Here is a 72,089-nt window from a genome sequence, read left to right as displayed (position 1 = left end):
GCGGTGGGTTCGTGCCCGGCGCCAACATCTTCGGCTACGGCAACGGCACGGCCAAAGGCGGTTCCCCGCGGGCCCGCGTCGCGGCCTACAAGGTCTGCTGGCCGCCCATCAATGGGAGCGAGTGCTTCGACGCCGACATTATCGCCGCCTTCGATGCAGCGATCCATGATGGGGTGGACGTGCTCTCGGTGTCCCTCGGCGGGGATCCCATCACCTACTCTCTGGACGGGTTAGCGATCGGCTCCTTCCATGCCGTCAAGAATGGGATCACCGTCGTGTGCTCGGCCGGCAACTCCGGCCCGCTCCCAGGTTCCGTCTCCAACACGGCACCATGGATAATTACAGTAGGTGCAAGCACCATGGACAGGGAGTTCCCGGCCTATATTAACTTCAACAACAAAAGCATCAAGGTTGTTGGGTGGCGCTTAAAGTTCTTATCCTCCTCCCTCTCAGAAGAATAAAACGTTTGCTCCTTGTTTTCTAGATACCTTAATTACCAGAGAAAACAATATTTATAATTAATTTTCTTATTCTCTCGGAAGTTTCTGGTATATTTTCTAGCTTATGTCAGCTACATGCTCATAGATTACTTTTATATACTACGATTTCTGTTTATTTTATAATAAATAATATGATACATTATATGATCTAAAACGTATTGTTTTGTCTCTCAACTGTACTTCTCTGACCAATTTTTCTTTTGCCTTTACAGGGAGCCAGCCTTTCTCAGAAAGGCCTGCCAGGAAACCAGCTCTACCCAATGATAAACTCCAAAGAAGCTAAAGCTCCAAATGCCACCGAGCATGATGCGTAAGAACCAACTCATTTCCATCTCATTATTAACTTTCACGCAAATTTCTCTGGTGCAATATTAACTGGTGTGTTAAAGCCGTCTATTATGAAGTAAGCATAGCTAAAAGAATCCCATTACAGAAAACTGGTTAGATATCCTAATTATTATTTAACTTCCTAGCGTTCTGTTTTCATTAACAAAGATTATGGAGTTTTTATCAATCTTCATCCACCAGACTAGGGGGTTTGCTACAAACATGTACTCTAAAATTGGTCATGTATATTCTGCAATTATCAGTTAATTCGATCTTGCTCTTATTACAAGACTAGGTGAAATTCTTAATGAAGACCAGAACAGGTTGTGGCAAACCTACAACCTGGAGCAGTTACAAGGACTATAGAGTTCTTGTCAACCAAGCAGATATACCTTGATGATTTAAACAGAAGAACAAGTTCACTTTCTCTTTAATTCTGCAGTGAGTTGTGTTACCTGGGTTCGCTAGACCCTGAAAAGGTTAGAGGGAAGATAGTCGTCTGTCTCCGTGGGATTATTGCAAGAGTGGAGAAGGGTGAAGCAGTTCTGCTGGCCGGCGGCAGCGGGATGGTCCTTGTCAATGATCAGAGCTCCGGAAATGAAATCATCGCCGATGCTCACCTCCTCCCAGCAACCCATATCACTTATAATGATGGCCTTTCTCTCTACTTATACCTCAGCTACACCAGGTAAGCTGCCTCCAATTTATTTCCTGCTTATAGTCCACAAGAGAATAAAAATATAACCAGTTGTTTAGAAATGTTCTGTGCTCTGCTGTGCAAGGATGTAGATCATAGAATTAAACAAACCATTAATGAATTCTTCAGGATTAATAAGGCTTTTACTGGTATAGTCATTCCCTGAAAATTCACATATGATTCAATATTTCACCCATCAACCTATACCAAGAAATGAAATACTAGCAGTTTATTCAGTAACAACTTAGTTTTTTGTTATTGTTCTCTCCCTGATTATCTGTGATTATGATACTGTTAAACACGCAATGTAACAAATCACCCTTTAATAAGTGCATATATTGCTGGCCATTTTACGCCTTGCATGCATTATGTTCATTCACATTAGCTTGGACCAGAATGTCAATATCTGATATTATTATTTCCTTTAGAAACACTCACAAATTGTCACTCAAATTACCAACAAATATGCATTATAATTCTTTAACCATGACAATTTTCTGTCAGGTCACCACTGGGTTACATTACAACCCCAATAACACTGCTTGACACAAAACCAGCACCATTCATGGCAGCTTTCTCATCTCAGGGACCGAACACTGTCAATGCTGAAATCCTAAAGGTTTATGAAAAATTCTATTACCTCTTTCTTGTAGCTCATAGAGTTCTTCTAATTCGTCAATTTAACTTCTTGCTTGCTGCCTCATATCACTGCACCTTTCAGCCTGATATCACTGCACCAGGTGTTAGTGTTCTTGCTGCCTACTCAGAAGCTGTTGGACCAACTGGTCTACCTTTCGATACCCGGCGTGTTGCTTTCAACTCAGATTCTGGCACTTCCATGTCATGTCCTCATATATCTGGTGTTGTGGGCCTCCTCAAGAGTCTCCACCCTGATTGGAATCCTTCAGCAATAAAATCAGCAATCATGACCACTGGTATGAGATTCATAAACTTTATCAATTTGCCCCTTTTTTTTTCAGGGAATTCGTTTTTTTGTAAAATATGTGCTAGGATTGTAATATATTATCATGATTGTGGAAATTGAAAGGTTTAACAAGAGCAGATAATTCAAATTTCATGAGTTTTGTCCTCGCTCATAATCTCACCCTACTCACAAAACAGTTCACAACTTTGATACTTTTTTGTTCCTTCATTTGTGCTAACACAACTTATGATTTGGAAAATACTCTGTGAATGAATTATAATTCTTGCATGTTCTTGTTTCTTTCTCTTTTTTTTCAACCCCCCCTGCAGCAAGAACACAGGACAACATGGACGAGCCAGTGTTAAATTCATCCTATGTTAAGGCTACACCATTTAGCTATGGATCTGGTCATGTGCGACCAAACCGTGCCATGGATCCTGGCTTGGTCTATGATTTAACCACAAATGATTACTTGAACTTCTTATGTTCTCTAGGCTACAACTCCACCCAGATAGCAAAATTCAGCAATGACTCTTTCTTATGCCCCTCTAAACCTCCAAGGCTGGAAGACTTAAACTACCCTTCAATCACCATCCCTTATCTCTTTGGCTCCATCACGGTGACCCGCACATTGAAGAATGTTGGATCGCCAGGCACATACATCATCCGCATCAGAGAACCAAGAGGCATTTCAGTGTCCGTGAATCCAACAAGCTTAACCTATGATAAGATAGGTGAAGAGAAAAAGTTTGAGGTTACTTTGAAGGTTAAGAAAGGTCATGCATCTATGGATTATGTTTTTGGAGGGCTAATATGGTCTGATGGGAAGCACTACGTGAGAACTCCTTTGGTAGTGAGTGCTGCAGGATTGAAGCCTTAACAAAGGAGCTGACAAGTTTTTTATATATATATTTTTTTAAAAACTGCGAGCAGTTGTTGAAGTCAACAGGTGGTTTGATTCATTGGAAGATGAATTTATTGGATGGAGATTACTATTTTTATCATTTGGATCAATAAAAGCAATAAGTAAATTTCTTCCAAACTAGGTCTCTGTGTTTCTTCATCCTTCTCTTTCCTTTTATTTTGTAACTGAAAGGATCAGATGGTCGGTATTACTGAAATTTGCTGAACTTTGCTTCTCTACGTACTGCTAAGTTCTGGAAACTTTAATGAGATCATGAACATTTGGATTTAAGAATTAACTTTTTAGTAAGTATCTTACAAATGCTAGTCTTTTACCAAGGTGAAATCAATACTGAAATTTCTTACTTTGCCAAAAAATAATAATAATAAAAAACTGCAACATTGACTATTCATTAACATAGCCATAGCATTCACCAATTTATTGACCAAATGAGTCATTAAATAATTGCTATATGATGACATTGCTTAGAATTTAAATGCTTCACAGATTTCCACGCCTATTCTAACAATTGTTGATAAACCATACATACATACATATCATCTTTCTAATGTTTATTGCTTCTTAATACTGAAACTACTTAACATCATTCTTATTGTTGAGTATGTGATCTTTTATTTTCTTAGAATCATTCTGAACTTCTACCCCTTTTTATATTTTGTTTTCTGGAAACTTGAAAAAGTTTTCTTTGCTGGAGTATTTCCCATTCAAGAAGTATGTCATAATGGTCAGAGCAAATTCATTGTGAATTTCTTATACAAATCGTTGAAGGAAACTTCTGCAAATTCATTGGACTAAAATCCATAAAAGCTTCTTGCCAGCACCTACTTCTCCAGGTGAGGTGTAAGAGGTCTTAGGTTCAACCCAGTTCTGAAAAAAATGAGAGCAAAAGTAAAGAATTGCTTTATGACCATAAGAATCAATTGCCACATGCTGGACTGTCCGAAATCAATCTTCATTATCTTCGGTGAACTGGAATTATCATCACAATTTAACTGCCAGTATAGGCCAACTCTAAGTCGACTAGGGTATGGATTGGTTTCAGATCTATGTAACAAAAGTGTACCCCATTTACTCATCATTTACCATGCTACCCATAGAAGAGTAACAAAACTACTGGAAGAAAAATTGTAGAGGAGCTTCCCTCTGAAAAAAGCTACAGGTGTCTAAATTGCCAAGCATGATATTAAATAATAGCTGCTCATCAGTTATTCAAGTAGATTTTTGCATGTTGAGAGACTGATATTGGTAATAAGAATGCTATAGATAGTTTCTCGAAACACTTCCATGTAAATTATATTTACATAAATAGCTTTCCTAACCGTTATCTTTAGTGGTGCATAAAGTCCCATGTCCAATTTCATATGACATGATTGTAGCATGCTATGATTCATGAAATTTATGCAAATTTGAATTGCTTGTGCTCCACATGACCTTCAAAACATGAACAACAATTGGACTCATTTTTTTCCTGGAAACCTTTCAATAAGTGGGAATTGTATCGATGTTTGGAGTTACAAACAATGTTTCTCTACCTACTGAAGGCACGTTGACCTCTAGTTTGAGTCTTCTAGCAATTGCTGTAGCTGCAAACTCCATGTTCTTGATTTCTTTTTGTTAGTGCTCAACATGTAACTATCATTCGCATCTCTTCCTAAAACTTTGTTAATGCGACTCAATGCATTAGAAACCAAATGCAAGACAACATTTTTTGCTCAATTAGAGTAAAAGTCACTTTTGATCTCCAAGAAGAAGCTGGGGAAGGGAAACAAAGGAGAAAGGGGCACCAAGGAGGAAGCCAACTCTCAGTACCAAGATCTACTTCAAAAATTTCAGATCAATGAGGAATCCATTATTATAAATACTTCAATTTATAAAGAAATTAATGAAAATTTTGGAATGAAGGAATCAGCCGTCACGAATAATTCGACGTAGAAGAATATAAGGGAAATGGATCGGTTACAGACCTGCAGCGTGGAAACGTGGCAAATTTGGGAGTCTCGACGCCATTTCACCATCAAATCAGCAAGGAACGAGATGATGGAGATCGATTTCGTGACCAGACGACTTTCTTGGGCCGCCACGGCGTTGATTGAAAAAAGGGAGACGCTGTTCGGGCCGAGGTCGGAGATCGGAGTACTCTGCGGCGTGAGGGTGAAACGAGAGAGGGGCCATCGGAAACAGTCCTGGATTTCGGAGGGCTGCGACCGCCGTGGAATCGAGAAGGAGAAGGCCGAGGAGGAGAGGAGGACGAATATAAAGGGAACCCTCGTTAGATTATGTTTGGTTAATTACAAGTTCCTATGACTTCGCGGCCTTTTTACATTCTGTATATAAAGTAGGCGGACTGATTGTGATGGGCTAACTAAAGACGCGAAAGATTTTTTTCTTTTTTTTTTTCTTTTTTTTTTTTTGTACAAAAAGATGTCTAGTTTTCTAAATTTTATTTTTTATTTTTAAAAATAATTTTTATAATTTACATAAAAATTATTTTTTAAATTTTAAAATAAATTATATTTTTTATCCTAAACTAAATTGAATTTTTTTAAATAATACTTAAACTATAAAAAAAATTAAAATTTAGTCCTCAAACTATTTCAATCGATTTAATGTTACCCTCAGATGTAATTCTAACGATTTTCTCTCATCAAAAATCTAATGTGATAATTTTTTATTTTTATATGGAATATCCCTTACACACATAACTCAATCAATACTGATATGGCTTAAAATATTTTGAGTCACATAATCTGTTTCTCTAAATACCAAAATCTCTAATGTCTCATCTTCTTCCCCAAATCTTCATCTTCTTTTCCAATTATCTCTTCTTTTCATCCTAAAATTTCAATAAAATAATAAAAAAAAGAAGAAACCTCTTCTTTTCATAGCCCCATTCTCCTCCTTTCTCATAATTTTTTCTTCTTTATTTTTTACTACTCCATCTCACTGAACTCTCTTTACCTATTACTTTTCAAATCTTTCATCTCCCATCTCTCTTTTTCTCATCTCAAAATTTCAATAAAAAAAAATTTTCTTTTTTTCTATGGCCCCATCCTCCTTTACTCGATTTTTCTCTTCCACTCATCTCTTATCATCTCCTCTCAATGCTTCCCGCTGACCCGACGTTGATTTTATCATTTTCTCCTTTCGTTTCGAATCTCTCTTTCTCCATAGTCCCATTCTCTTCAAAGAAGAGAGATGGACAGAAAAAAAAATATGAAAAAAAATAATATCACATAAGTGCCATATTAATATTTTTTAAATTTTAATACCACATAAGAACCAAAAGTTACCACATCAGATTTCTGGTAAGAAAAAATTATCGTAATCATACCTGAAGATAATATTAAACTAATACAGATAGTTCGGAGATTAAATTTTAATTTTTTGTAGTTTATAGATCTCTTAAAAAAATCTAACTTAATTCAAAAATTAAAAATATAATTTATTTTTAATTTTATTATTTTTGAAATTATTTTTAAGCTATGAAATCAAATCAAGCCTCAACTCTCATGACTATTATCTCATCTCCTCCACTCCTACCCGCTTTTACCAAGAAGATCCCCGCGTGCTTTGCATCAATCTCATTCTTCAGTCCCCGCCCACCACCCCCCCTTATTTCCCTCCACTACCTCCCATGGCTCTCCTCCTCTTTTGTTTTTCCTATGCCTACACAGCGACGTTCTCCAAATCAATAGCGACTTGTGTGCCAACGGTGAAAGTAACGACGTCATTAACAACAGCAACATTCCACATCATGAGCTATATCACCCTCGGCATTATATACTCCGCTGGTTGATGATGGCATTAGAAAAAAACAATACATAAAAATTTTCTATTTTTGATTTATCATATTAAAAAATATATCTCGAGATTCGATCCATATTGAGCCCACAGCGAGATCCAAGATAAAAAATTAAGTCCAACGAGTTCAAAAACAATCCAAACGAAATCCAGACAGAAGAGATACGCACGAAAGAATGTGGCATAGTGTACGAGATGGCGGCGGTCGATGGTGGGCTGGCGGTGGCGCCATCGGGCCCGACGAAGACGCGTGCGCGGCCCAGCACATGGGCGGGCCCAGTGCGGGCGCGCGCAAGGGCAGGCCTAGCATGCACGAGCACCCAGACCAGCATCCCCGCGCAGTCTATCATGGACTGCGATGTGCTGATAGTCCATCGTGGACCGCACCATGGGAGCCGCATAGATCGAAATCACAGTCCACACACAGTTCAGATAGTTTTTTGTCCGATCCAATGGCTTATATTGCAACCGATCATGATCGGATGGTTGAGGATGATTTCAGATTTGATCAGGTGATCAGTGGCCATATTTTATGCGATCGGATGGTTCTTGTGCGAGCCGGTCACGATCGGACGGCCATGGATGATTCTAAACTTGATTGGGACTCTATTTCCTACTGAAACAATATTTTTGTGATTCTGAAGCCTATATAGCTCCGATTGATGAATCATTTATTGTGTTGAGAAGCTGGTGACGTCTTGGAGGTGCAGAAAGGCTTCAACAGAGGTTTTAGAGAGCTTTTATGGGATTTCTTCTTGAGAGACTCTTGTACAAGGGATGAGTAGTGAGTTCCTCTTGTATTGATTTTGTTTTATTCTCTCGTAGTGAAGCTTGCACGCCCTGTGAAGGTAGGCTTGAGGCCGATCCACGTATTTGTATTGTGTTTCTTGTTTTATTTTTTTTTCTTCCTGTTACACCGAGTGGTACCAGATCCTGGTGCAACAATTGGTATCAGAGCAAAGTGGTGTCGGAGCGTAGGTTGTAATGGTGGTGAACGAGATAGAAGATGGAGAAAACAAACACAATCAAGATGGAGATCAACAGATTTGATGGAAACAACAATTTTTCTTTGTGGCAGACAAGGGTGAAAGACGTGCTCATCTAGCAAGGGTTGAAAGATGCTCTCTTATGCGATGAGAAGCCGACTACCTTGAAGGTAGCTCTAAATGCAGATGGTGAGTACGATCTGCTTGTACCTAGCAGATGATGTGGTGATCCATGTGCTTGGCGAGACTTCTCCGATGATACTGTGGTCCAAGCTTGAGGAGTTGTATATGGCGAAGTCTCTCACCAATACTCTCTTCCTTTAGAGGCAGTTCTATCAGCTGCGGATGACTGAGGGACAGAGCGTGCAGGAGCATCTCAGCCACTTCTAGAAAATTCTCACCGACCTTCTTAGCGTTGGTGAGAAAGTTGAGGAGAAGACCAGAACAATGGTCTTGCTAGCAGCGCTTCCTCCTTCATATAAGTCTTTGATGACTGCTCTTCTAGTAGGGAAGAGCACCATCAAGATGGACGAGGTCATCGCGGCGATTCTATAAAATGAGGTTCTCAGGAAAGAGAACCCAGCTTTGAGCTCAGGTGGCAACTCAGCTTTGGTGGTTTCTGGAGGAGCAGGAGGCAGTAGACAGAGCGACAGAAAATTACGGCAAGGGCGGTCTAAGTCCAGGATGAGAGACCTGAGCAAGATCAGATGTTACCGGTGTGACGAGTTGGAGCATCTAGCTAGAGATTGCTTTCAACTCAGAGATCAGACGAGGGCTACTACAGCGACGGCCAGTAACAACTCAGAGGATGATGCCCTAAAGATATCTGACGAAGTATTTACTTCTTCCCAGCAGTGGATTTTAGATTCTCATATACCTATCATGTATGTTGCGCAGTTTGACTCCCTAAAGAGCAGTGAAGATACTATTTATCTGTCGGATGGATCGAGCTATGCGATCAGAGGCATTGGGATGGTCAGCTAGAGGACACATAATGGTGTAGTGAAGAGATTGGGAGAGGTCCGATACATACCCGATTTCAAATGGAATCTTATCTCACTGAGCAGACTAGATTCGAGAGGCTACAGGACGGTAGCTGATGGAGAAATCCTGAAGATAATGTACGGCGATAGGATTATTCTGGAGGAGAAGAAGAGAACGAGAGGACATTACTATCTGGTAAGGAGCCCAGTGCGAGGTGGAGCTTCAGGAGGCAGGAGGAGCCCAGAGCGAGGTGGAGCTTCAGATGGAGGTGGATCAGACACGAGATGGGAGACTCAGGAGAATAAGAGGTGATGTCGCAGGATGAGATTTCTATTACCGCAGGATGATATCCCAAGCAGATCTTTGGTCAGAGTGGCCACAGCCCATAACGGAGGTAAGATCGAGTGACCTGACTCGACTCGTATGTTTGTCCATCCATGAGATAGCAGGCATACCTCAGGGCATAGGGATGAGACGGATCACAGGCTCTCAGAGATAGATGGAGACCGAATATCGAGTCGAGATAGAGATTGTTAAGAAATACATCTCGAGATTCGGTCTATATTGAACCCACAGCAAGATCCAGGATGAAAAACAGAGTTCAACGAGCCAAAAAACAATCCAAACGGAGGAGATATACACGAAAGAAGGTGGCACGGTGTACGAGACGACGGCGGCCGGTGGTGGCAGCGTCGGGCCCGGCAAAGATGCATGCACGGCCCAGTGCGCGGGCGAGCCCAGCATGCGTGGGTGCCCAAGCCAACATCCTCGCACGGTCCACCGTGGACTGCGGGGTGCTGGCAGTCCATGGGAGCCGCGTGGATCGAAGTCGCGGTCCACACATGGTTCAGGTAGTTTTTTGCGCGATCTGACGGTCCAGATCACAGCCGATCGCAATCGGATGGTTAAGGATGATTTCGGGTTTGATCAGGTGATCAGTGACCCTGTTTTACGTGATCGAACGACTCTGGTGCAAACCGGTCACAATTGGACGGCCACGGATGATTCTAGACTTGATTGGGACTCTGTTTCCTACTGAAACAATATTTTTGTGATTCTGGAGCCTATATAGCTCTGATTGACGAACCATTTATTATATTGAGAAGTTGGTGACATCCTGGAGGTGCAGAAAGGCTTCAACAGAGGTTTCAGAGAGATTTTGTGAGGGTTTTAAGGTTTTTTCTTCAGAGACTCTTGTACAAGGGATGAATAGTGAGTTCTTCTTGTATTGATTTTGTTTTATTCTCTCATAATAAAGCTTGCACGCCCCATAAAGGTAGGCTTGAGGCTGATCTATGTATTTGTATTATATTTTTTGCTTCCTATTGCACCGTATGGTACCGAATCTTGGCGCAACACACCAAACATGTTTTTCATTTTTTTTTGTTATAAATAAATTATATGTTTCACGTAAAAGCCAATGTGTCTTGCACAACACCATGATATATATTACATAAATTAGTCACAAATCTCTGGTTCAATCTTCACTTATTTATATGTCTCTTGGACACATGCTCCGTGGAAAGTCAGTTTTTCCACTGCATTCATATTCAAAGTACCGATTATATAATGTATGGTAACAATAGATAATTAAATTCTTATTTAAAAAATCTGTAACTTCTTACGAAATAGTTATTGATAGAACCGTTTCCAATCTTGCTATCAATTTCTGGCTTTGTGCGCCTATGGAAAGCCATGTTTACATTTTGTTTTTGAGAATCTTAAAAATTTTCCCTCCCTGATTTATCCACCATAAAAGAAATATGCCATAATGATTGGAGCAAACATTTCAATGTTATTTATTTATAGTTATTGTTGATTGTGCATCAGCTATAAAATCCCTATAATAAATGGATAGACAACCTTATAACCAAGAGATTGTATTTTATGTATACCAATTAACGACTAAAAGGACTATCACTGATTTAAAATTTAACGCTAAGTTACAATTCAAGATTTTGAATTAATTCAAGGGGAATGCCTGATTGCCTTCCCTCTATCCTCCAACATTGCTTTGTTGGCAATGCATATAGAATTCTAATAATCAGGAATTACTAAGAAATCTCAACTCCCTCCGCATCCCCCTCTCTCTTTCTCATATCATGTTGTAATTACCTCCTTATAGAAATATTATACATCTCTTTCTTGGAGAGAAGTTATAATATAAAATTGCAATATACTGCCATTCATCATCCAGTCCGCTACAATTGTATATGAGTGTGTGTTTAGTCAATCGTAGTCTTGGTCAAGTTTGCCTTACGTGAAATTTAGCCTAAATTTTGTAATCAAGTTTTGCTCTTTATTATTTGACAAGCTTGATGAAGCCTAAATTTCGAGTTGAACTACGAAAAGTCCCTATTTGAACAAAACTTGATCTTATGCTTGAATAAAACTGAGATGACAATCGTGTTATCTTTCTTACACGTATATTAAATTTTAGCCCGAAACTTGTTACCCAAAATAAAATGTTTTGGCCTGAAACATAGGATCGAGCTCAACACTTTCATAAACTTTTCAAACTTGAGGAGAAAATAGTTCAAAACATGAGCAGCTCACATCAATTGCCAATCCTAGCCCAGTCCCGCCACTTATCTTCTAAAGCAACAAAATTATAAACTAAGCCATATTTAACAAAGAAAGCCGGGAAACAACGTGTAGCTCTTCAAACTCTTCCAGGTACATAAAATGGACCCTTAGGTTATCTTTGTAAAAAGTAAGTTTTGTTTAAATATCGTTTTCCAATTTTACCTTAAACTATCCACACCTAATCTATGCCTCTGAAGGTTGGATCTTTTTCCACATCCTTCTCTCACATTTCTATCTCCACTTTAATTTTTGAGAAAATCCTACGTTCTCCAAAATCCAGGTCAAATCTTAAAAAACTCTTTAAAAAGAAATAATAATAATAATCAAGCATGCCATATCTAGAATTTTAGATTAACTAGACTTCTTTCCTAATCCCACGGTGGAAAAAATATATCCTTTTAGAATTACCCAATAAAAGTTCCATACTTGCCTTAATTAGAAATTTTATTTATCCGAAACCCTTTACGATTCTATGACCAAGGAGACTCATGGGGACTAAATATAAATTAAAATATATTATTTTTAAAATAAAAATATATTTATGTAAAGATTTTTATCATTACTATATGTGTGGAACACTAGTAGAGTATTAAATAAATAAAATATATAAAATAAAATGGTTCTATCCTGTTAGGATTTGATGCCTCGAAATTCAGTCCATATTGAGCCCACAGTGAGGTTCGCGGTGAAAAACGGAGTCCAACGAGACCAAGATCATCCGAAACAGAGCTTGGATGGGGGAGATACGAGCTTTTGAAGTCAGCACGAGATTCGAGGCGATGGAGGATCGCCGGCGGCCGGCGACGGACAGGCGGAGCGGCGGCGGCACGCGGCCCAGGCGGGGCCAACGAGCGAGATGCGCGACCTAGGCGCACGGCCCAGTGGATGGGTGGCCCAGGCGGGCGCGCGGGCGCGGCACAGGGCTGGCCCAGGCGCCCTGCCTGGGCCCTGTTCTCCGATCCACCATGGACCGGGCGGTCCACGGATGGGTCTGTGGACCGCGTGGGCATTTTTCATGCATTTCTCATGGTCCACGGCACTATTCTATGGACCGGAGCGCGATCAGAGAGCCCAGGTGACTCCCGATCTTGATTCGATGGTCTGGGACATGATTTGGATTGATTAAGGACTCCTAAACCTAATCTAAAACCTGTTTAAGCTCTTTAAAAGGCTTGTGACGCACAGGAAAGAGGTGTGGTTCAGATTTTTGCACCGTACGGAGCCATACGGAACCCGAGTGAGGCGGAAGCGTTGAGAGAGAAAGAGCAGGAGGCTCCTGGACAGTGGTCGCCAGACACTTTAGGGGTTCAGGGGATCTTCCAAGAGAGAGAGAGCTTTTGAGAGGAGAACTTCTAGAGAGAGAGAATTGGGTGTACAAAGGTTGAGGGTGAGGTCTCTTCTTGTAAAAAAAATTTTTCATAGTGAAGTTTACATGCCCCGTGGAGGCGAGCCCTTTTGTGGCTGATCCACATATTTTGATTGTTTTGTTTTGTTTCTTCTTTCTTCCTGCTGCATCGCATGGTACTGAAAATATCTTAGAAGGTGGTATCCAGGCCAGACATCCACTCAACAAGTGGTATCAGAGCAAGGCGGTACAAGGACGCAAATTGCAGTGGTGGTGAGCAAGACTGAAGATGGAGAAGACAGGAACAATCAAGATGAAGATCAACAAGTTCGATGGTAAGAGCAATTTCTTCTTGTGGCAGGCAAGGGTAAAGGACGTGCTCATCCAACAGGGGTTGATCGATATTCTCTTGTGTGATTAGAAGCCGACCACCATGGAGATGCGGGATTGGAAATGGCTACAGATGCAGGCGGTGAGTACCATCCGTATGTACCTGACGGATGAGGTGGTGATCCATGTACTGAGCGAGACTACTCCGACGGTGCTATGGTCGAAACTAGAGGAGTTGTACATGGCAAAGTCTCTTACCAACACTCTTTTCCTCTGGAGGCAGTTCTACCAACTGCGGATGACTGAGGGACAGAGCGTGCAGGAGCATCAAGCCACTTCCAGAAGATCCTCACCGACCTCCTCAGCGTTGGCGAGAATGTTGAGGAGAAGACCAGGGTGCTGGTTTTGCTGGTGTCGCTTCCCCCTTCGTACAAGTCCTTGGTGACGTTCTTCTAGTGGGGAAGAGCACTATCAAGATGGACGAGGTCACCACAGCGATACTCCATAACGAGGTTCTCAAGAGGGAGAACCTTCCAGCTTCGAGCTCAGGTGGCGGTAACTCAGCTTTGGTGGCTTTTGGAGGAGCAAGAGGCGGTAAACGGAGCGACAGGAGATCGCAACGAAGGCGGTCCAAATCCAGGAGGGACTTGAGCAAAATCAGGTGTTACCGGTGTGAGGAGTTGGAGCATCTAACCAGAGATTGCCCTTAACTCAAAAATCGGACGGTGGCTGCTGTAGCGACGGCCGGCAGTGATTCAAATGGAGATGTCCTGGAGATATCTGATGAGGTATCTACTTCTTTTCAGCAGTGGATATTAGATTCTGCATGCTCCTATCATGTATATTGCAAAGAGGAGCAGTTTGACTCCTTGGAGAACAGTGAGGGCACTGTATATCTATCGGATGGATCGAGCTGTGCGATCAGAGGCATCGGGATAGTCAACTGGAGGACACATGACGGTGCAGTGAGGAGATTGGGGGAGGTCTGATACATACCCGATTTCAGACGGAATCTTATCTCACTTAACAGATTGGATTCGAGAGGCTACAGGATGGTAGCTAGTGGAGGAATCCTGAGGGTGCTACGCGGTGATAGGATTGTGCTGGAGAGGAAGAAGGGGAGCAGAGGACATTATTACCTGATGGGGAGCCCAATGCGAGGTGAAAATTCGAAAGCCAGGTGGAGCTCCAAAAGACGGATCGGGCATGAGACAGGAGACTCGATAGGACGAGAGGCGACGTCGCAAGGTGAGATTCCTATTGCCGTAGGACAATGCCCCGAGCAGGTCTCAGGTCAAGAGGAGCACAGCATACGATGGAGATGGGATCGAGCAGCCTGACTCGACTCCCATGTTTGCCTATCCATGATCAGTAGGTGATTGCCCCAGGGCATGGGGGTGAGGAGATCCAGAAGCTCTTGGAGTTTGAAGGAGGCCGAATATCTAGTCGAGATGGAGATTGTTAGGATTTGATGCCTCGAAATTCAGCCCACATTAAGCCCACAGTGAGGTTTGTAGCAAAAAATGGAGTCTAACGAGACCAAGATCATCCAAAACAGAGCACGGATGGAGGAGATACGAACTTTTGAAGTCGGTACGAGACCCGAGGCAGCGTAGGACCGCCGGCGGCCGGCGGCGGGCCGATGGAGCGACGGCGGCTCGGCCGCATGCGGCGCCGCGCGGCCTAGGCAGGGCCAACGTGCGGGACGCATGACCCAGGCGCGCGGCCCAACGGGCGGGCGGCCCAGGCAGGCGCACGGCCCAGCCCGTGCGTGGGCGCGGCCCAGGCCCGCGCGTGCGGGCTGGCCCAGGCACCCTGCCTGGGCCCTGTTCTCCGGTCCACCATGGATCGGGCGGTCCACGGGTGGGCCTGTGGACCAAGTTGACGTTTCCCACGCGTTTCTCACGATCCACGGTACTATTTCGTGGACCGGAGCGCGATCGGAGGGCCCAGGTGACTCCCGATCTTGATCCGACGGTCTGGGACATGATTTGGGCTGATTAAAGACTCCTAAACCTAATCTAAACCCTGTTTAAGCTCTTTAAAAGGCCTGTGACGCATAGGAAAGAGGTGGGGTTCAAATTTTTGCACCGTACGGAGTCGTACGGAACCCGAGAGAGGCGGAAGCGTTGAGAGAGAAGGAGCAGGAGGCTCCTGGACAGCAGTCGCCAGGCACTTCAGGGGTTCAGGGGGTATTCCAAGAGAGAGAGCGCTTTTGAGAGGAAAATTTTTAGAGAGAGAAAATTGGGTGTACAAAGGTTGAGGGTGAGGTCTCCTCTTGTAAAATTTCTTTTTCATAGTGAAGTTTGCATGTCCCGTGGAGGTGAGCCCTTTTGTGGCTGATCCACGTATTTTGATTGTTTTGTTTTGTTTATTCTTTCTTTCTGCTGCATCGTATGGTACTGAAAAGATCTTGAAAGGTGGTGTCCAGACCAGACATCCATCCAACACACCCTTATCACTAAAGACTAAGATTTGATCTTTTTGCCAAAAAGGGATATTGAGATGGAGAGGGCTTTAGCCTTATATTGGACAATGAGCCAGGAACCTTACCTTATAAGGCTTGGAGACCCTCTTTCCACATATAGCGCATTTTTGGGCCCAAGGCCTAGGGATAAAGCCGTGCAGCACTACACAGGATGGCCGGTCGCTTCTCAAGCATGGTGCACCTCATGCAGGTCAAAGCAGACAATACCACACGTCGGAATGAAACAGGATCCGACCTCATGAGCTCGAGATTTCTCTGATCACAATACTAGTGGCCCATGTAGGTCCCCCAATATATAGTGTCTTTTCGGTAAAGGTCCAAGCTGAAGGGCAAATTCATCCGAAGGAGGCTTTGGCTCCCTGATTGGGGTGGCTACTATTGAAGCGAAGAGGACTTTAATCCCATATCGGATAATGAGTCAAGGAACCTTGCTTTATAAGGCTTGGAGACCCTCCTCCCATGTGTGATGCGTTTTTGGGCCCAAGGCTCAGGGACAAAGTCATGCGGCCCCACGCAGGATGGCCAATCACCTCTCGGGCATGGCGCACCTCATTCGGGTCAAAGTGGATAATACCATACATCGAGATGGAGCTGGATCCGACTTCATGAGCTCGGGATTTCTCTGACCGCAACAAAGGAGATAAAGTACACCTAATATTTGTTAATCACAAATATCATACGAGTTGCTTTTGTTAATCACAAATATCATACGAGTTACTAATTTATACACCTAGAACCGGTGGGGTCGGTACCCTTTTTACTCGACCTGCAATCTTTCTTGGCCGATCAGGAGGCATGGGAAGGCTACGTAGGGCTTCCTACTTGCTAGTATTTCTGTTACTTACATACTAGCTTAAAAACTTATGCGATGCATGGGATATGATTACATATATAAATATATAATTTTATATTATTTTAAGTTTCAATAATTTGACTAATTTTCATGTGCTGTGCATTGTGATGGTAAATTGAAGAGGAACATTTGATGTCCGACAATAAAAAGGAAGATGACGGTAGAGACAATAAGAGATGAATTAAATAAAATATTAAAATATAATAATATAAAATAAATTATAAATATTTTATAATTTTTAAATTTGATAGCTGGTGATTTTAAAATATTAAAATATCTCCTTACTACTCTCTACTTAAATAGATTTTTAATAAAAAAATTAAGTCTTGAAAATTTTTAAAATCATAATAAATTCATCAATATATTACGACTGTGTGATTTAACTATCCTTTGGTTAATATTTGCTTGTTTTTTAATGAAAGATGGCTGGGGTTTTGTGTTAGATATTTTTTTTTATACCAATAACGATGGACGGGGTTGGACATAGGTTTTGAGCTCCAAATTTTTAGACGGATATTTATCCCTTCTAGGCTCTTATATATAAATATCCAACTCAAAACCCAAAAGCCAAGCCACCGGCTAAGCTTTCCTGTTTGCTCCAAGCCTCCATCCGAGTCAAACGTGAACACCTAATGACTTGAACCGCTCCCACCTCGTCACCGGCCTCGCGCTGGTGCTCACGGTCGAGGACGCAGCCATGGAGGGCTCCTACTCGAGCTCGTGAGGCCTCCATACGTCATGCCTCATCACCGGCACAGGCAACGTATATTTGGGTGGAGAACACGGGGGAACAATGTCTGGGGCAATGCGCGTGGCCGTTCCATCGGCCAGCCTACGCCGGCATCTACATCCCTCGCGGTGGTGCTCACGACTGAGGACGTAGCCGTGGAGGGCTTCTGCCCAAGCGCGTGCAGCCTCCATACATCTCACCTCGCCACCAGTGCCGGCGGGCAGACGCGAGCAGCATACATTTAGGTGGGGAATGCGGAGGGACAGTGCGAGTGGCCGTTCCACCGATCGCTCTACGCTGGCATCCGCATCTCGTCCATCGAGGTCGCCCCTTCCCCTAACCTCTCGAGCGCCCGCGACGCCTGCGCGTGGTCCAGCGCATTCCTGGACCTCCCGCCGCTCTATGCCGTCGCCTTCCTCCTCATCGTCTCCGACATCGGCCTTCCCATCGCCCGCTACGGCGTCAAAACCCTCCCCCCTCCTCTGCCACTGGCCCCGGCTCTTTCTTCCATCGACTTCCGCAACGCATCTTCGGTGAAGCGCTGAGCGAAGGCGAACGAGGAAGCTACGCGTGAACCACATATATGGCTCCCTCTCGCGCCCAAACAAACTAATACTCGAATTCTAATTAGCTGATACTTGCAATGAGTGATCCAGACCTTGCAAGCCAGGCAAAGTAAATCTGTTAGACTTCACTTTTACAGAGACAGAATAGCTGTGGAAGCTGTTCTGGTGGAAAGGCTTTTTTGGTTCTGAGAAGTGGCTTAATGAACTACACGGTTTCTTCAAGTCTTCTCACAGACGACAAGCTTATAACCAGTGAAGCAAATTTTGCACAATAAAAGGAAAAGAATAAAACCAGGGATGTAAATTATAATTATTGATCATACGCATGAACATACAAATATGAAGGGAACAAATTGCTTTCTAGTTAGAGGGTTGCATTGTTGCCATCTGGGAAAAACTCAAAGAATTGTCCACCTCTCATCATATATAAGTTGTATGTATAATGTATTGCACCTGAGATAAGCTCTGTTTCTTTATATATATATATATATATATATAAAGGGAAACATGAAGCAAATCAAAATTGAGAGCAGAAAAAGAACCACTAACAAAAGATCCTCTGAATTGCACAATGCAATATGCTTTGAACACCCCCCCCCCACACACACATACCACTTGTCAAACGGAGGCCTAACAGATAAGCATGGAATAGCCTAAACAACGGCTGTTACAGCTGAGCAATATAAACTAAATTTGATTTTTGAGAAAAGTTAAAATTTGATAGATTAAGTTCTATCAGATAGGCATGGAATAGTTTAAACAACATCTTTTGCAGCTAAGCATCGTAAATTAAATTTAAATTTAACGAAAAACGTTTGAATTTTTAAAAATCATTTTATCAGGCAAGCATGGACCATTTTAAAAAAAAGGGCCATTATAGCTGCTGAGCATTATCAACATTGATTGCCTTTTTTTGGTTTTTTTGTTGGCTAATTTTAACGCCACAACCATTAGTGGTTAAATGTCCACCGTGTATATCCATCAAAACCATTTTGCGGTGCTTAAAGCTGATTGGTTGATGCGTGATCCAAGTGTCCCCAAGTGATCGCTGGCATGTTCCCTTGCATGACGGGACAATCTAAGACGACTTAATCTCCTTAATTTCAGACTAGGTTTGAGGTTTGCATCTTGGTTCTCATCCGGGGAACAAGTCCATAACAGTTAGTACCCCCCCGATCTTTACGTAGAAGAATTCTCTCACTAGATTTTTGATTTTTGATAACCCTTCTTATCTTTCACTACGAAAATTTAACTCCCCTTTACGTTTCTTACATCCTTATATATATACACGGCCAAAGAACAGTGGTGATGTCATTAGAGCTGACTTAATAACAACAACTCAGGAAACAAGGAGAGAGCGAAGGAAGAGAGGAGAGATGGAGATTGAGAGGAGGAGTTTTCGTCTTTTTACTGTAATTCTCATCTTTTCTTTCCTGCAGGATCCGGCTACTGCTATTAAAAAGGCAAGCGATGCTACGTATTCTGATATTTTCTTATACAGTTTTAATGTTTTTTTCAGATTATTGATGGTTGGAGGAATGGCTGAAGTTGTCTTTTTTTTCTTTTTTCTTTTCTTCTTCTTCTTCTTCTTCTCCTTCTTCTTCTTCTTTTTTTTTTTTTGAAGTCATACTTAAAAATTCATATGTTCTCTCATGCATAACTAAAACAAAAAAAAAAAAAAAAAAGAAGGTTGACAATTTGATGAAAACTAAAGGCAAGTTTTGCTTGGTTTCAGGTTTTATTTGAGCAAATATTCTATGGCTGTAAGGAGATAAAAGAAAAATAAAATGAAGAATATAGATGAGTAAAAGAAGTATTATATATGTATAGTCATTGATCAACATTATCCAATTCCCACCTGTAGTTTGAATAGATTTCTCTGAAAAATAACGAGTTACTTATATATGTGTGAGAATATATGTGAGAATATTATCAGGTTATCACCATAGTGATATTATAAAATTGTTTTCCTTGGATATTATTCATATATTTGTATATTGGTTTAATGGCAGTCTTATGTTGTGTACCTTGGTGGTCATTCTCATGGGCCCCACGCCACTGTGGAAGACTACAAGCGAGTCACAGACTCTCACCACGAGTTCTTGGGTTCCTTTTTGGGAAGGTGAGGCAGTTCGCATTTGCTTGATCTTTAACATATATATTTTATCCATCTCGCTGATTTATATCTTTCGCAGCAAGGAAAAGGCCCGCGAGGAAATGTTTTACTCATACACCAAATATATCAATGGCTTTGCTGCAACTTTAGAAGAGGAAGAAGCAAAACGGATCTCAAGTTAGATCTTATTTCTGTTTTAGATTTGAGTTGTATTTCTTTTGCATTTTTTCTAAACAATTTGGTTTAATTTTATGTGCAGAACATCCTGAAGTTATATCAGTATTTGAAAACACGGCAAAGAAATTGCAGACAACGAGATCATGGGATCTAGTTGCAATGGAGAGAAATGGCAGGGTCCCCCCACAATCAATTTGGGCCCAGGCAAATTTTGGCAACGATACAATCATTGCAAATCTTGACACTGGTTGACTTCTTTGCCTATTTTTAACATCCTTTATCTATGGTATTAGTGATTAAATTTGTTTTCTCTAGTCTTGTGGAATATGTTCTCAAAAAAATAAAAACATCGTAATTTATGTAATAGAATCTGTTCGATTACTTTTCGAGAACAAGTTTTTATATTCCTTTTTTTTTTTTTATTACTTTGTCATATGAATTGGAATTTGACATAATTCTCTCTTCTTCTGATTCAGGGGTGTGGCCAGAATCTGAGAGCTTCAATGATCGAGGAATGGGGCCGGTTCCATCTAGATGGAAAGGATTCTGCCAGAATAACACTAAAGAAGGGGTGCCTTGCAACAGGTCTTTTATTTTAGGCTCCAACTCCTAACCACAGTAAAATAAAAACTACCGTTAATAATGATACATAAGTTTATCTTTGTGCTAATGATTCTCAAGAACAGTACTCGCCAAATAATTTGTTTCGGAACTATTAAATATTGAACAAATTATTCACTATTCATTTATCAAAATGCATCATAGATATATATTTTTTAAATGTCTCTTATGACTTGGAAAATTGTTCCAAATATTTCACAAAAAAAATTGGTAGACCTTTCATATTTTCATCAATTTTGAAATTTCTCTATTCTAGCCAAATAATTCGCATCAGCTGTGCCATTTCTGTTCTTAAACACATTTGAGCCTTATAAGTTTTATATAGTTTTGCCGTCAATCAAGTAAATGTGGCAATTGATCGGCTCAGGTAAAATAGATCGGATGCATGATAAGTCGAAAAAAATATATTAATCCGAATCTTATATTTTTACTAAAAGATCAAAAATTCATATTTGGATCTGATTATTTTATTAAAAGATAATCTGATTTACAATGGATTGATCAAGCATCGGCAACCCTATAATAAAAATAATTATATTTATTATATTAAATGCTTCTTAAAACCTCAAGTTACATGAATAACCTTTAATTGTGCAGACCAAATATTTTTCTGAGTGGATTCTTTTTTGATCCCATTAATTCTTTTTCTTATTGGTTCAAATAACCTATAAGTATATTATTCTTTTTTTTTTTTTTTTTTGGGTACGGTAATTGTAATATACATAGTTGTAAAGCTCTCTTTTTATGGATCCAGAAAGCTGATCGGAGCGCGGTACTTCTACAAGGGATACGAAAGTGGATCCGGGATTAAGGTCGTCAACGGCTCTGCACGGGATACCGAGGGCCATGGCAGCCACACCCTGTCGACCGCCGCAGGTCGCTTCGTCCCCGGGGCCAACATCTTCGGCCACGCCAACGGCACGGCCAAGGGTGGCTCCCCGCACGCGCGCGTCGCTGCCTACAAGGTCTGCTGGGGGGACTGCTACAACGCCGACATCATTTCAGCCTTTGAAGCTGCCATCGATGATGGCGTCGACGTGATCTCCCTGTCCCTCGGCGGCGACCCCACCTTTTACTTGGAGGACTCGGTTGCGATTGGCTCCTTGCATGCCGTCGCCAATGGGATCACGGTGGTCTGCTCTGCCGGCAACAGCGGCCCCATTCCAGGGTCGGTGACCAACGTTGCACCATGGATCCTAACTGTGGGAGCTAGCACTATCGACAGGGACTTCCTTGCCTTCCTCACTCTTGGTGACAAGACGCAGATAAAGGTTGTGCTCCTCTCAGCTTCATTTGGTTCTTGGTGATCCATTTTACGTCATTGCAATGCAAGTTTTTGGTACGTAAATGTCAGTTAGAAAAAGTAACAGTAGTGATGGGCTTTTGTTTGAGTGTGGTTCAGGGGGAGAGCCTTGCATCAGAAGTGCTACCAGCAAATAAGCTTTATCCGTTGATCAGTGGTGCCGATGCCAAGAAAGCTAACGTTTCCGCCAGTGAAGCGTAAGGAGCTTTTATTTTTGGGCATCATTTAATTAAGATAGAAGTGACAAAAGCAAGCTGTCTTTTTTCATACCAACTTCTCCCTATAAAATTATTTTTTCGGAAATTAGACATGTTTTACTGTGTGATCTTTATTAATTTCTTCCATCCATTCTTTCGTCTTCTCATGCATGTTCTCGAATTCTTCTGAGCATGGTCACATTCCATGAATTAATTAACACATCTTTGAACCATTCATCATTCCACAATATATGAGTTTCAGGAAGTTCTCAAGGTCCATTTGCTAATTGTACACCAGTTATATCGGTCGTCCCCATGTCTTTTTTGCGGCTGTTTCTCTGATACTACTTCTACCTTGAACTAATATATAGAAATTGGAAACTCTTACATCTTCCTTTTCTTTTTCGGAAAATTTTAAATTTTACCGTTCGGATTTCTTTCATACTTATGGAAAACATTTTTTGCTCTTTAATAGGATTTCAAACTTTTTTTTTTTTTTAAGTGAGTATGATGGTGGTCAAGCACTAGGAATTAATTGTTTGATGAATTCATTTTTTGCCGTGTAACGCCCTCAGCCTCAACAAATTAACATTATCACGTAATTCTATTTTGCTACAGACAAATTCATGCAACATGATAATAAATTACTATTTTGATTGTTTTCGAAATGTTACAGCGATTTATGCTACCCGGATTCTCTTGATCCCAACAAAGTCAAAGGAAACATCGTTGCATGCATCCGTGGGGATGTTGCGCGACTGGATAAGGGTGCAGAAGTTCTGATGGCTGGAGGCGCCGGGATGATCCTCATAAACGATAAAACGAATGGAAACAGCTTGCTTGCAGATCCGCATCTTCTTCCAGCTATAATGATTACTTATGAAGATGGTTTTGCACTACGCAAATATATGAACTCTACCAAGTAAGTTTTTGCTTAGAAAGTAAAAGAAAAGAAAAAACAATCAAATATGCAATCATAATTAGAAAATATATATTGCTTTCTTTCATCGTTTTGGTATGTTTTGCAAAAATATATTTTTTATGAATAAACGGAATTATATTTTCTAAAGATAGCTTTTGGATTTTTTGAATATTTTTTTTAGCTATATGATGGTACTTGCGCCCCTACCTAGATTTTGAACCTCGGACCTTCTCCAAGGGCAAGCCCTTAAGAGCAGGATGCCAGCCAGATGAACTAATAAACAGTCTTTTTTTTTTTTTTTTTTTTCAATTTTTTGTTATATTATATGTTCATTTTACTTCATTTTATTGCATGATATTTCTTAAGAAGCTCAAAGCAATAATATATTTTTTTTTGAAATTTTAATTAAAAAGAAGAAGAAATCTTATAATAATTCCTCTCTCTGCGTGCGCGCGTGCAGTTTACTCATGCACCATACTAAATATGTCGTTAAGAATGTCACGCGTGCAATTTACTGATGCAGCTTGCTAAGTTTATCTCACTCTTTTTTTAGGTCACCCGTAGCTTACATTTCAGCCCCAAAAACAGAACTAGGAGTGAAACCGGCACCAATGATGGCTGCGTTCTCTTCTCAAGGACCCAATCTCGTCTCACCTCAAATTTTGAAGGTTTCATTTATCTGCTAATTCTTGCAGTAAATTTATTAGTTACTCCTCCATTTTTTTGTTTGTAAGGATTACTTCTTAACTTATCACTATAATTTCCAAAAGAATATTGTCACGTCAATCACCTCAACTTATGAATTCCCTTTGTAGCCTGATGTCACTGCACCAGGCGTGAGCATTCTTGCTGCCTTCACGGGAGCCACAAGTGCCACTGGCCTAACCTTGGACAATCGCTACGTCCCATTTAACTTGATGTCCGGCACATCCATGTCATGCCCCCATGTCTCTGGTGTTGCTGGTCTCCTCAAAACACTTCACCCTGACTGGAGTCCTGCTGCTATTAGATCAGCCATCATGACCACAGGTAATACTCATCAGTTTATTTACATTATTGTTTTGATTTGCCAAAGATATTGCACTTGAAATTATAAGTTAGAAGCTATTCTATATGTTAAGTAAAAAAAAAAAAAAAACACTTTCATAGTAAAAGAAAAATGTCGATATGTTAATATAACTCTCATTCTTTTGCAGCAAGAAGTCGGGATAACACAGGATCACCAATGAAAGACTACGGCTTGGCCAAAGCTACACCATTGGAATATGGTTCTGGTCACATACGACCGAACCGTGCCATGGACCCTGGCCTGGTCTTCGACCTCAACTTCACCGACTACTTGAGCTTCTTATGTGCTTTTGGCTACAATTCAACCCAGTTGGCTCAATTCAAGAAGGGTTATCAATGCCCAACTACTCCTATGAATTTGGAGGACTTGAATTACCCTTCGATTGCAGCTCCTAACGTTACGAGGACTCTTACTGTGACTCGCACCATGAAGAACGTTGGATCACCTGGGACGTACAAGGTCCGAGTAGAACCTCCTTATGGGATAACCGTGACGGTGAAGCCGGAGATCCTCAAGTTTGATAAGGTTGGGGAGGAGAAGGTGTTTGAGGTCACTTTGAAGTCACAAGAAGGCAGCATTGGTAGAGGATATCAATTTGGAAGGTTGATATGGTCCGATGGGAAGCATTATGTGAGAATTCCTCTAGTGGTGAACGCCTTTGCGTGAGGTTGTTGGCTTGATGGATCCATAGGATTTCCTCTATGTTTTCTTAGATTTTTCTAGGTGTAAGCCATGTTCCTCAGAGAGAACAGGGAAATAGCGTCATAGGTACCGTTCATTTAAATTTTCTTAGCAGTTGATATTAGTGTTTAGGTTGACATTGTTTCAGTTGGTCACTTGAATTAGTTGCCATTTCGGCAATTCAAAAGCATTAAAGAATATCTTCCTTTCCGATAGTTTTATTATTTCTTCTCTTGCACATGGTATGACGACTTCATTCTGCGTTTTGCTGAAAGGGACATTATTTTCATATGGTTAGCGTTCTTTTGATATAATTGCAATGAGGAATTGAGCAAAGGTAACATCAATATATTATATAAAAGCAAAGTTAACATCAATATATTATATAAAAGCATGGTTGTATATTATATAAAAGCATGGTTGAGATCTGATCGAAGATATCCGAACTTTTGATAGGGTGTTATATAAATATTTTCGAGATACATATTTTTCAGGATGATAACAAGAATTTACACATATGATTGATCCATTATTTATTGGAGAATATAATTGATCCAAAGTTCTTTTAACTTACTCTTAAGATGTGCATACACCTTATACCTGAATATGAACCTGAAGACGCAGAAGATGATTAAAAATTTTGGTTACCGAAAATAAAGACGTTATGTCGAACCTACAAAAAATGTTGTCTTCAAAAAAATTTCCAGAATATAAACTAAAAAGATTTCTTTTAGTTAACAATGGACACTATTAATTTTGGCTCCTATAATATATGATACTGATGTATAATTTTTTATACCAATACCATGCAACATAAACTTTACTCTTATAAGATTCGCATTTGTAATAGATTTTATGTTTACATATTATAATTTTTGGGGGCTTTGTTTGTACAATGGTCTATAGTTGTTTCTTCCAGATGATTACTTAATGACCTACTCTTTTGCAGTGATGTTCATTAGATCTTTTATTTTTACTTTACAATAGTTATCTAGCATAAACGCTGTTTTCTTTCATCATTGGATCTTTCCTTTTTGCTTAGTTGCTCATTGAGAATTAAACGGTAGATACTAAACCTAAAAATACTTATTTGCCTTTGCTATTGGAGACTTAAAACAATAAAAAATGCTTTCCGAAACATAGAAACATATTGGTATTTTATAACGTTAGACACATAGATTTTTTTTTTCATCCTTTGCTTTTTTTTATTTTTTTTATATGAGTTTAATTTTATTATTTGTTATTAATTTTTTCATCTTTAGCTGTATTTCATCTTTATTTTATATAATTTAATAAAAATATTATTTTTTTGTTATCATTTATAATTTTTTTATTTTAATTTTCGTGCATTGCATGGGTGTAGGTCTAGTTAAGGATTTTTTTTTTTTTTTATTTCTTTATGGATTTAGACCCTTACCAAGGATGCCAGTCCCATATCAGCTATACTTTTGGATAGACCTTCGATATTTATAGGGGGTTAAGAAACTCAAATAAAATCATTATAAATGTAATCAAAGAAGTAATTTCGGTTTACAATGACTAATCATTGTATTTCTGGTTGGATTTGAATGGGTGCATGTGAGACTCGTGTGCATTGACTATGCACTAGGTAAATCTTAGGATCACCTAAGTACTTATATATGATTAAAAAATTTGAATAATATGATTATTTTTTTGAATAAGATCCTAGATTGTTGAAGATGATATAAATTTTAGTTTTTTTTTTTGGGGAATGAGTCAGTGATGATATTGGTTGTTTAGAGGAGATCATACTATCTCGTGAAAGAAATTATTATGCGGAAAAAGTATTGCTGAAGTGGATGCAATTGCTCGAGAATTTTGGCTTTATGGGACTAACAGGACTGACTTCACCTTTTAGATTTTATAGAGTTTCTGAAAAATCTCTCTCCTGAACGAACAGGTTAGTAAAAGTAGAAGCATGATGACAAAATAACCTTTCCGCGAGAATTATTTATTTAATGAAATTTGTTTAGGACCATCTGTGTTTCCTTAGAAGTGTTCTACCGTGCGGCTGGCTTTGGGGGAAAAAGAATTTGCCAGTCCTCGTCTTAAAAATCCGAGTGCATCCATAAAATTAGGTTGAAACTGGACGTACAAGATTGAACTGAATTTGGTTGTATGATTTAAAGCCAAACTCTATCATTTGCTCGCCTGGTTTGATCAGAGGTTGGGACTACTTCTAAATCCCGGTTGAATAGATCGCAAATTGTATGGATCTAGCTTGATTGTGATCCAGGATTCTCCAGATAAGAGACTTCAAACTACGGGCAGGTCACGAGACCACCCATAAGATGGTTAGATTTTCTCTATAAGGCTCACTAGAAGCTCTCAAAGCTTAAGCACATCAAAATTTTAACTTCACACGTTTTCATGAAGCCCACCTAAAAGGTGTAAGCCAGCCGCATGTTTGATCGGTTCTGAAGCTAGTTGAGGCCAGTAAACTGTTTTAAGGGTCTAAGATCCCAGTTAGTTCCGGCATCCGTCGCATTCACTCCGAGGTTGGTGGCATCGGACAATAGAAGTAATCCTATATTTAGCTTGTACGCACCCATTAGAATCGCAACGGGTGCCATGGAAACTTTTCCATTTGATCACACCTAAAAGGATCCTCCAAACGACTTCACTTTTGAGATCATCAAGTGTCAATTTTCACACTAGATAGCTGCCTGAAAGTTTCCACAATCCAGATGAAAGAAAACCAAGGAGAAATAACTTCATTCCTTCGAATACTTTTTTTTTTTTTATTGGTTTTTGTCGTCGTTCCTGCTATCAAATTATAACCATAATTAATAAGTCTCGTCCATAAAAGTCTTCCGACGGTTGCTTATGATTCATCCATCGAGATCTACATCTGCCACCAGCCTATCTTTGCAGGTCTATTAACCCCATACCATCTCCAACTAATGGTAAAGTATGACTTCATTTCAATGTCATTTTCACTTCTGTTTACTAGTTTAAAGGCATTTATTACCAAAAAAACTAGTTTAAAGGCATTAGTAATTCTCTAAAGATGATAGACAAATTCAAAATATTAATGGTTTTATCTGGGATCTTAATATGATTATAAAATCTGGGATCTTAATATGATTATAAAAAATCTAAGCATAATAAACAAAACATGGACATCCAGTGTAATTATTTCCTCCTTGTTTTTTTAGGAATTTTTTAACTTTGGAGAGGAAAATATGGTGAAAACGAAAAATTGACCCACCTTGTTTGGCACCAAATATAAGAATATGTTATGATTGAAATAGAAATAACGTACCCAAGTTCCGCTTCCTTCCTCTCTTTTTTTTTCCTTTTTTTTTCTTTTTTTTTTCTTTTTTCTTTTTTTTTGTGGTTGGGTGTTGTTGCGGGGGGGGGACCCTCTCAGGTAGCTACACCAACACAACCCCACCCCACCTCCCCCGCCCCCCCCAAAAAAAAAAAAGAAAATGACACAATTATCTGAGGAATTCAAATAACAAGAGCAAGATGGGCAGCCGCGTTTCCAGTACAATGTCATTTTAGCTACAGGATAACTGAATACAACCATGCTCCCACCTGAAACAAATTATTTCTCCCCAAAACCAGAGAACTGGAAAAGAACGTGCAATAAAGTAATTTAAAACTTTCTCAGATAGCATGTCCAAAAAGAAAAAACTTCAGACAGCAAACGGGATGAAGTTAGAGGTGTTCAAAACATACGAAGAGCCACTTTCTTGGACGTTAATGTCCCTAATTTTATTAGAAGTCTCTGTAAAACAAAATTTTAGTTGGGTCCTGGTATTAATACAATCAAATAAGAGGTTTGTTTGATTGAGCAAACCAGCAGTCTATGTTAATGTTTGAATTAGGAGTTGATTTTGATGATGGCACATAATAAATATTGAAAGAATAATCAAAAGCTTAACCTCCAAATAAATAACCAGCAGCCTGTTCCTCATTGCCGTTAAACAGTGTAAGTGCCCGTATCACTGCCTCCCGTTCAAACCCAAGTTCCACCAGCTTTAAAATTTTGGCCTCAAAATCTGCTCCCTGCTTAATTGTTAATCACACAGTGAGGACCATTTTTTGGTGTATTTATAGGTGCAAAAATTTAGTAAAAATTGATTGGTCGAGCATGATTACAGCTGGAACAGAACTCATAAACATTAATAGAGGTTGCAAATGAATTGATCAACATATACAGCTCAATGGCAGCTAGAAGTAGAGCGTTAATCCAATCCTTTCTCAAAGGAATGAAAAGAGAGGAATAAAGAAAGGAATCATAAGAAATACGACCTCAAAGAGAAGCATTCTGATAAGAAACAACATGATTTTGACTCCAAATCTAAAGAGAAGCAGAAAACTCTAGTAAGAGAATTCCAATAAATTTGGTGTCAGCTTGTCAATGCAGTACACATAAATGCAAAGAAAAGGGCTTCCAAGGATATTTGTGGCATATGGCAACTGGCAAGGAACTTATTTTTCACAAGAGTGGCCAGACGCAGTATGAAGAATATCCACTCTAGCTTTCCTCTTATTTTGCTTCAGCACACAAATAGAGATTATGACAACATCGAATGCAAAAACAGTGAAAACAGTTGGTTTTCCATAAATGGCTTACAAGTAGATTCAAAACAAGGCATCTCATAGTGCATTCCAAGATGTATTAATGATGTGGAATTCATGCATGTAATATTAGCATGGATCTATGAGCTTACATACATGAATATACGTAACTATGCATGACTGCACAAACAAGAGGTATTATGTCCCACATTTCAATATCTTCTGAGCTCAATGATTTGAACAGTAGGTCTGTTGATGCAGGAGTAAACTTAGGCATTTCTCATCACAAATACATATCCAACTACGACTTAATCTTAGATAGAATGAACTTTTTTGATAATTGATAAAACATAGGAAGTACTAAATGATTCCTGGGAAAGCAAAAGTACCTGCATACGATCATTTCGTGGAGTTCCTGAAAGCAAACAGAAAGCACCATTATGTAATGAATAATAATCACAAAGCAAATCTAAAAAATAATGAATAAAATAGACAACTGAAGAGGAATTATCCTCATCTGAAAGCAAATGAAATTAAAGTAGGAACATAAGAACTTTAATGCTAGCAGACATGAGACCCATGAGCTATAACACAGTAAGCTATGGTAAATTGTCTGAAGCTAACCAGAAGTTTGGGTTCGTGCTAGCGTGTCAGCAATCCTTTCTCGTGCCCCTGAAGTTTCCTAAGGAATTAACGGAGGCATCTCAATCAGGGCAATGAAACTTCCAATGAATTAATTAATTTGACAGGCAGAACAAAAACATGTAACATACTCGCAATATTAAATATAGAAGATTTACAGAATATGCTAATATGACATAATGTTCACCATAGTTTGCTTTAATTGTGCTATACATACAGATAGGGCATACAGAAAATGATATCAAGTAATCCATGCCCTCTCTTTAATTTATTACTTTTACATGAACTCAATCTATGTAGTAACTATAGAGAACAAAGGAATTCTTCAAAGCAATCAATTGGTAAGAGTAGAGTTTCCAGCTTCATATTTTCTCCCAATATAGAGGCATCGATCTTGTTGTTGCATAGAGCTGACAGCTTGATACTACAGCATATGAATTACCAAATTAAAATCTGTTGCCTCTAACTTTCAAGCAGCTAAAAACTATGCTGCTGATCCATTGTATCAAGAAATGACTGTACAAAACAGAAATAAAGGCAGTTTTATGATGTCAAATTAGTGCATGCATAATAATGCCATGTTCAAAACAGTAATCCACCAGAACAACACTAAGTACATGGACTATTACTCAGATCTTTTGCCAGAAAAGATGCTGTTCTATCAGTGTGCAGTTCACTCCCAAAACCAATAATTTGTCGGATGCCATCCAACATACATTTAGCACAAGTTTATCAATGGACTAAACGAACTAAAATACATGTATCAAATATCAGAAAAGTAATTATATAGAAAACCCCTTTGCTGCCTGAAGATACAGGTACCACACATTTGCATTCAGTTTAATAGCCAATTCCAAGGTCAGACTGCACTCACGGCCAGTGAACAAATGACGAGAAGGGGTCTTCCACTCTTAGTTTAGTTTAAAGGACCTCTACCTGATATAAATTCTAGATAAGAGAAGAATTAGAATTGAAGAGTTCAATATGTAGTTACAAGAGCTGGTTTTGCTCCAAGTAAAAGACTAATAGCCGTCTTAAAAGCAGCTATAGAGATGGATCCTCAAAAAGGTAACAGAAAATGAAAAAATTGCATCAGCTTATGCCCTAGAAAATCGGCCCAATCATGTAAGTAGGTATGGTGCTGAGAAAAATCTGGTTGTTTATCCAAAGAACAAAGGATTGCAATTGAAAATGCCAGAGATGTTTCTAGGGTTAGGACTTGGGAAAGATGCTGGCTATTTGCTCTTTGTTGCTTTGTTCCTTCCGTGCAGATTTAAGCAGCTTTTAACCTTCCCTTTCAGGCTTGCATAGGTCTGAAACTGTGTGCTGGCAATAGGTGTGCACAAAGAAGTCTCAAGCCATGTGCAGAGTAGCTCATCACATCAACCTCACGACTGTCCTGATTCCAGAATATCAGGCACCATAAGCTATATGATTTGTCACCTGCATGGGCCTCAGGCCCACCAACAAAAATGCCCCAAGTCCCTATAGCATGTTCCTTCATGCGACATTAATGTCACCCCCAATAGGTTTGTGCATTAATTTCTTCAGAAAATATCTATGCTGCAAGTCTGAGTCGACAGCATTTTGGTGGATCAGAAGCCTTATGCCCAAAATGCAACCTTTAAAATGTACCTCTGTCAAAAGCCTCTAAAGTCTAAGCATGACTTTGAGCATTACTTCTTCTACACCAAACTGGAAGCATTTAGAGAGTAAAATCATTAACTAATCAAAAACGACTTGTTATATGTTATGTTATGAGTGATGGATATGTTGGCTATAAATAAGAAGCAAGGACTTCAGTTTTACTGATATATTGACATTATGAGGCAGCTAATTAGACTCAAATTACTACAGAAGAACTGGATGCCGAATGATCTTGGTAACATTAGGGAACGGGTATTTTCATGTGCACCAATGTTTCATCTTCACAGAACTATATGATGGAGGCCCAAGGGTGGAGAGCAGAATAACAAAATGTCAAGGGCTAAGAATCATGCAAAGGGGCATTAAAGAAACTAATTAATATAAGCGAAGAAACCATCTAACACCAACACTCATGCACTTGACTGCTACTTTAAGATATGGAACGACATGGACATAATTGTACTACTCTTGTGAACTACCTAATTTAATCAATTATGTCCAGCATCAGATGGACTGGTTGCTAACAAAAAATATTTCCATAAGCCCTCCATCTCTAATTATACCAAAAAATACAAGGTAACATCAGATGCTTTACCAATTATAGATTAATCCAACAAGCCTATGGATAAAAATTAACAAGTCCATGAATATAAATCATCTACTTAAGAAGAAATGCAACATATAGCAAGGAATACAAAAGAAAATCAAGAGTACCGGTGCACAATGGTGTGGCAACATGTACCCCCCCCCCCCAAAAAAAAAAAAAAACAAAAAAGAAAAAAAGAAAGATGAAACTAGTGTTACTTACTGGAACAGATCCTTGTCCCAGAGAAGCTTGTTTAGAGAACCTTTCTTCATCATGGATAAGTGAGGGAATGTCCTTCTCTGTAAGAGAATATTACACCAGTTGACAACAAATAGGGCATTCAGTAGTGAAAGAATTCAAAGACTGCCAAGCAAGTGGCAGAAACTTTCAAGCACGGAATAAGAAAAGTAGGAAACAAACGGTAAGAAAAATAACAAAATCTTGCCAGCAAACGTTGAATAAATGAGACCATATAACTTGTAAGCATAAGATAAACCTGGCAAAAAGGGCACTGAAACCTCTCCACCACCCATTCTTAAGACGTTCTCCTTTAAATCAATAATACACTGCATATTTTCCCACAAAATAATCAGTATAAGCTCTATATAGCAATCAGAAATAAGACTTTTAAACATATAAATCATTACCTGATGCTTACGTAGCATATCGAGCCCAAAAAGGAATTCCATATTGGGAGCATCCAAAACAGTGAATGAGCATGGATAAAATAAATGACCAATCTGTCACATGCAAGCACAGTGTTAGAAGACAGAAGTTTTTGACTAAAATGAAGTGTTCCAGAAACATCTTAGCGTAGGCTCTATGATAATCATAGTTTGCATAAGGCATCATAATGCTATGATGTTCACAGTGAAATCACCATTAATACCTGACAAAGTAACATTATAGTACATACTTGAAGTTGGTAGTTAGAGGAACTGGTGTCACTGAATAACCATACTGCAATAAATGTGACATAATGTTGAGGATTGTTCTCCAAAGCAATTATGTTCAGTAACACATCCCTATAAGCCAAAAGAGGAGGTATCTATAATAGCGCTAGATGCGACTTGTAGTAACTCGAGATCATTCAATACCCAAATTTGGTTAAAACTTAAAAGTAAAAAATAGATCTATAAAGACCGGTAAAGCTAGATAGATCAAAATGGCAGGAGATAGTAAAAAGGCAATTGCACAAGATGAACACTCTAGAGGCATGCAATGAGGAATTCTACAGGAATCAAAATTGAAAGGGATGCTTTCTGGCAAAACATAGAATAAGTGGCAAAAGAGATCCACTTAGAATGCCAAAATCTAAGATAGGCTTGTCAACCATAGTTATAGCCTTATAGGTACATGACCCATTCTAGCACTTGATGTAAACCATCAATCACTTCATCTGAACATTAAGAAGCTGGGTCAGATATTCTTCTCATTTATCTAAGATAACAAACTGATAAAGGAGATGAATCTAACTAATGGACTTCAATTGATTTCAGTCCATTAATCTGCCGAACCCCTAAAACCTTGCTACATTAGACTTCCTCCAGGATAAATTTCTATTGTTTAATCACCTATATTACAGTTCATCAATCTGTTGAACCCCCGAAACCTTGCTACATTAGACTTTCTCCAGGATAAATTTCTTGAATCAACCTATAGTGAGAACATACTTCAGATATGTTTGCGTATGACAATTCATAGTGAAAATAGAAGTAAAGGTATGGTTCCCATCAAAACGAAAAAGAACTAGCTGCTACACCAATGAAATCATTTCCTGTACCTGGGATATATTGAACAAAGGAATCAAATGGTAACATATACATATCTAGCTAATCTTAACCAAACAAATGAATTGGAGAAGTGCCTCTATGGTGTGGTGCTACTTAATCCACACATCACTTGGAAACTTGAGCTAAAAAATTGTATGACAATAAACAAATTAGAAACTTTGTATGATTCAAAATTTTAAGCAATAAGGTCCTGGCAAACAATATGAGACTGTTTGGTCTAAAATGGACGACTGCTAACTAGAAAGGATAAGCTGAGGGATGATTATACTAGCGGAAGCATAAAAGTAGGGACCTGCTAACTATTATGTGGCAAACCAATTAATATAACATGGCCTATGCATTAAAGATTTCAAGAGTCGGTAGACCTCAATAAGGAGAGGGGGTCAAGTTTATGTACCAGAATCATGAGAAATAAAAATACCTAAATTAACGTGGATAGTAATTTTGAGAAAGAATATAAAAAGGAAAACAAATAGAAATAACGGCAGATATTAACGCTGTAGAAATAAATCCTAAAGGCAAATTTGTAGATGTGGTCCAAATAAATGAAGTAATGCCTGTTAATTATAATTATGCATATGAAGAAAATATGTATCTCACACAATATGTCTAAGCCAGAATATGTTCCAGATAAGATGAACTTGATGATACCATATATTCATATTGTTTATAAAAAATTGGGATCAACATCAGGAAACTTTAGTAAATGGAAACATTCTCTTGGTCAACAGCAAGAAAAGGACATGTTGTAAACCAAGCTGCTATTAACAAGTAAACAAAATTTGAAAACTACCTTAATTGGTGCTACATGAATTCGGCCCAATATTTCTGACTGGCCAACCCCAACAGCAACACCCCTGTAACGCTGATCTAGGAGTCTTAATAACCTAACATAAAGAAAGAAAACAATTTATTAGAGAAACAGGCTATGATTGGTGAACTCTCTTTAAATTTCACACAAACATATAACCACTGGTTTTGAAATAAGCAAGTAGTAAAGGTGATATGTTACAAATATTTGGAAAAGAAATCCAAAAAAGCATGCTTAATAAGAAAAAAGAAGTTCTGCTCAAGCACAACCTCAATCAAGATACTCGTGCATCGTGATATTCATTTACATAACAACATACCAAGTACCAAGAAGTCCTGATGAAAAATGCTGAGCTGAGAAGCAAACTGCTAGTTCATAAAGCTCCTTTCAAATGTATACCATTTTTAAAATATTGAAAGAGATCAATGCCACAAAAAAAAAAAAAAAAAAAATCCAATAAAATGAAGACAGTGGTGATGTTGAAGCACAAGGAACAGGGTGCTACATTAGGAGATCAGCTTCCAAGGAACATGATCTAAAGACTTTGTCGGGGAGGTCTAACAACAGATCCCTAGGACTCTTTATTTTTTGCTATTTGATGCACATAATAGATTAGATACATCTGTATAAGTTTGAGTTTCGCTCTTTGGGTTTTTCCGCTACTCCATACGCATTTGTTCTTTCCTTTTTTTTTTTTGGATCACCTAAATTAATGTCCACCTAAAACAGGTTTCTGCATGTTTATAGCTTCTATCAATAAGTGCACTATCACATCAGAAATCAAAGTGAAATACAAAGTAATGATAAATGCTGCATGCTATATTGTATATATTGAAGCAGTCTCTTATAACTATTCTTTTGTTCATGCTGATGTTGTCACAAGAGTGCAATTTGTGAGAGCACAATAAAAAAAGGTTCTTTTACCAGCCAGGGAAGAGTCGAGATAAAGGCATGACAAAAGATTTTAACACAGAAAACAAATTAATTAAATTTCAAAAATATATAACAAATATTAAACAGCACGAACCCAGTGTAGCATAAATTGATTCTACATAATTATATACCTCCATGAAGTTTAAATTGTTCAAAAGTGGGTTTGCTTCAGATGGCATTATAGGCAACATGAAAACTAACCAGATTTCAGAAACATGCGAATGTAATAAAAAGATTATTTGAAATCATTAAAAGATTTTAAACAAGATCTACATCAATATCTTATCTAATCAATCATTTCTAAGGGGTGATCTAAAACGATATCTACAGCCTGTTAATAAATCAGGACTTTAATCTCTTGTGGACTCAAAAGAGATTGAGAGGTCTGCAGCTGCTTTACCATTAGCTTCTAATTGCATGCCAAGTAACAGCAAAAAAAAGACTAAAAACTAAAGAGGCTGCGACCATTGCTACAAAATTCCAGGCTCGTGAAATTCTCTAATAAGGTAGTACTGTATGGAATTCTTTCATCATTTATTTTTAACAAGTTTCTTCTTCTTTGTGAATTTCTAGCAAATACCGGTTATAGCACATAAATTGTGATTGATTCTTATGTAATATAATAACCAACAACATTTTGCTTCTAATACCATTTTTCCCATGGTCGTTATATGTTTAATTTTGATGTTTTATGCAACTTTGCTAGATTAAAAGTTGACAAAATAATTAAATCTGAAGTTCTGTACTGTTGAAGAAATACTTCAATAAAGGAAAGATGGGACTTTTCTTCAAATATTGGATCACCCAAAGAGCATTTGCAAAATTCATACCATCGGGACTCTGGAGCTTATATGTCTAGAAGTAGACATATCATAAAGCTGATAGTTACGATTCATCAAACTGAAAATATGATTGATCAATTATCATACCCACAACGCTCAGCGCAGCTTTTTGATATTATTGTAGATTGTGCTCCACTATCAATAAAAGCCTGGAATAGCAATAGAAAAGGGAAAAAAGAACACTTAAACTAACTTTTAAGGAACTCTGGCAATAAATCAAAAAAAAAGGAATTTAAAATGCATAATAATGAGGATAGAAGATAATACATCAAAAACCTTCAACCTTAAGGAATTGTGCCAATGAATTGCCAAAAAAAAATAAAAATGCATAACAATTAGAGGAAAGATAAATATATCGAAAGCCTTCCATCATGAAGGCTACCCACAAGCCAAGAGAACAGGCTAAACTGCCCAACAAGAAAAATCAAGGTGGCAGTGGTGCATGTTCTTCAAAATTCATGGCTCAATCCACATCCTCGATAATAATGGTTATTTTAACCAATGCAGCACAAACAATCATTTCTAGGCCCATGAACAGTGAAATTTTTTATGTGCTTTATGGGTTATTCTGAACAAACTATCATAGAGAATTTAGCATATTTGCTCGATTTTCGTCTCTCCTCTTCTCTCTCAACTTCTATTGCTCCTCTAATTCTCCTCCTTCATATCCTTCCTTTCCCAAATTAATCCTTTACACTAGTTTTTCTGTTGTCCACATTAGAAAATTGAGAGGAAATTTTTTATCCAAACCAAATCTAGACAATATTTTCAGCAGCATGTATTTTTACCTGGGGCTGCATCAAATGTCAACAAAAAACAATGCAATATGTATAGAATGCCACAGCCTGAATATTACAAGCATCCTCCATGATTCTTTTAGTCAACTAAAGTTAAGAACCAGCTAACCTATGCAACTGACAAACAAACAGTCAAAAAGGATTTAAGTGTTGACTTGTTCTGCTCTGTACCAGCCATGCTGAACCAGACCAGTGAAGGACCAGTACTCATTTCATGCGGGGCATGAAAAGTAACCACTCTCTCTCTCTCTCTCTCTCTCTCTCTCTCTCTCTCTCTCTCTCTCTCTGTGTGTGTGTGCGCGCGCGCGCGCGCGGGCATGTTTATGTGAAGAAATGTTACTATTAACATTTTGTTTTTCCTGCCCAAAAATCTCTCTCTCATCTTTCTTAGACAGGAACATGAAAATAAAGTTGACAAATGAACTCCTAGTATCAAAATAACAGTTCTAAAATTTCAAACACAACTACAGAATAAATTCACTTTGGTATGCCAGCCCAACAGGATGTTAACTTGGTGTTTTACGAGCATACTCACATTTGCAAAAGAAACTGTATAATAAAATAAAAAGAAAAAGAAACAGAGGTTATAGGATGAAAAATGCCATTCTTTAACAATACCTTGACAGGTACCCCATTGACTTCCATGTCCACATACAGCATAACCTGTAGAATGGAAGAGTTTTCAATAAGTACATAGACACATTTCCAGTTCATATAATTTTAAAACCAAAAAAATGTGCACAGGATATACCACTCGTGCAAATGCTTCAGGGTTGTGTTCTAATGCAGCCTCCCAGTTTTCATCGATTCCTTTCTGCAGTTTATTATTGATTAGTGATAACCACACTGGATAGAGCATGAATTAGTACTAACAACATAGTTATGTTGCGAGAAGATTAGCCAATAAGAAAGATAGCTCAACATGATCCTGATGTTACAAAGTATACTGCTTTCAGCATAGACCTCTAGCATTGTATGTGCCCACACTAAGGGCTTAATGGCATACACCACTAAGAAATGCATGGTATAGACACTTCTGGCCAACTGCAAATGCACCTTCAACATCGCTTCATCAATGGGCCAGATTTGTTTTGCATTGGATCCTTCGAGACACTGGATCCAAATAGCATCAGAAATCCAAGCCAGGTTCTGTATCTCTTGAGGAAACCAAATCAAAATCAGATTCTGAAACAAATTTGGATTCTAGTTCGCACATTCATGCGGAAACAAGACAACCGCCGTCATGGTCAAGATGTGGCAAATACTTCATATCAGTTGAGTTGTCCATGGCTTGACTACTCTCTTAATTATGTTAGCATTGTGAGTCTTAAAAGTTCGAGTGCACTGGTAGTCATGCTACAATGTTATATTCACAAGACAGGCAACCACAAAATCTTTTCCCACTTTCATAGTGGGGTTAAGCAGCAGCTTTCAGTCTATTGGGATGCCCAACTATGATATTTACATAATATCCCGTATACAAGTAGATGTACCATGGAATTGCTACAGTTGGATGGAGTACATGTATAATTATCCAGTTGGAGCTGGAACCACCAGCCACCTTCATATATTGGATGTTCCTTTCTCCAGGAGGAATTATATTATCAGATTGGACAGTTACCGAGGGCACTGATCTGCTGGATGGCCCATACTGACACATCAAGGTTCTATATTTGCTCAGCAGTTGTTTAGGGATTACTAGGATAGAATATGATCGATTCAATTTTAACATATACAGATTCTTTGTGTGTGTGTGCACGTGTGAATCAACGCGCTATCATTGCATACATTTTTCTGAGTATAACAATATATACATGTAAATCATGTCTGTTAACTAATGTCTTCAAAGAACAGTTGTATCTTTAGTGCTGAAAGCTTAAAACTTTGTCCTCAACCAACAGACAAGGAAAAGAGATCCTTGGCACCAAATTTGCATCACAAGGTTAACAAGCTTTGTATCAATAGATCAAATTAATCATTTAGAATCTCTAGCCTATTTCACTTTCGGGTAAGAGCAACCATCTAGGCATATTTGGTAACTTAGGATGCTGAGAAAGTGATGGAAAGAAATGAAAATGGAATCTAAGGGTAATGCCTTTTATTTCACAGATGAACTGATGACGGAATAGTTGTATCTCATTCGCACACATCATCATCTTTCATGCTTTCATACAAGCATTTCAGTACTAGTATTAAAAATGAACAAGATATGAAAACAAAATAATTCTTGATTAGCAACATGCAAAATAAATAATAGACCTGCCGAATAGCTGCTTCAATCTTTTTCTGTGCTTCAACATCAAAAGGATCTGCATACACCAGAGCCTGGAAATGGTGTTATTGTTTAGTATACACGAGTTTGCCAATTTGTAGCAATATATGTAATCAATTTGATACTGTACAGGTCAAAATGCCTCTAAGAACTTGGATACCACAGACAAGGCAAGCATGTTTAAGAAACAATAATAACATAAATGCTGACAATCACAAACCTATCATCACCACACAAAGCCTAAATGACCCTATAAACTTAAAATGCTTTAAAAATAGAAAGACATGTATGTACCAGGGGAAAAAATGTCTGAACCAAAAGCCAACCTATTTAACACAGATATGCAGATACCAGTAGTGTTCCTTTAAATAATGACAGAAATATATGTGCTAAATTAGCACAGACTTCTTACAAGCTCTTCTTCTTGTTTACGTCGCACTTCTAGTCTTTGTTGATGACGCTCTCGCAAGACATTCTGCAGATGATCGAGGTCATCACCAAGTATAGCTTGTGCAAACGGTGGATCATTCTGCAAGATAAATAGTCATCTTTGACACAAAAGAACCTCAACAAAAGATGGGATACCAAAGCAGAACTTTAGGATAATGAAGCAATGATGGCAGCATGCATTTGGCAAGAAGATTAAGAACTAATGCAAACATACAGTAATAATTGTTTAACATGAAGTAATCATATTTATTAGAACAACATAAGAAAGTTCAGAAAAGTACATCTGTTAGCACAAGAAAAATATCATGCCTCATGTTGTTGAGCTATGAATAAGGATCTTGGACCATGAAAATTAAGACAAGCATTTCAATTCAGGTCATGAATACTTATAATATGTCATAGGAACAACATAAGAAAGCTCAAAAATGTACATCTGTTAGCACAAAAAAAAAAAAAAAACATGCCTCGTGTTGTTGAGCTATGAATAAGGATATTTAAGCATGAAATTTGAGACAAGCATTTCAATTGACATCATGAATGATAACCGCGGAAGCAAATTTCTTAACAAGGCAATTTAGCACAAAGAACTATAACCAAAACATGGCTTCATTGATCCAGAATGCATATAATATAGTGCATAGTAGACAATTTAGTTGGTATTGAAAAAGAGAAGCACATGAATATCCATAGTGACAATATAAAAGAAATGTATTGAGTAAATAATGATAATTGCAGGAACTACATACAAAGTAAAATGGAAACTCCCAAGTGGCAATAAACCTGCACTAAGTGAAGTCTGACATTTTGATAATTGTTGTAAATTCATTCATTATATAATTTTGAGGAAGACCCTAAATGCATGTGATCTGCAGATCCTATATTGTCGATTTATTGAGATAAGAGATGATTGAATACCATGATGGAATCAGAGAAGCAGGTTATGTGAAACTAAGGCAAAAACAAACTAAAATAGAGAACACAGATGATTGTTTTTCTAGAACTGAAGCAACAACGCATGATACTGTAGGATCTGTTATGATACTATTGTCGTATTATACAAAGAACAGCGGGATATTCTCATATTCAGGACTGTTACAAACTGATAATAGAGCTTTAGTAGGATGACGTTGAACAGATCTCTGCAGTACTATATGATCATATAGCACTCAACATATTCCAAGAAGTTTGAAAGACAATTATAATAGCAACCTTCTGTATGGATCAAAATGTTAGGCATGAAAAGCAATTCAGACAAAATGAGCATTGCAAGGATAAAGACACGGGTGGCTTTTTCATATAGTATAACAAGAAATCATGGAGTTGGAGACCAAAAATAGGAGGCTTAGAAATGGAGGATAGATGATTTCACAGCAAATAACTGATAGAAATGGTTTGATCCATTAAAGCCAACATGAAAAGAGAGAGCCCCCAAATTCAAATTGTACAACAAGAAACAAACACAATTGAAATAAAATATCGTTACTATGTTCTATAAACATAACATGTCATGACACAGGCATCTGTATCTTAGACATCACTTAAAAAAAAAGTATCAATTGCATGATGGTCAATATTGATTTGTGTTATGAGATAGTACCTGATAATGTGATAAGATACTAAGATACAATGATACTGGTTACAGTTTATAATGCAAGACTTTTTTCCACTAGTTTTAAGGTAAATTTTGCAAACATGTATAAAAGCATTTTGATGTTAACTTGTGGGTTGAAATACTAGAACTCCACACATGCAATGCACCTGAAATGATTTCAGGGATGCAAATGGGTGGGAAAAATTTGATCACCCGCTCGCTGGGGCCTGAGAAAAAAATAAAATAATCCCACATGCTTTGTTGATGTATATCCTCCAAATCACAAATCTGGGAAGCAAGAATGCCATTGTAGCTTCTTCTTAGGACACAAATCTCAAGCATTCGATTATAAACAAGGAAGCTTGTTGCAATTATAGACTTATGTTTTCAGACCATCTAATCAATAAATGCAATTGTCTTGAGATAGATAATAGTTGATTGTAATCGTCAATATAGTCGATTTAACACAATTCATATTTTTCTGATGACGTAAAACTAAAACAACAGGACCTCTATCATCATCCTCGATATGAGCCTAACTCTAGTCATTGGGCCACTTTTGTACAATGGAACGCAAACTTCCCAAAAGAACCCATAAGATTTAGAATAGTCAAATTTTTTTGTCATATGTTAAGATGACCCAGAACAGGTATCACAAGCTATGTTTGCGCATCACATAGTTGTAAGCCTTACAAAGAAAGACACAACAGAGAGAACAAGGAAATCAGGTTTTCAATTGGATTTTGACCTTTCATATGGTGAAAAGTTAATCATCTCTGCCTAAGTTTAAGTTGGCCCATTAAAATTGAAGTTATATTAATCAAGTATATTTTATCTTACAGCACATCAAGCCCAAAGATATTTTGATTCTTAGACCAATCAGTTATCTACCACATCCTCTCTTTTCCTTGCTACCTGAGCACATCTACAACTTTCTTCATCTAGATTCATTCATAACCTCCATGCAAGATAAGTGTCCATGGTATAAGAAACTATACTGCATGTGTAGACTGTAAGGGGACATCAACCATGAATATCTTCCTACAATGCACCTTCATTGCTCTAAATTTTTATGATAGATGACCACAAAAAGTAATTATAGATCTTAGAACAAATCAATCTAGAAGAACTTGAGACTAGTCAGATGCATTTGGCCATGTGGCACCATTAGCTACCTAATAGAGCTTTATGATTCAAAGATTTAGATGCAAGTTAAGTTAATCTAGCTAGCGAAACCCAAAGTTATCAGCAATGAAGTTGCATGGTCATCTCAGATTCTAAAGGGGCCATTATTCAGAATGAAAAAATGGGGGTGGCGGCGGGGGGGAGGAAACAAGAACCACAGGTCTTTTATCGCTGAAGTTTTCATACAAAAAAATCAGTTTTTCTAGCTTTTGAACACACAAACACTTGGCAAACTGCTGAGTGCTGACAACAACACAGCTAAGACAATTTGACAGAACATTTATTTTAACAGACTTTGGCGTGAGTTAAATTGAGTTGGGGAAACTCGTTATAAACAGCTATTCCAGATTTGATGCGTGTCGTATAATTTGGACCAAAACCAGCTTGGTCCAGATGCAAAATCTTTGAAGGACAGAGATGAACCACCATGGGCAAGATACCCTTCTACTAAAAAAAAAGGTTCTTAGTACGTTCAGCATGAAAAAACAGTTTTGAGGTCAAGCAATACCTGAAGCAGTTGAGCCATTAACTGTGAATCACTGTGGATCCGCTGCCGGAAGGCTCCAGGATTCATGGCAGAACCATCAGAATTCAATCTTAAATCATTTGAAGATGCCCTGAAATAGTTCAGCCAAAAGCAATTATCACCTCAGGACAGCTCAGCAAATGTCACTTTAAAATAGCCCTATAGATATCAATGGAATTAGTCCTCTCAGTGGAATAATAATATCCATAACTAGCTGTAAATAGGGGAAAAAAAATCTCATCTTCTGAAGTCAATGTAACATTTTTCCCACAAATAGCAAAAACCAATTAACTCATGAACAGAATATCTTTCTTCTAGTTAATGGAAGCAGTGGCAAATTACTGGCAGACTTGACTAGGCAAGTTACTAGAAAGTCATACTCATATAGACAAATGATGGCAAGAAAAAATTCTATTTGGGAGGATACAGAAATCACAATGGTGCTTCTTTTTTTTTTCCTTTTCTTTTTTCTTTTTTCGCTTAGAGATCTATATAAGAGTAGCAAGCAATGAAGATGTATATAAAAAAAATGCAGTCAACATCTCTTTCCAGACATTCAGTTAGAAAACCATACATCAAAGAGAAGCATATCTCACATCATATTTTATCTGAATAAGATTTAGAAGATGGAGAGCAAAAGTTCATTTTTCTATCCAACTGTCTCAACTCATCTTATGCACATGCCATACTTGAGAGAGAGAGAGAGAGAGAGTCACTTTCAAGTTTATATTATTAGGCAGTTTTTTGATAAGGAAAATGAAAAAGAACATTATAGACTTTAAGCAAACATAACCAGTGATGGCTCTTTGCATGTCATTCAAAGCTGTTGCTTTAAGAAATGAAATGTATGATTTCAAAAGAAGATATCTAGAACACCAGGAAAAAGAGAAGGTGTGAAGAACAAGATGTCTACACAATTTCTCTTGTATTCTGGTCATTCTCATTTAATAGATAAGATCTGATACACGTCAGTAAAGTTGCCACATAAAAGGCAGAGTAGGTAGACAGGTAAAGGTGCATGTAGCTTTCTAACTGGAGGAAAAATGGAAAAATTAATTGTAGTTGCTGAAGAGTTGTAAAAATAATTTGCTTTTATTTGTGTGACTCTTTTTTCTCTTCTCCCTTCTTCTAACCTCACAATTCACATTAAAATCCGTGAAGATCAAAATTAAATAACTAACAGGATGATTGGTCATTATCCAAGAAGTAGTTTAGTCAATCACCCCTAGTACCTTTTTTTTTTTTTTGATAGGGCGGAGTCCTCAAACAACATGAGTATGAACACAACCAGCAAGATCAGAAACGAGGATGCCCCGAAAGGGGTGGGGCAAAGGTGGTGGGTCTGTCCCCATCACCTTGAGTACAACGAGCCCATGGAAAAACATAGATTCACCATCAAATGCACAATTGTAACAGAAAGATACATAAAATTTGACTCTGTAAAAGAAACTACTACACAGTCATCTATTCATGGGTCAGACCCTCACGTAGTGATGTAGTGGTCATTGGATCTATAATGTTGTCGGATCAGAAATCTATCTGGAATCAGCAATAATAGTTAACAATATACAGGTAAGTTCAGATTATCACAAATAAGTCAACAAGGGAACAAATCTATGCTCCCAAAGGCAATTGTTTTCACTAGTTGCGGAGATTTCCTCAAACCAAGTAGTAAATAAAATGGTTAGAGAAAGAAAGAAAATGGATATGAAGAAATAAGCAGAACTAATTACTATGCTTTGCTAAATATGACTATACCCTCTTCTTCTCCTCCTTCAACATAATAAGAATTAGGAAATAGGACTCTTTATCTGAAAGAACACTACAGACTTCCTTCGTAGGAACCAAATAAAAGAAAAGGCAAACAAGATGCCTCCTAATGTTTCCTAACAAAATATAAATATAAGAATTTCTAAAATAGCACCTTCATTCTTCTATCTAGCCAAACATGAAAGGCCACTGATCTCTTCAAAAAGCATCATCCTCGTGACTAAAAGCTTTCCTAACCAGCCTATACGGATGCTAATCCTTCCAAAAATAAAACCAAACCCCCAGTTAAAAACAATCCTAAAATTGAATCTGAAAATCAGGAGAAAATATAAAATAAAATCTCAAGGTACGACATCTCAATGCCAGGCCTCATACTGGTGCCACCCTATTATTGTGTCGCTACAAAAGCTACAAGAGCCACTTTGGTGTATCAAGTGTCGATACGCCCTCCATATCGCGCACCGGTACCAAATTGGTATAATATGGTACACTTAGTACCATCCGGTTCGGTATGGTATGGCATGCCTTCTACAATCTACTTCTCCTAAATCTAAAGGAAAACAGTGAAAATAACTAAACCAAAATCTAGTACAAACCTAAACTAAATCAAGAAGACTAACATGCATCATGTAAAAACGAAAATACTTGTTCTACACCCGCTTCTATGCCCGCGCCAACGCATTACATGCTGCAGCAGGGCAATGAATCACACCATGCCACTCAGCAACTATTTCCCAGACATATGTCTTCTCATGCAAGACTTATGTTAATAACACACTTGTACTTAGACACATATTTATGGGTATGAAATATCATCATATGAACTTTCTGTCAAGATGCTAAGTGCGGATTAATACTGAAATGATGATATGCCTCAAAGAATTAATAAGACTTTCCGTACTTCAGGATTTTAACAATGTTTTGGCATAATAGGATTTATGAAATTTAGCTTAACTTTTGGAAGATCAAAGTTTGACCCAACATTGGAAATCTATAGTTTGAACTAAAACTAAGAAACCAACCTTTAATTCTTAACAAATTTGAATTTTTGGGTATTTTTATTGAACTCAAATGGGAGTTACCCCTTTATTTACATGTAATGTCTTAAACAAATGGAAATAGAAATGAAAATAAAATTACAATGATGACATTTATTTAAATGGAAATAAGTGTTGTTTCTGAGGGTTCTGTTGGAATTTTCACTTGCTGACTCATTGCCTGCTCCATCTTCTTTTCCAAACCCTTCTTTCTTGTGACCTTCGAAACCAACCTACTTAAGAAAATGTCCTTATTAGGTGAGTCACCTAGTGGACCCCACCAACTTAGCCACCTTACCTTGCCTATAAATAAAGGGAGGGGCGGCTAAGGGGAAAAAGGATAAGAAGAGTAGGAAGATGAACAAGAAGAGGAAAGAGAGGAGCATGGACAAGGGAACTAGGAGTTTATTAGCTTTTGATGGTTAGTAACTTTCCATTATATTGAATATGAAATTACCTAGTGTTTTAAATCTTGTATAATTTGGAAAATTGGAGTTTCAAATTAGGCTAATTAATCCTATTAATCTGATAGTCCCATCAACCTTATGTACTCTTTTAAGACCCTAAAGACTAGTTACTTTTGAATAACTCCTGTGAAATCATTCAGTTGAACCATTACCTGTTTGAAATTTTAAGAAGAATCTAATGTTTGAACCCCTTCCAAACCAGCTATTGATTTGAAACGTTAAAATACTTGTCAACGATTAAAGCCTCAAGTTTCTTTTTGAAATTGAAATCTTTAAACAACTCTTGCATCAATTTTAAAAGTTTATGATATGTTGTTAGGATCTTGATGCTTTCCTCTTTGAAAATTTGAATCTTATGTTTCTTGAAATTAGACATCAATTTCTAATTGGATAACTTCAAAATAATATGATTTCAAGTTGGTATTCCTGAAACTGTGCCCGTGTGCTATAATGGAAAAACATGTGCAGATGATGATCGCAGCATGTCTATGTTGTATTGTTTCTTATTCTCATTGAAGCTTCCATAATGACATATCAGAAAATCTTATCAATCTTAGGTTAAACTAAAATAATACAAATGCACCATTCAAGCCAAGTGATATATGACTAGCCTTACTTGAATATCAAGGAGGAACGTCTAGATTGGGGGTAAGAGTAGCCTGCTCTAGGTCATAGATGAGGATAAGTGTAATGTTGTCCAAGTGTTGTAAGTGGACCTCGAGGATTATTAAGGATCTTATCTATGTTAGCATCCATAAAATCTCGTCCGAATATGATATCGGGAGATGTTGAACTTGGGCTAAAAACTCAGAAGAAGGATACGTTGATACAACCAATTATGGCTAGATAAAAACCCCACTACAACACATATCATGCAAGTTGTTAGAACCTAAAGGCAGCGATTATTCACAAACTAGTAGGCTCTCAACAGAGCAGACAATAGCAGAAAAAGGAGCAGGATGGGTCACTCTTCCAAAACCGAAAACACCATCTTGGCTGACCACTCCAAGATACAGCTCTCACGATGCTCATTTGCACACCCTAAGAATCCACCAAAATAGAGTTGAGAGAGAATTGAAAGATAGCAATAACAATTCCCACAAGAGAATTCTCACTAATCAATAACTTAAATATCTCGAGCAAGATTACAACATAAGCCCCAATGGGGATGTCTATAAGCAATACAAAGGGACCTCTTTTCTTCTTCATTCCAGTGTGAGATTTCAAATCCTATTTTAACTCGAAGAATACTAACTACTAACTTTCCTAATAATATCAACATTCTCAAAAAAAAAATTTCACAGAAATCAAAACTTCCTAGACTCAACTAAGATCAAGTTTTCTTAATGAGACAAAATGCATCCTGGGTTCTGAGGCTCATGTCCACGGAAGCCGCGACCAGTGCAACTGTCATGCATGCACCGCACGATCCTATGAACCGTGCATCCCATGTTAGCACCCAAATGGGCCAGCATCTAATGTGGGGTTCAAACCCACTCGCCCAGCAAGTGAACCCTAGGCACTCCAGTATCAGAATATTAGGAAGGATATGAATGACGTGGGTTGCTTTTAGCAAGGAGGATAATATGAGTAGCCTCAAGGGTATAAATAAACCTTGTTGAGAACATGTGAGATTATATGAAAAATCTCTGCACTATTTTCTAACTATATATTTTAGCATATACATTATATCATTTCTTATTTGAAAACTTTAATTTTCGACATTTTAGTGAAAGGGCATTTCAATAAACAAAATTTGTATTTGAAATTGGAATAAAGGTTGAATTTATTATAATGTGTTTCCTTTAAAATGGTTGATCATTTTTAATAAAAGACTTTATTCTTTTAACCATGGTAAGTTGATTGCTAAGCTACATAGCTCACTCCTACTATTAAACGTTTTAGACGAATTGAGTACAGTTGAAGTGAAGTTTGGGGATAAAAGGAATTCATTTCCAGAGTGAATTTTTAGGATCCAATGATCATTGAGGCAGCATCGACCTGTAATAGTTAGTCTACAGTATTGTAATAGTTGAAAGTACATTTATATACTATAATATGTTGTATTAAGATGTGATAGGCTTGTATTTACCTATGGTTTGTAATGAACTTTTGGTTATACTCTGCTTAATCATTTGCTTTGCTTAAGAATCCCTCAGCCTCAAATGTCATTTTTGCTTCCATATCAATTGACTATGATAGTCATGCCTCAAGATTCAAATATGCTTGCATTCTGGATCATGATAACTGGTCCAAAGATGGATTACCAGACCATAGAAAATGTTATTAATAAGATGACTCTAAATACTGACTTAGAGGATGAGTTGGCCTTTGAATATTCCTGCTTTCTCTAACGACACCATTGAATTTTTTTTTTTCTCTATTTCTTTCACTTCATATTGAAATTTCTCTTCAGCACATACACGCTCTACGACTAAGTGCAGCTAGTGAAATAACACATGCATATAATCACCGTATTGCTATTAGCATTCTATTTAATTGCATATTCCACATGAACCAAAACATCAATACTGATTGAAACCCATATTGTTAATGTTTGATCAGAGGGAAAAGAGATTTACTGAGAGGCTTCTGGAATCATCATCACCATATCTCCATCTCTGACTCCAAGAGAACTCAAACGATCCGAGTTCTTCATCTCCTTTCCATTGAAATGCAGCTGCTGCTGACTAAGAGATACACTAGTCTGCTAATGTCGAAACCCATCATTAGAGCAAGAATAATCAAAATCCAAAATCTTTGCAAGGGGGGAACAAAAGGAAAAAGAAAGAATCCCATTCCAATGCAGATTACCTCCACCTCCAAAAGCGCTTTCACATTCTCAATCTGCACCAAGATTAACCCCAAGATGCCTCAAAAACCACAAATATTTAATCATAACCCTTAATTTTCAAAGAAAGAATCGATCTTTGCAGACAATTTAAACAGTGCAATGCGAGAAAACGCCAATCTTGGATCGGAGAGTTCGCAAACATGAAAAAGATTAGGAATTTCGGAGGGACTTACGGATTCATCCGGATCGACATCCAGCGTAATGAACCGATCGTCCGCGGTCATTACAGTAATCTTCATCTTCTTTCTCAGCGTGACCGACTCGCTTCTTGCACTGGAATTCAAAGATCTTTAGGGTTTCGAATGGCGGAACAAGGAAAAAAAATCCTCGCACCTCGATCTTGCCGGCTTCGCCTTGGAGTTTGAGGAGAAAAGCGAAAGGAGAAGCGAAATCGACGATTTCGGAGATGAGAATTTTACCTGTTTCTTCGCGTCGTCGTCAATGGAGAGTCCACAATCCAATAGCTTTGCGGAGAAGGAAATTAGCGCAACGTGACGTGACCACCCCACAACTGCAATCAAAGCCTCAACGATCCTGAGTCCTGTCCTTGCGTCGGCCTACGGGCCGGCCCAGTTTGCTTAGGTACATAGCGACTTAGGGAGTAATTCTTTGGACACTGCACCTGGCGTAGAAAAAAAATGCACCTCTCCACCTAATTGGACCGCATAGACTCTATTTTTTAATATATATTTAATATCTTTATGTTTAACTTTTTTTATTAAAATTTTAAATGATAAAAATATTTTTTTTTTAAAAAAAATTTATAACATCCCGTGGTCATATTATATTATGACATCCTGCAGTCAAATTATGACTTTTTGCATGGGATGCCATATAAAAGGAAAAGATATTTTTATCATCTAAAAATTTTATAAATTTTTAATGATAAAAATACCTTTCTCTCTTTATACTTTTTGAAAGAAAAATTATGACATCCCAAGAAGTCATAATTTAATTACGGGATGTTATAATAGGATTACAGAATGTCATAATTTTTTTTAAAAAAGAGAAACATTTTTGTCAGTCAAAATTTTAAACAAAAAAATAAAACTACAGATATTAAATATACTATTAAATATACATTAGAAAATGATAGCTACATACTTTATGGTAATTAGGTGGTACGCTCCATGTCAACTTAATTGTACTGCACACGGTGCACAAAGACTTTTACGGCAACCTAAATTCTCCTGGACTTGAAAATTATGTGAAAATTTTAGCTAGACTAGATCTACCACTGATTCGAGAGATCGGTCCAATCATAAAGCAACATATATAGTTATCCATGAGAAATTATTTTGAAAAAAATTATTTATTTTTTTGGATAGTGTACTGTCTGATTATTGGATGATCCAAGATATACATGGTAGAATTATTCTAATCAATAATTTTTTATTTTAAATTAAAAAATTTTATTTTTTTGAATGATGTACTATTTAGCTATTGAATGATCCAAAATACATACGATTGAACTATTTTAATCAATAATTTTTTGTTATTCATTATTTTTTTATCTATCTTTCTACATGTTGCTTCCCAATTAGATTGGTCCGCCAACACAGTGACGGATTTGGTCCAACCAAAAATTTTTTAGAGAATAATCTCTATTTTATTCCGAAAAAAACTAAGTCAATAATTTATACAATGAAAACAGAATATCGTGTTCATCAAAAAAAAAGGAAAACGATAGTGCTCTAAAAATTTCCATCAATAAAAAAAAAAAAAAAACTGAAGTCTTGTTAAGAAATCAATCTCAAGAGGAATGCAATGGACTAAAACAATAAAAAAACACCGATGACCCACTGAAAATTTATGTCAACAATATCCAGGAGAAGAGAGTGGCTTAAATCATAAATGTAAGAGAAGCCAAGAATTCTTGGACAATAAAACAAAACAAAAATTAGCATACAAAAACCCTAAGAAAAAAAAATAGCATCAGAAAGAAGGGAGGAAGAAAGCAAACTACTTGAGACCTGAAAAAAGAATTTGAGACCCAAGAATCCTAATCATGGCTATACAAATGGTGAGATTTCTTCTCAAACATGTTTGGAAGAGATGGGGAGATGGAGACTGAGGGTCGAAGAGTGATCAGTTTAACTCTAACAGCATCCTTCCCTACACCTAGCATTTAATGGCCAACATGCTCGAATATCGCCCGTTATAAGGTCCGGAGGAATCTATATAATAATAGTAAAATGATACATAGAAATTAGAGATGACATTCTATATTGACACGTAAGATTATACAATAATCTCTTATAATATCATATATCAAAATTTATTTTTTTATTTTTTATATTTTTTTCCTACAGTGTGTCATTTTGTCTTATAAGTCCTATGATATGGCAAATATATGAAGATGTGCATTTTGTGTTGACACTAAAATTATAGAATAATCTTTTGTAATGTCGTGTGTTAAATTTTTTCTATTTTTTCTATTTTTTTCTATAATGTGTCATTTTGTCTTCTAAGTTACATGACATGGCAAATACATGAAGATGATGCAACTTATTCTACTTCACAAGTAAAAAGATTCACAATAGCTTACTTTTTAAAAAGTCAAATCAATATCATATCATCCATATAGAAAATATATCTGATTGTACTCTTTTTATCATTCGAATCTTCTCCGCATTCACTATCCGAATAACTAAAAAGTCGAAAATTATAAGAAAGAGAATACAAAAATCCATATGATATAGTATGTTGGATATAATGAGAAATTTTTTTTACAGCTTTCCAATATAATAGACTTTGATTTTTTCATGAAGTGGCTTAATAACCCAACTCCATATAGAATATCCAATCTTGTACATGTGAGGTATCTTAAGCTTCCAACTTAGCTTTTATAAAGAGTAAGATCCACCATCTTGTAATAATAGTAAAATAATAAACAGATATTAAAGGTGATATTCTATGTTAACACGTAAGATTATAAAATAATCTCCTAACATATCATATGTCAAGTTTTGAAGTCTCCACAATATTTATTTATTTATTTATTTTTGTTCCCATACTGTGTTATTTTCTTTTTTCTTTCTTTGAACCTCTTTCGAGTCGCCTCATTATTTTCCTTAATTTCTCCAATTTTTCTCTATGTTTTCATCCTCATCATCAACCACATTCCAACAATCAAGAAAAAACATAATCGTATATTCTGAGGAAGATTGAATGATCTGAAACAAAGTATTATATACTAAGATCCTAAGATTATGCTCCATAGTTCACCATGCCTACTACATTCTAAATACCATGAATTATTAATTTCTAAATAATTTCATTGTTTCAATTCATTTTGATCTAAACTATTGTTTTGAATATTTAATTTATTTTTCTGTTTGCTTCAATTAAATTACAAACTAAATTATTATGCTTATAGTTTGCTTTATATTGAAATTTATTATTGTGGTGGCTATTCTTTTATATTTGCAAAATCAATAGGTCCGGACATCGTCCAACTACTATGCTAGTTTGTTAGGTAATACAAAAATCAATCCATCGTAACTAATCAGTTTCTTGAATATGGTTAATGCTGCAGAAAATAAGGTGTCTGTTTTTCATATTTAATTATTTAAAGATCCCTATGTTTAAGTTTTACATGAAGTTGGCACATGACCTACCGACTTCAGATGGGGCATGTGTAAAGTTAGGTCAACTTTATTTTTTTTTATTAATTTGTAAGATCCTCTTTGACATGATGAAAGCAAATCATGGAGAAAATTAACAAAAGATCTTGACATAAATATTTAACTATTTACCATTTCCCAAGCAATCTCGTAGGTTCTGCCAAATTTAGGTATGTCGTAGGAAAAGTTTATTTAGAGGTCCTACATGCATTTCAAGTGCTAAAGTATCTTTGTGTTGCAGTTTGGTGGATTGCTGGCAAGTGTTGAAATGCAATTAATTAGGTGCCACGAAAACTAGGTTGGCCAGAAATTCTAAATCAAATCTTTCTGGGCCAAGTTACAATTTTAGGGGCTTCAAATTTGGGTTTAGTCTTGAAAATTTCTAAGCTGATTTTAAGTGAGCCAATATGAAGAAGGATTAAGATGGATTATACTTCTTGACTCACATCATGGGAGTATGATGTAGTAAGAAGGATGAAGAGTGAATTGATCATCACGATTATATCTCGAAAATCAATACACATATAGAGGCAAACTAGATTAGGACATGAAATCTAGTATAAAATATACTTGAGATTAGGACTCAACAATACAAAAATATGCTAGAATTATTTTACTGCAAACAAATAAACCTAGGTAAAATTCAATATTGTCTCTAATGAAAAATTTATAATGAAATCTGATGAAATTCTCCATACTCTATAAAAGAATATCAAAATTTGTTGATCAAGATCTTTGCTCTCAAATTCTCTAACTCTATAAAGCTTGTATGGTTTAATTGGATATAGTATCTATTGGCTACATCCTATATTGCATCAATTCAATTAGACTGGATTAAAAATATGAAGTGGTTTAAGAAACTAGAAAATTGAGCAAAAAATGCAAATAATTTAGTAACTAAGATAACCACCGAGGACTAAAATATTGCTTAAATTTTATTTTTTTAGAAAACTAGCTAGAGATGATCATGATTTTCTTATCTAGCTAAACCAACACCGACATTAGCACATATAGCAACTTAAAGAGGAAGAAGATTTTCAATGCGATCCAGGTATCGCTTCCCTTCAATAGTATCTCACATGCAAAGCCATAAAAGCACATGAAATATATTTCTATGTGAAAGCATGATAGACATTTGAAACAAACCAAATCATAGTGTGCTTGTTTTTGACCTTATTCTATTCCCTCTTATTTTCTTTTCTAAATAAGGAAGTGATGGAAAGCTCCATCCACTATTATCAACATGTAACAGACCTGGGTTAGATTATAACCTTATCCTGATTTTTTTGCCAACCTCCTCTCATATTAGTTCTCAAAGCTTAAAAAAAAAAAAGTCATTTACCCACTAGTTTCTTTCACTAAATTATTTTCTTACTAAAACAATAATTATTATAAAGGGTGATATATCATTCCTTTTCTTGATGAGCCTCGCATCAAGGGTTCAAATTGTATCTTTTATGCAAATAATGATGGATCTTTTATTTTTCAAGACAAATCATTGGATCGTATTTTTTGCACAACTTTTAGAACATAACGTTAGCTTCATGAACTATGCCGTGCATAAAATGAAAAGATTAAAACTCTTTAAAAATTATGCAAAATACAATTCAATGGTTCACCTTGTAAAAGAAAATCAATTATTCTTTTGTGCAAAATAAACAACCCAAACCCTTGGATCAAATATAGATTAAGCTCCAATATATTTTTTACTATAGGTAAATGTTAACACCATTCTTGCAATGTTTCATTAGTTTATATTTTCTTTCCTTGAATAGCATTTATATTTTGTTGGATGGAAGGTATCCTACCATCAGGATAAGAAAAATTGAACGTCATGTAACAATAACACAGAGGCTTCTTATCATCCAAAAATAAAAAGTCGAGCAATCAGAAGAAGGCAGATATTATTTTGGATTCATTGATTGACAACCAGAACTAAAATCAAAGGATTCCTCTCCGACAGCAACCGCTCATCAAATATTTCATCCAAAAAAAAAACTGCTCATCAAGTATTGGCACATGTGTTACAATTCCAAAAGATCAGCCAAGGCTGTGGATGGCTATAAATACCTCTTCGTACTTCACTCCCCTCTCACCTCTTCTTTTCCCGGGAAATATCCAAAAAGAAGATTACTTTCCAACGGTCGAAATTTTTCGGACTCCCCTGCTCCCCCAGAGTGGTAGAAGAGAAGACCATGATCGCCCCCTCCCCGAGCGCCCTTCAACTCCATGCCGGCTCCTCCCTCTTCCTTTCTCCCAATCCCTACCTTCTCCTCCGACATGGGTTTCCCAGATCTCGAAAGATCTGGAGGAGTTCCATGTGTTTGGCTACCAGAACCCTCATCAAAGACGGGGTTTTAAGGATTAATGGGAGGGAGGCACTCACAAGAGTACCAGAGAATGTCGTCGTCTCGCCTTCCAAGACTGATGATTCGGCATTCTTAGGAGCGGTATCTGATAGAAAGGGATCCCGCTTTGTCTTCAAGCTTGGTGTTCTTCGGTAAAATTTTAAATCCTGGTCCATGCGATTTATCTTAGACGGCCAGCCGTGAATGCTGTTGATGTAATTTCCAATAATTTTGCTGGATTTCCATAGGAAACCCCAATGAGCTTTCTTTTCTTCATTTTTTGTTTTTTTTTGTGTTTTGGACTTCCTAAGCTGAGATTTTGTCAGTCACTGCCCATGGGAACACAAGCTTTTGCCTGACCCATATGTCTAAGAAGGCTGGTTTTCCAGTTGATTTCGTGTGTCAATTTAGTTATTTGTCTTGGAGATTATCTTAAAGACAGAAAAATAGAATCAAAAGTTTCTTTCTTATCACTTGGTCTAGCCTCTACATCTTGGAAACCTTGAAGGCTTAATCTGTGGCTGTTTGAGTTTATATTGCATAAACAAGAAATTGGACATCCCTACTGGTCAGTAGGCCTTCCTGGGTTTATCATACTATCATAGACCCTCTCTGCTTGATGATAACTTTCTAGCACCAATTTAGAGGGTTGGCATAAGGTTAAGTGATGGTCATAGAACATAAATTTGGTGGATCACACTTTGATCCTAAAAGCGAATCCCACATAGATGGCAGGGCTCACTGTTGAAATAGTCCGAGCCTAAGTTTCGCTTCTCCAAACTACAGATTGCATAACTTGGTTTAGTTATGTCAGCAAGGTATAAGTGTTGGCTGGAATTCCACTGACATGTTTGCGAGATGCAAAAACATCCCACCATTTAAAGAAATCATTGCTGACTGTTTTTGAATGCTTTAATATCAGAGAATCCAGAATGCAATTTGTCTGGCATGCATGTAAATATTGTCTTCTAGCTTATTGTGGTAAATATTGTAATGCCTAAATTTCTAGTGGCCAAAGCTAGCCAGATCTTTTGCTAGACCAAAGATTTTTCCTCTAGTAGTTGTGGAACTTGGTATCCAATTCTTGTGAGCACTTACACTTTGAGACAACTGTGAGGAATTAGAATTGGTTTAATGGAATTCTCCTTGTTTGGTGGTGATACAGGGATCATCGACTACTTTGCCTCTTCAGATACAAGATCTGGTGGATGATACCTCGAATAGGAAATTCAGGAAGTGATATTCCCATCGAGACACAAATGTTACTTCTGGAAGCAAGAGAAGATTTAGGTGTTGATAAAGGACGCCATGAAGCTTCTAATGGGCCCATAGACTATATTCTCTTCTTGCCAGCGCTAGATGGTCCCTTTAGGAGCAGTTTGCAAGGGAATTCTTCGGATGAACTTGAGTTTTGCATCGAAAGCGGTAGAAACCTTACAGTCCATCCTTTTAGTACTAGAATTTTTGCTTTCAAGATTTTAAGGCAGAAGATAGGTGCTGTTTTACCTTCTTATTTCATTTACTGGTTCAATTAGTCTCAGACATTTGTAAGTCCACTTTGAAGATCTAACTTTTCATAACACTGTTACAGGAGATCCTGCTGTGGAATCATCTCAATTCCTAGAAGCAGTATTCATTAATTATGGGAACAATCCCTTTGACCTCATGAAGGAATCTATGAAGTAGGTCCCCTTGCAATGTAACAAAGACTGACCGATTTCATCAAATTCTTACAAGAAATTATTTGCTTCTTTTGAGATCATTCCTTCACTAATCATTAGCCATTTGACCTTCCATGCATCTATACCATTCACAGAATACTAGAAAAGCACATGGGAACCTTTTCAGTGCGTGAATATAAACAGGCAAGTAGAGGCTTCAGTGGCCGTCATTTGCCTTTTTAGTATATCATTTCAGTTAGTAGCAACACCAAACTGCTAAAAAGTCTTTTTAGTCCTATTCTAAGGAAGAATGATGGGCCTTGCTCTGTTTATTGAACCAGAAGCCTGCAATGCTGGATTGGTTTGGTTGGTGCACTTGGGATGCTTTCTATTTTGATGTAAATCCCCAGGGAATTGAAGAAGGCCTGAAGAGGTATCTAATCTATGAGCATGTCTTTTCTGCTCATTTTAGTCTGTATCACCACAGTTTCTTGTCTTTATCTTATTCAACAGTACCATAGTTGGTAGTGAACACAGATATGTCAATGCTCCGCCCTTTTTTTCCCTTTTTGATTCTAGGTTCGTCTTTTATATTACTATACACCTTTGGCAGACTGGTAGTGTGTGCTGATTTCTGACCTTATGAGTTTTCTTGCTTCTTGAAGCTGAAGATAAAAGTTATGAATATTTACATCTGTAGACATGAGGAGTATCATGTTCTGATTTTATATCTATAGAGCACTTGGTAGATTAATAATCTTAGCAAGACTTAACATTGAGTTTCTGTAAACATTTTCAATTTAGACGTATGTATGCAGTCAAAGCAGCGCCCCCCCTCCCCCACACCCACCCACCCACCCAAAATATATGCTCCAAATATTGTGTATATATAGCTGAATAAGTAGACCTACGCAATATCATGATCAACTAACCCTATGGGCCTTCTTTTTGATCTAGTTTATTGGAAGGTGGCGCTCCAGCAAGATTTCTGATAATAGATGATGGTTGGCAAGACACAGCTAATGAATTCCAGAATGAAGGAACTCAGTATGTTTTCTCTGTCATTCTCTTCATCTTAAGATGATGCGCTCCTCCTGGTTTCTACACAGCTGAAGAATTTAGCCTCAGCTACCCTCCTGTGTTTATCTCCCAATGTGTAGGCATGGAGCTAGATTAGTCAGCATTAAAGAAAACACCAAGTTCAGGAGTTCCCAAAATGTTGCTACAAATGGAGCACCAAAATCACTAAAGGATTTCGTTACGACGATAAAGAAGAATTTCGGACTGAAGTATGCAGCTTTATCATTCCGGGATTTGAATTCAACGTAAATTCATTTAAATATAAAATTCATAGTAAAGGAATACTTGATCCATGTGTTCTTTTACTGTTTGCAACAATGTATAGGTATGTCTATGTCTGGCATGCACTGATGGGATACTGGGGAGGAGTTCATCCAGACGCACCAGAAACTAAGAAATACAATTCAAAGCTAATATACCCTCTCGAATCTCCAGGAAATCTTGCACATTCCAGAGACGTACCAATTAAATGCATGGAGAAGTATGGTGTTGCCATGATAGATCCAAACAAAGCACTCGAGTTCTATAATGATCTACACAGCTATCTTGTGTCACAGAATGTAGACGGAGTTAAAGTAGATGTACAGAATATTCCTGAAATCCTTGCAACAGGTTATGGTGGCCGGGTCTCTTTGACTCGTAGGTTCCAGCGGGCACTAGAAAAATCTATATTTAAAAACTTTCAGGATAATAACATAATATGCTGCATGTGTCATAACACAGATTCTGTATACAGGTGATGCAACAAAGAAAAAGCTTCCTAGCATCTCTCTGATTCAATAACTTCTATGACATATATCCTTATTCATATATTTTATTATTTCAGTTCAAATGCGAGTGCGGTTGCCAGAGCATCAGATGATTTTATACCCAACGATCCAACATTACAGACACTGCATGTTGCTACTGTTGCATTCAATAGCATCTTTCTTGGAGAGATTGTGGTCCCAGATTGGGATATGTTCCATGTAAGAGTCTAAGAGATCAACTTTATTAGTTATGGTACATATGTTTATTAGGTATGAAATATCTGGCAGTAACAGAAAGGGAACCCATGGTAGGAACAGGAATAGTTGATGAATGAAGCCACATCCAAATAGTTATTATTTATCTAATTTCATGCATTCTCGTGGCATCTGTTAACTTGTTTTATAGTCATCATGTTATTGGTTATGTCATGTTAACTTGATTTCAGAGCCTCCACAATTCTGCCGAGTTTCATGCAGCTGCGAGAGCCGTGGGTGGTTGTGGAGTCTATGTCAGGTAAGTAGTGTAGTGTATACCAGCATCAAGTACTTAGGAGTAGTTGAGAGCCAAAGTTACCATCTCTGTAGTGATCTGTATAATGATTTATATGTTTTACAGCGACAAACCTAATAAGCATGACTTTGAGGTACTTAAAAAGCTTGTACTTCCCGATGGATCCATTCTAAGGGCTAAATACCCCGGGAGGCCTACACGAGATTGTCTGTTCAATGACCCAGTAATGGATGGAGAAAGGTATGGTTTCCGAGTGGAGCAAATCTTCAGCATCTTAATCAAATGTCTGTTTTCTTATTCAATATTATCATTTATTACTCCATTGTGCAGTCTTCTGAAGATCTGGAATCTGAATACATATACTGGAGTTCTTGGCATTTTCAATTGCCAAGGAACCGGAACCTGGCCAAATCTTAACAAAAATCAGATTATCCCGGCTTCTAAGCCAAAGTACCTTACTGGTCATATTAGCCCAAGTGACATTGAGTATCTTGGAGAGGTTGCTGGGAATGGTTGGACTGGAGATTGTGCAGTTTATTCCTTCAATTCTGGTAATTATATCACAGGCTAATATGTGGGAATCCTCACAACAATTCAAATAAGGTCAGTCTGACCAACCTGGGGCCTGGCATTAATGATTGGATGTCAAAAAATTATGTGATTTGGAGATCCCTAACTAATGGATCCAATGGTCAAAAACATGCATTGTTCGTGGTATTTAAACTGTTCATTTTTTACCACTAAACAAATAAGCAATACACATACCAGGGATTTGCAAATCATATGATTTTTTTTATGGTAAGTTAGAGATGGTAGATCATATCCAGCAGCTTGGGCATCGGTGCAAAGTCCCTAGTCTTTTGTTCAAGGCCAACTTCATTTGGGCTGTTGTGGGGGTATCCACATATTAGTTCTATTCATATTATAACACTTTTCTTTCATGATTAAGATTAATTACACATCTCATGGGACTTCCCCATTGATAGCATACTCTGTTTTTTGCTCACAGACAACACTTCCCTTTTATTGAATATGCATCCATGTGACTATCTTTCTTCATGATACATAAAGAGAATACATAAAGAAACACTGGCTTGAAGGATTCCATCAAAATATTGTAAAATAAACTATAAATATGATTTTCAAGGCATAACTTTGGACAATGTCAGCCAGGGAAAGACCAGTGCTACATGTTGTACATGCCATCAATATGGTTTACAATTTTTTTATGAGATATTAGTACTAATTTGGTGAATTTGAGTTGAGATTATTCTTAACAACTACTAACTGACTCAAGTATGCTAGCAAAATACAGTTTTCTGTAAGTTTTGGAGCTTGAAATTCTCATAGCTAGTAATTATACTGGATTCAAGAGTTCAAGCACTTCTCAATTAAATTAATTGTTTAAAGAGAAAAGAACAACATTTATTGCTGAGTACAAAATTGCTTCACTTGTAAAGGAAATTGATACTCAGAGATTTTAACTTCAAACATTCATATCTAAATCAATATCTCAAAGGTATAGATGAATGTTGAACACGCGTGAAGCCAAGTTTTATCACTTGTGTTAGCAGTGAGAGATTTTTTTGATTTAATTTCTGTTGTAAGATATCAAAACAGGCCACTGGCCAGAACTTTCTAAGTTCAAATATACCTAAAAATTACATTCTAAGAGTATATATTAAGAGCATAAATACTTATTTTTCAGTGGTCAACATCAAACTGAAAACTAACTTTTAACAAAATGACAGGCTAATGAAGATGATCTAGGTTTGAAGATATAACACCGAGTTTCTCTTTTCTAGGCCACCTAGACTCGCTTCGTGCTCATGAATTTCATTTTCCTCATGCATCTGGTTTGAATTGATTTAGTTAAATCCCAGTGAATGCATTAATTAAGCATAGGTCATGTATAACATGTTAAATATTTTTCATACTTGATTGAAACTATTTGTTAAGAAGAAAGGAAAGTCAAGAACAATTCTTGAAAATAGATTTTAGTATCATTATGATTTTTGAGGCCTAATCTGTTATATACTAATTCTCAACAGGATTTCAAAATTTTGCCTTTTCAACTCTCCTTGTCATTATATTTTAGGATGTCTTTGCTTGAAGTAGAATTACCTGTCAGAAATCAATTTCATTTTTTCTTTGGCGGTCTGATATCGATATTTGTATGTCTTTTTCAAAATACAGGTTCACTTTATCAATTGCCAAGGAATGGATTATTGACTGTCTCACTACAAGTTCTGCAATCTGAAGTTTTTACAATAACTCCAATCAAGGTTAGTTGACCATTATTTCGTGTGCCCAATGGAACAGTTATCACTACAGACAATTCAGAAATATAGGAACAAGAACAGCAAAATAATTATGCTGACATTTAATTCTTGTTTTTTTTTTTTTTTTTTTTTTCAGCGTTACAATCAAAGTATCCAATTTGCACCAATTGGATTAATTAAAATGTACAATTCTGGTGGAGCTGTTGAAGCAATGGACTTTTTTAACACATGCCAATTAACTATCAAAGGGAGAGGATCTGGTCTTTTCGGAGCATATTCAAACATAAAACCCAAAACTTGTACCGTGAACTCGAAAAACATGGAGTTCCAATATGATACTCGAGACAAGTTTTTGACATTAACCATTCCTCTAGGGGTTAATTCTTGGGAGACAGAGATTTGCTTTTAGGCTTCATATTTTAGAAAAAGCCTCGTTATGATTTTTCCCATGGCCATTATATCATTGTTGTAACGGTCAAATAGATTATACATGGCCTATTGGAAAAGGAACTTGGAGCCAATTCATTGCAGACACCAGTTGTAGATATCTTCTTTGATATTCCTTCATCATTATTCCATTGAATGTGCAAATACAAGACCTCCCTATCATAAGAAATTATTCCATAATCAGGAATTCTTGCAGGTCAATCTATTTTACTTGTGTCTGTATATATATAATGTCTTCTTAAACTTAGCCTAGAGAAGCAAAGTATATTGACTATGTGGGTCAACTTATATATCAGTTGAGCTATTTTTTTGCACATATGATGCACATAAACAGATCAAAGAAAAGCAGCATTAAATGGATGATATAAGATGTTTGAGCTTTTTCTTTGCATCAGATTTTATTATCATAAAATAAATTTCCTTATAATAACTTACTCTTGAGGAAGGAGTATATTTATAAGATGAGAGTATGTGGTGGATGGCTATGACTGGTCTTAGAATAATGGATTTAGAGGAAGGAGTATTTCACAATGGCTGCAATTTGTTCAAACCAATAAACCACTTTGGGATTAACATTTTTGCCCCATTTCATTTAAAAAGAAAGAAACATACGACAATGATGACTTTGAATAAATCTTTTGCCTGAAAGGTTTATATGCTCTTTTCTTAAACCAGAACACATTCTTGATATCCTAATATTGGATTTGAATCCTAGGTTGCGTCCAGGATTGCAACCCTATATAACATGCTTCCATCTTTACCCTACTATTTATAGTCTCTATCTAGCCATTCATGTATGGTTTGTAAAAAATCTCATTTATCAAGAATATGAACAAACATGTAGCAAGAAAATCACGAGTGGAACGAAATAAATAAGTTTGCTTCCTTTATGGACATACAACAAGAAAGATAGCCAAGCTGATGGGAAAAGAAAAAGAAATCCCTTCATCACAAATGGTAACACTGGACACTTCATTTCAATATGTGGAATATATTAGGATTTGACGCCTCAAGATTGGCTCCACATTAAGCCCACAGCAAGGTCCGCAATGAAAAATGGAGTCCAACGAGCTCAAGATCATCTTAAACGGAGTTTGAACGGAGAAGATACGCGTGAGAAAAGCTGGCACAAAACTCGGAGCGACGGAGGACCGCCGGCGGCCGGCGGAGCGGCGGCGGTGCGGCCGCGTGCAGCAGTGTGCGGTGGTGTGCGGCCCTAACACGCAGGGCGCGGCCCAGCGTACGGGTGCGGCCCAGGCCCAAGCGCGCGAGCGCGAAGGCGCGGTCCAGGTCCACGCGAGCCCGCGTCAGGGAGCCCTAACTCGATCCACCATGGATTGAGCGGTGCATAGGGAGGTCTGTGAACCGAGAGGGCGTTTCTCCTCGATTTCTCACGGTCCATCGTGGACTGTGCGGCGTTTCACGTGCGTTTCTCACGGTCTATGGGACTGTTTCATAGACCGATCGCGATCAGACGGCTCTGGGAGCTGTCGGTCATAATCCGATGGTTCATGAGAGTTTTTTAAGCCTCATTAGGAGTCCTAATCCTATTCTTAGATGGTTTTAAGCCTTTAAAAGGCTAATCTCATGAACAGAGCAGAGGTGGTGGCATGATTTGTGTCACGCAGCTATGGAAAACCCGAACCCATGAAGAGAGAGACGCGAGGACGCTGAGAGGAGAAAAAGTAGGAGGCTCCTAGATAGTGGTCGCTTCACGGGTTCTGGGGAGTCTTCCTAGAGAGAGAGCTTTTATGAGGGAGAACTTCCTGTGAGAGAGAAATTGGATGTACGAGGGTTGAGGGTGAGATCTCCTCTTGTAATATTTCTTTTTTTCATATTGAAGTTTGCATGCTCCGTGGAGGTGAGTCCTTTTTTAACTGATCTACGTATTTGATTGTTTTCTGTTTTATTTTTTCTTTTTTCCTACTGCATTGCGTGATACCGAAAAGATCCTGGAAGGTAGTGTCCTGGCCAAATATCCATCCAACAAGTAGTATCAGAGCGAGGCGATATAAGGACGCAGATTACAGCGGTGGTGAGCAAGATTGAAGATGAAGAAGACATGATCAATCAAGATGGAGATCAATAAGTTTGATAGAAAGAGCAATTTCTCCTTATAGCAGGTAAGGGCGAAGAACGTGCTCATCCAGTAAGGATTGATCGATGCTCTCTTATGCAAGGAGAAGCCGACCACCATGGAGGTGCAATATTGAAGACGGCTACAGATGCAGACGGTGAGTACCATCTGCATGTATCTAGCAGATGAGGTGGTGATCCATGTGCTTAGCAAGACTTCTCCGACGGTGCTGTGGTCGAAGCTCGAGGAGTTGTGTATGGCGAAATCTCTCACCAACACTCTTTTTCTTTGGAGGCAGTTCTATCAGCTGCAGATGAGTGAGAGACAGAGCGTGCAAGAGCATCTAAGCTACTTCCAGAAGATCCTCACCGACCTTCTCAGCATTGGTGAGAATATTGAGGAGAAGATCAGAACGCTGGTTTTGCTAGCGTCGCTTTCACCTTCGTATGAGTCCTTAGTGACTGCTCTTTTAGTGGGAAAGAGCACTATCAAGATGGACGAAGTCACCGCGACGATTCTCCAGAACGAGGTTCTCAAGAGAGAGAATCCAGCTTCGAGCTCAAGTGATGGTAGCTCAGCTTTGGTGGTTTCTGGAGGAGCAGGAGATGGTAGACAGAGTGACAGGAGATCGCGATGAGGGCGGTCCAAGTTCAGGATGAGGGACTTGAGCAAGACCAGATATTACTGGTGTGAAGAGTTGGGGCATCTAGCCAGAAATTATCCTCAACTCAGAGATCGGACGATGGTTGTTGTAGCAATAGCCAGTAGCGATTCAGAGGGAGATGTCCTAGAGATATCTGACGAGATATCTACTTCTTTCCAACAGTGAATTTTAAATTCTACATGCACTTATCATGTATGTTGCAGAGAGGAGTAATTTAACTCCCTAGAGAACAGTGAGGATACTATTTATCTGCCGAATGGATTATGCTGTGCGATCAGAGGTATCGAGACAGTTAGCTGGAAGACACATGATGATGCAGTGAGGAGATTGTGGAAGGTCCGATACATGTCCGATTTTAGACGAAATCTTATCTCATTGAGCAGACTGGATTCGAGAGACTACAAGACGGTAGCTAGTGGAGAAATCCTGAAGGTGCTATGCGGTGATAGGATTGTTCTGAAGGGGAAGAAGAGGAGAAGAGGACATTATTACCTGGCGGGGAGTCCAGTGCAAAATGAAGCTTCAAGAGCCAGGAGGAGTCCAGTGCGGGGTGGAGCTCCAGACAGAGGTGGATCGGGCATGAGACGCGAGACTCGGGAAGATGAAATGCGATATCGCAAGGTGAGATTCCTATTACTGCAAGATGATACTCCGAACATGTTTCAGGTCAGAAGAAGCACAGTATACGATGGAGATGGGATCTAGCGGCCTGACTCGACTCTTATGTTTGCCTATCTATGATCAACAGGCGATTGCCCTAGGGCATGGGGATGAGAAGATCCAGAAGCTCTCGGAGTCAGGAGGAGATCGAATATCGAGTCGAGGTAGAGATTGTTAGGATTTGATGTCTCAAAATTCGATCTATATTGAGCCCACAGCGAGGTCCGCGATGAAAAATGGAGTCCAACGATCCCAAGATCACCTCAAACGGAGTTTGGACGGAGAAGATAGGCGCGAGAGAAGCTGGCATGAAATCCAGAGCGATGGAGGACCGCCAGCGGCCGGTGGTGGGCCGGCGGAGCTGCGGCGGCACGGTCGCGCACTGCGGTGTGCGGCCCAGGTGCGGCAGCACGTGGCCCAGTGCCCGGGCGTGCGAGAGAGAGCTGGCTCGCATGGGTTTTCCTAGAGAGAGATTTTGTGAGAGAGAATTTTCTGTGAGGGAGAAATTGAATGTACGAGGATTAAGGGTGAGATCTCCTCTTGTAATATTTTTTTTTCTTATAGTGAAGTTTGCATGCCCCGTGGAGATGAGCCTTTTTTTGGCTGATCCACATATTTGATTGTTTTCTGTTTTATTTCTTCTTTCTTCCTGCTGCATCGCGCAGTATCGGAAAGATCTTGAGAGATGGTGTTCTAGCCAGATATCCACCCAATAGAATATCTCCAATCAAATACAAATAGCTATCAAACACTATAATACTCCCAGAATTATTTTAACAACAGCATAATATGAACCTTGAGATTTCCTGCTCAGCACCATTTAACCAATATTTCTATTGATTCATATGCTCAAGTGTTGAGAGAATTCCCCATTTGAGAACTACAATTTTGTGGACGCTGTGCAAATTTGTCAACCTGAGAGCCTTTTAGATCAATAAAATAATTTTTTGGGTCTGTTTTCATCAATACACAACGCACCTGACGAGGAAGAGGGTGCGATAAAAAAAAAAAAATAGCAAGAGCTCATCCTTCAGGCAATCAATCTCGGAAATAAAACCCAACAACAAAACATAGGGAATGGTTCCACCCATCTCGACCAAACCTTAACCGGACAGATCTAAATTTGTGCTGAGCTTTAGTCCATGAACGTCACCACAAGTACTTGCTACAGTAACCGCGACAGCCTGAGTCTAATTTCAACCATTGAAATCTGTCATTCAAAAACTTTAACATGAATTACGACTTCACAGAATGATGGATGAGATACACCTTATATACAAATAGGAGACTGCTTACCACCCAGATCAGAATTGTGGTCAGGAAAATTAAGCTTAAAGAGTTTGCCAAAACAATGCGGTCCATATACTGATTCTTCTTGTCCATGCCCATCAATCTGGATATAAAGCTGGATTATAAGAACACACCCGTGGCCAGAATGACATAAACTGCACTATGATTTATACTTTGACTTAAGAGTTCTCCGACACAAATTTTGCAATTTAATAACCTAGCACCCATAACTGAAGCTCAACAATGCGAGGCAAAAGACCGGATTGCATCATAATTCTGATTCATCATCTAATTTCATTATCAAAATCCAACTGTTAAAACATAGTCATTAGAGTTATCTGTCATGGCCTGGCAGTCCTGCTTCCGGCTGGTAAAGCAAAGGCCCTCAAAAAATTCTCCACGGGAGCAGGCGTTTGTACAGAAACAAACACCACAAATCGTCAAGAAGGGACATGACTAACGGCCTCCGTCATGCCCGCGACCACGGCCCCGACCGCGTCCCGACGGCTTCCTGTGGAAAGCAGCAAAGATTGTGAAAAGCCAATGCCCAATTATAGGATCAATCAATTTAAACTGATAAAGCATATCATGAGAAAAATACCTGCAGTCGGCTTCTTGGGCTTGACCCTAGGTGCTTCCTCAACCAGTAGAGTCTCAAGGTTTAAGCTATCAGGAAGGGTAAAGTATCACTGTTGTTGCCTCTCACACTCAGGTGATCCCGAGTAATTGGATTCTCTTCTTCTCTTTTATTCATATTTATTTTGCCGCGTGATGACGCAGAGATCGTCATCAACCTCCTTCATGATTGTGCTTGTAGGTACAAAATTTTGATCGTATTTTGAAATAATTTTTTTGAATTTTTCTATACAAAATATGAAAATACGTCTCAGAACAATAGTATGTACACTTCTGAATTTGTCAGTTTTTTTATTTATTTTTATGATCTTCTGTAATTATCTATAACTTTTTATAATAAAAAAAATAAAAATTTTGTTAGTTTTTTAAATTACACCTATAATTTTATAAGCTATGTTCTAATAAGCTGCTTGTTTTTGAAAGCAATAAATTTTCTCTTTCAAAGCCTCCAAACATTTTCGCATCTTTATTTGAAAATGTGCGAAGTTCCGACATCTGGGTTGCCGGACTAGTACATTTTTCTCCTGGATCTTTCAAAAATAATAATAGAAAATGAAGTCAATACCTAAAGGGTAAATTTTCTAATTCATTCAAACTTTAGAAATTATATATGATTGTTGCAGTAGTTTTCTGTATTATTCTGGAACAATCAACTTGTTATTGAAAATATATAAAATAATATTTAAAAAAATTTATATTGAACAGTAAGTTAAAAAAAAATGATGAAATAGGCTCATAAAAAAAATTAATTTATAATTTAGATGCCAACCAATATATATATATATATATATATATATATATATATATATATATATATATATATATATATATATATAATGAAATATTTTTTTTTGTGACGCATGTGATACAATTGAATATGATGTGATAAAAAATAAAATAAATAGAATCTAGCTCGAGAGGCGGATAAACCACTGCCCTAAAGGAGATTTCAACCCCTTCTCATACGAAAATCTGAATCGCACACCCTCTTTTTAAGTACAATCCGAAAGCCAAGCACTCCAACGTCCGTCGGTGGCACGATCTTGAACGAACGCCGATCAACTTTGTCCTCAGCCCAATCAACAAAATGAATGAAAGAGAGAGAATTTTTGAAGATAGAAGAGAAATTTTTGAAGATAAGAAGATTCGGTATTTTTTTTCGTACGGAAACTGAGAAAAGGAGGCACCTTTTATAAGCGCAAACGACTGCGGAAGCTCCGTATGCAAGAACGGCACGCGAAACTGCTGCCCGTGTGCAGAGAGTTTGAGAAACGATTGCAGAATGGCTGCACGGAATGTTACCACGTGATCCTCTCACGAAACGACCAGCCGGCATGAACAAACGCGCAAATGCAGAGAGCACGCAAAAGGAGTTTTGAAACTCCGAAAAGTCAACAATCCCCCACAAGTTTCAAAACTTATAAAATATTTAAATTCAGCAAATATTAAAAACTTTATTGGGCTTTTACTATGCTTAGTATCAATACCTTCTAGGTTTGAACTTCCATTTAGTATAAAATATACACAGTATGAAGACGAATTGATCAAATTGCGGGGTAGCGCTATTTAGGCCATGCACTTGTCTTGATTTTTATGAGAGTTACTAGAGATTCGTCCTAATCCCATGATCGTGGCCTCACGACTACTCTCACTAAGATAAATCCTCTAAGGATACATATAACGGAATCATACCTTGCTGAACTTTCAGTCTTGGATGTATTGAGAGCTATGCTCAGCCTAACCGTTACATATAGAGCACTACACCATAGGGATGGGTTGGAGACAGACTCTAAAAAAAAAAATGGTGCTCCCAAACGTCACCTCAGAGGTCGTTTTCCTTTGAACTTTGATCCTGAAATCTCCAATCGCAAAGGTAAGGGTCTACTCTGGTGACTAATATACGGGCTTAAGTCCCATCTCTCTCGATGTCTCAAACACTAAAGCTTTTAAAAGACCTTTGGTTAAAAGATCAGATAGATTATTCTTTGATCTTATAAATTGAAGTGATATCACATCTTTCATTTTATTTTTCACAGTTTTGTATCTGATCATAATATGATTGTTTATCTTTTTATTTGATGTCTGCTAATTTAACAGATCTATTAGAGCTCTACAATCACAATTTATTGATACTACAGGTATTTTGAATGAAAAAATTTCAATATCATTAATTAAATCTTTCAGCCATTGTACTTCAGTGCAAGTGGTGTCAAGAGCAGTTAATTCAGACTCTAACGTACTTCTTGTTATTATTGTTTGTTTATATAAACCCTAAGATACTGCACTTCCTCCAAACATGAAGAGATAACCTATGGTGGACTTAACATCTAAATTATCTGTCATCCAGTTTGCATCACTATATCCTTTTAGCACTTCTGGATATTCGGAGAACAAGAGAGAGTAATCTAGAGTTCCCTTCATATATCTAAAGACTCTTTTTAGGGCTTTTCAATGTTCTTCACTAGGATTGCTAGTATACCGACTTAGCCTGCCTACTGCATAAGCTATATCAGGATGGATTCTATTTGCTACATATAACAGTGATTTTATCCTCTGGGAATACTCTAATTATCTTACAGGTTCTTCTAAATTCTTAGTTAAATGAGAACTATGATCATATGGGGTAGAGACAGAATTTAGATCAAAATATTCAAATTTTTTAAGTATTTTTTCTATTGAATGTGTTAGGTTTATCACTATTTCGTTATTTGTTCTTTTAAATTTTATTCCTAAGATTATATCAGCTTCTCCTAAGTCTTTCATATCAAAATTATTTGACAAATAATCTTTAATTTTTATATTATTTTTAGTGATATTTCAAATAATAGAATATCATCTACATACAGGCATAAAATGATAAAGTCTGAGTTATTTTTTTTATAATACACACATTTATCATATCTGTTAATCTTAAAGTTATTACCTAGGATAATTTCATCAAATTTAATATGCCATTGTCTAAGAACATATTTTAATCTATAAAGTGATTAATTAATTTACATACCTTATGTTCTTGTCCTTTGACTACAAAACATTGAGGTTGGTTTATATAGATTTCTTCTTCTAATTCTCTATTTAAGAATACAGTTTTTACATCCATTTGATGAATCATTAATTTATGAATTAATGCTAATGCTATCAAGATTCTTAAAGTGGTTATCCTATCTACAGAAGTATAGGTATCAAAATAATCTAAGTCTTTTTTTTGACTGTATCCCTTAGCTACTAACCTCGCTTTATATCTTTCTATTATTTCATCTGGTCTTAATTTTCTTTTAAAAATCTATTTAGTTTCTATTGCTTTATTTTGAGGAGATAAATCTGATAAAATCCAAATTTTATTCTCTAGGATTGATTGAATTTTACTATTTATAGCTTCCTTCCAATACGATGAATTTGATGATGACATAGCTTCATCATACATATAAGGATTATCCTCTACAAGATATGTAAAGAATTCTTCTCTAAAATTTTTTTCAATTCCGATCATTTTACTTCTTTTTAATTCAGTTTCAGCTTCAAATTCTAGTTTTATAGATCTAGAAGAAGATGGTTCACATTCTAGGGATCTAAAAATTTTAGTCTTAAAAGAAAATATGTCTTCAAAGAAAGAAGCATCTCTAGCTTTTAGGGTTGAATTATAACTTATATCACTAATATCTGATTTAATCATTAAGAATCTATAGGCATTACTATTTTGGGCATAGCCAATAAAGACAACATCTACAGTTTTAGATCCTAACTTTCTCTTTTTGGGTTCAAAAATATTCACTTTAGCTAAACACCCCCACACTTTGAGAATATTTAAGTTAGGAGCTCTACCTTTTCAAAATTTATAAGGGGTCATACTACTATCCTTAACAGAGATTCTATTTAGGATGAAGCAAGAAGACAGAAGAGCTTCCCCCCACAAGTTCTCAAATAGACCTGAGCTAATCAATATAGCATTCACCATATCCAAGAGGGCACGATTTTTACGTTCAGCCACACAATTGGACTATAGAGAGTAAGGAGTAGTTACTTCATGAATTATTCAATATTCTTGATAGAATAAAAAAAAGTCATTTAAAGTATACTCCCCTCCTCTATCAATCTTAAAAATCTTAATTTTCTTTTCTTGTTGATTTTCTACTTCACTTTTATAAATTTTGAATTTATTAAAAGTTTCATCC

At 37.6% G+C, this 72,089-nt stretch overlaps 4 protein-coding genes and 1 long non-coding RNA gene across 7 annotated transcripts in view; 3 read left to right on the top strand and 2 right to left on the bottom strand.

The window, feature by feature from the left end:
* The window catches only part of LOC105060494 (subtilisin-like protease SBT5.3), a 7,925-nt gene extending 4,434 nt beyond the window's left edge, over positions 1-3,491 (top strand). Inside the window, exons 6-11 of the mRNA XM_010944233.4 lie at positions 1-410; positions 713-810; positions 1,270-1,515; positions 2,029-2,143; positions 2,246-2,459; positions 2,779-3,491. The exon at positions 1-410 is cut by the window's left edge and continues 122 nt beyond it. Of these exons, the coding sequence (XP_010942535.1) occupies positions 1-410; positions 713-810; positions 1,270-1,515; positions 2,029-2,143; positions 2,246-2,459; positions 2,779-3,329 (1,634 nt within the window). The 3' untranslated portion in view covers positions 3,330-3,491. The remainder of the gene's footprint in view (positions 411-712; positions 811-1,269; positions 1,516-2,028; positions 2,144-2,245; positions 2,460-2,778) is intronic.
* On the bottom strand, positions 1,053-5,671 carry LOC105060495 (uncharacterized). Its single transcript, XR_834441.4, has 3 exons — positions 5,339-5,671; positions 2,165-2,426; positions 1,053-1,538 (listed from the first exon to the last, which is right to left on the bottom strand). It is a non-coding gene; the product is annotated as an uncharacterized lncRNA (long non-coding RNA).
* An 11,814-nt stretch (positions 5,672-17,485) lies between these two features.
* Positions 17,486-25,114, top strand: LOC105060604 (subtilisin-like protease SBT5.3). The gene is made up of 13 exons (XM_010944393.3): positions 17,486-17,626; positions 17,744-18,010; positions 19,483-19,506; positions 20,056-20,165; positions 20,239-20,336; positions 20,419-20,583; positions 20,813-20,921; positions 21,712-22,228; positions 22,360-22,457; positions 23,134-23,379; positions 23,933-24,047; positions 24,195-24,408; positions 24,576-25,114. The coding sequence occupies exons 1-13, from the start codon at positions 17,486-17,488 to the stop codon at positions 25,112-25,114; spliced, it is 2,643 nt and encodes an 880-aa protein (XP_010942695.2).
* Positions 25,115-28,611: 3,497 nt separating this feature from the next.
* LOC105060493 (protein DNA-DAMAGE INDUCIBLE 1) lies at positions 28,612-50,443 on the bottom strand. Of its 2 annotated transcripts, none has more exons than XM_010944228.3 (17): positions 50,306-50,443; positions 50,060-50,159; positions 49,847-49,879; positions 49,615-49,739; positions 43,741-43,849; positions 40,419-40,535; positions 39,994-40,059; positions 38,486-38,548; positions 38,353-38,397; positions 37,025-37,086; positions 35,145-35,238; positions 33,206-33,298; positions 33,055-33,124; positions 32,781-32,857; positions 30,308-30,365; positions 30,073-30,098; positions 28,612-29,167 (listed from the first exon to the last, which is right to left on the bottom strand). In XM_010944228.3, exons 2-17 carry the CDS (start codon positions 50,123-50,125, stop codon positions 29,039-29,041), a joined length of 1,233 nt encoding a protein of 410 aa, XP_010942530.1. In that variant the 5' UTR covers positions 50,126-50,159; positions 50,306-50,443; the 3' UTR covers positions 28,612-29,038. The 2 variants fall into 2 exon arrangements, with proteins under 2 accessions (XP_010942530.1, XP_019701382.1); XM_019845823.3 differs by lacking the exon at positions 50,306-50,443 and adding an exon at positions 50,220-50,292.
* Positions 50,444-55,601: 5,158 nt separating this feature from the next.
* Positions 55,602-62,785, top strand: LOC105060492 (probable galactinol--sucrose galactosyltransferase 2). Of its 2 annotated transcripts, none has more exons than XR_003798494.2 (14): positions 55,602-56,012; positions 57,026-57,285; positions 57,452-57,542; positions 57,677-57,725; positions 57,863-57,954; positions 58,479-58,568; positions 58,682-58,810; positions 58,927-59,337; positions 59,428-59,569; positions 59,797-59,864; positions 59,967-60,101; positions 60,192-60,464; positions 62,058-62,146; positions 62,280-62,303. XR_003798494.2 is itself a non-coding variant. In XM_010944226.3 (14 exons), exons 1-14 carry the CDS (start codon positions 55,708-55,710, stop codon positions 62,550-62,552), a joined length of 2,355 nt encoding a protein of 784 aa, XP_010942528.1. In that variant the 5' UTR covers positions 55,602-55,707; the 3' UTR covers positions 62,553-62,785. The 2 variants fall into 2 exon arrangements, 1 of the variants encoding a protein (XP_010942528.1); XM_010944226.3 differs by having other exon boundaries at positions 60,192-60,412; positions 62,280-62,785.
* Positions 62,786-72,089: the final 9,304 nt, after the last annotated feature.

Source organism: Elaeis guineensis, chromosome 1 (genome assembly GCF_000442705.2).
Source record: "Elaeis guineensis isolate ETL-2024a chromosome 1, EG11, whole genome shotgun sequence".
NCBI lineage: Eukaryota > Viridiplantae > Streptophyta > Magnoliopsida > Arecales > Arecaceae > Elaeis > Elaeis guineensis.
This window is presented reverse-complemented; position numbering and strand designations above follow the sequence as displayed.

Bases quoted from the DNA above. Each gene is read 5' to 3' on its own strand.
- LOC105060604 (XM_010944393.3), top strand. From the start codon at position 17,486: ATGCCTCATCACCGGCACAGGCAACGTATATTTGGGTGGAGAACACGG. The intron at 20,337-20,418 runs GTTAGATCTTAT...TTTTATGTGCAG, and splicing joins AGAAGCAAAACGGATCTCAA to AACATCCTGAAGTTATATCA. The intron at 24,409-24,575 runs GTAATACTCATC...ATTCTTTTGCAG, and splicing joins ATCAGCCATCATGACCACAG to CAAGAAGTCGGGATAACACA.
- LOC105060493 (XM_010944228.3), bottom strand. From the start codon at position 50,125: ATGAAGATTACTGTAATGACCGCGGACGATCGGTTCATTACGCTGGAT. The intron at 49,880-50,059 runs GTAAGTCCCTCC...ATCTTGGTGCAG, and splicing joins ATGTCGATCCGGATGAATCC to ATTGAGAATGTGAAAGCGCT. The intron at 35,239-37,024 runs GTATGATAATTG...TCTTTATGTTAG, and splicing joins AGCTGCGCTGAGCGTTGTGG to GTTATTAAGACTCCTAGATC.
- LOC105060492 (XM_010944226.3), top strand. From the start codon at position 55,708: ATGATCGCCCCCTCCCCGAGCGCCCTTCAACTCCATGCCGGCTCCTCC. The intron at 59,338-59,427 runs GTGATGCAACAA...TTATTATTTCAG, and splicing joins AACACAGATTCTGTATACAG to TTCAAATGCGAGTGCGGTTG. The intron at 60,102-60,191 runs GTATGGTTTCCG...TCCATTGTGCAG, and splicing joins CCAGTAATGGATGGAGAAAG to TCTTCTGAAGATCTGGAATC.